General features: G+C 45.1%; 3 protein-coding genes across 3 annotated transcripts in view; all 3 read left to right on the forward strand.

Moving 5' to 3' along the window:
• The first annotated feature begins 4504 nt into the window (after nt 1-4504).
• LOC143842759 (cytochrome P450 2J2-like) lies at nt 4505-27966 on the forward strand. Its single transcript, XM_077347914.1, has 9 exons — nt 4505-4672; nt 12051-12213; nt 14490-14639; nt 16839-16999; nt 21745-21921; nt 23869-24010; nt 24197-24384; nt 26626-26767; nt 27776-27966. Exons 1-9 carry the CDS (start codon nt 4505-4507, stop codon nt 27964-27966), a joined length of 1482 nt encoding a protein of 493 aa, XP_077204029.1.
• A 2667-nt stretch (nt 27967-30633) lies between these two features.
• On the forward strand, nt 30634-51146 carry LOC143842562 (cytochrome P450 2J4-like). Its single transcript, XM_077347811.1, has 9 exons — nt 30634-30801; nt 35334-35496; nt 36731-36880; nt 40120-40280; nt 42380-42556; nt 45884-46025; nt 46882-47069; nt 49512-49653; nt 50956-51146. Exons 1-9 carry the CDS (start codon nt 30634-30636, stop codon nt 51144-51146), a joined length of 1482 nt encoding a protein of 493 aa, XP_077203926.1.
• A 14886-nt stretch (nt 51147-66032) lies between these two features.
• LOC143842863 (cytochrome P450 2J4-like) overlaps nt 66033-71732 on the forward strand; it is a 23626-nt gene continuing 17926 nt past the window's right edge. Inside the window, exons 1-2 of the mRNA XM_077348142.1 lie at nt 66033-66200; nt 71702-71732. The exon at nt 71702-71732 is cut by the window's right edge and continues 132 nt beyond it. Coding sequence (XP_077204257.1) covers nt 66033-66200; nt 71702-71732 — 199 coding nt within the window. The remainder of the gene's footprint in view (nt 66201-71701) is intronic.

Raw genomic sequence — 71732 nt, forward strand, 5'->3', positions numbered from 1 at the left:
GAAAACGCTGGAGGGCGTCACCCCAAGGGTCAGACATGACTTGGTGCTTGCACAGGGGACACCTTTACCTTTACCTTACACCTCCCCAAGAAACCTGGGCAGAGAGAGGTGGTCCTGTGAATTATAATAATTATAGGGGACCATGTTAGCCACATGCATGCCTTTCACTAGCTTCGGCTGATGATCCATCTGCAACATATCCTGGGGAAAGAAGGTTTCACCACTGTGGTGCCTGTCCTGGAAACCTCTCGATCGGATTACTGAAGTGCATTGCATCTGAGACTGCCCTTGAAGACTGTTCAGAAGCTGCAATTGGGACAGTACGCTGTGGCTAGAGTGTGTTTGTTCGTCAGAGGAAATTTACTGAGATAAAACAAAATATACAATACATATTTAATACATATATTTAATACACCATTTCAAAAAGTTTATAAAACACAGGGCAATTTGACAGAGCTTGTATGGAGTGCAATTCATAACCAGTTGTTAATAACAACAACAACAACAACAACAACAACAACAACAACAACAACAACAATAATAATAATAATAATAATTTGATTTTTATACCGCCACTCTTCCAGTGCTCTCGCGGCGGTTCACACAAAATAAAACAATACAAAACAATAAAATTCAGAGAACTGAAACTGCATTAACATGTACTACAATTTCACAGAACATATTCAGAGTGCAGCCCCTAATTGCTAATATTGATGTCAGCCTTTCTCAAATTTTTACCATTGAGAAACCCCTGAAACCTTCTTCAGGCTTTGAGAGCCCCCAGAATGGCGCAATGGTGCAGAAGATGGTTGAGAAGCAGAGCTGTGGACACAGCAGATCTGTGGTCCCCTCCTCTTCACACCCCCTCCAGGCTCATCATTGGCCATTGGGGACGGGGGGCAGGTCGAAATGATCATGCATGGTCATATCATTGTGAAAATTTTAAATAATTGGCTCCCACACATTTAGGAAACACTTCCAGGGCCATCAAGAACCCCAGCTTGAACCTGCATTAACATACACTGCAATACGTAATTAGAAAGGAATTGCCATTTGGATTGCTAATTAGTTGTTAAAGAACCATGTTGATCTTTCAGATTGTTTTTGGTTTTGTTCCCATATATACACATAAGTGGAGTGAGTGTCCAAGCTCATCCTGGATCTTATCTACACGAGTATTTGGCAGAAGACATTCTTATTTGCCCCTGTTGGCCATTCAGAGGAACTGGTTGTCCACTGTGAGAGACAGGATGTTGGGCTAGATGGACCTTCACTGGTCTGATCCAGCAGGGCTCTTTTTACGGTCTTAATCCTACACTGTGTTTTCCCATCAAATTCTGATTCTGCCCCTTTTCAGACTTTCATTCTTATTCAGCTTCAGTTGAGAAGATGCAGGTTACTGAGCAATTCTGTAAACCATCAGCTGGTCCATTTGCACATGGTTCTCTCCTAGGGAGGGGCTGAGAAGGAAAAATTTTGAAACTGATTGACATATGAAGAGGTCTTCTGGATCATACTAGTGGTCTATGAAGACTAGCATTCCATTTCACTTTGATTGACATATGAATAGGTTTATTATTATTATTATTATTATTATTATTATTATTATTATTATTATTATTATTATTATTACCCACCACTCCCAAATGGCTTGTGAATAAAATCTCCAATAAAACTCCCAATTAAACCCCAGACAAAAACACAGCTCCATAAATGGCAGTCTTCAAGCAAAGGTTGGATGCACACTTTTCTTGGATGCTTTAGGATGCTTTGGGCTGATCCTGCGTTGAGCAGGGGATTGGACTAGATGGCCTGTATAGCCCCTTCCAACTCTATGATTCTATGATTCTATGAAATACAATTAAGAAAAGATACAGCAGAAAAAACATGCAACTACAATCCATTCCCCCCACTAAGATTCTCATAAAGGGAGGGGGGAAGAGGGGCAGATGGAACCCATACCCCCCATACCCATTGCATTATCCTGGAAGGGGAGCCATATAGATCTTCCTTGCCACACTGGCCTCAACCATAGACCTGGTGGAAGAGCTCTGTTTTGCAGGACCTGCCGAATCCTGGAAGCTCCCATAGGGCCCATGAATCAGACCCCTTGATCAGACTCCATAGTCTATGAAGTCTAAAATTCCATTTCATTTTGATTGATATATGAAGAGGGCTACTGGATCAGATCAGTGGTCCATGAAGTCTAAAATTCCATTTCATTTTGATTGATATATGAAGAGGGCTACTGGATCAGATCAGTGGTCCATGAACTCTAAAATTCCAAAGCTGACCAACGGCGTGAAGATCCATGATTGTATATAAATTGTTTTTCCCCCCGGGGGTTTCTCAGTTCAGTCCTGCCTCTTGTCCCACCATGCCGATCTCGATCTTTCCTGCTGCTCCAGACAGACAAATACTCTATCTCAATCTACCCCGCAAGGCTGTTGTGTGGATGGCACCCCTCCCCCGGCCAAGCTGTTTGCCCTGCCGCGACCCCTGTGAAAGGGTCGTTCAACCACCAAAGGGGTCCTGACCCCCAGGTTGAGAACTACTGCTCTAGATCAACCAACAGCAAGTATTCTTTAGTAATGCGACCCAAGAGAACGTGGAAGACACCCACCAACACAAGGGAGTCTAACATCCCTAACTGGGGGCCATGCCAAATGAAACCAAGACACCTTTACCTGCTAGAAGAAAACAATGATAGAAGGGCACAAGATGAATATCTGTGGGGGAAGGAGTTCCAAAATGTTGGCACCATGCCTGAGAAGGACCTTTCTCAGGTTGCTGTCTATCTAGCTCTAGATGGCAGGGGCACCTGAAGAAAGCTCTCTAGAGATGACTGGAGGACTTCAACTTTGGAGAGAATATTACTCCTTTACATACAATTTGCAAGGTCAAATAGATTACACATTGACACCTTCAGCAATGGTTTCATCACAGCCTCTTTCAAAGGAAAGATAAGGTTCTTCCTGCAGTAACAATTGATTATCAACTGGCCTTAATCAGCAAGCATGTGACTCCAAGCACTCAGATTGCGGAATGCAGCTTTGGTTGACTCCCAGGGACTACGGATTTGATAGGGCAGTTAAACATGCCTACCAAGATTACTGTGTATGTTCTCAGAACTAATCACCCATGTTCTCCACCCATGCAAGGGAGGCCAATCCCTTAAAGTTCAACTTCTTCCCAATATCTGTAACCGCTCCACTGGAGCGGTATAAATAAAACGCTAAGGGCTCTTGAGGTGGGCCCTGTTTGTGATGGGGAAGGGCAACCATTGGCCCCTTCCCCCCGGAATGACAAGCGGAGGGCCCAACCGGCAGGCGCGACTAGATATCTTCAAGGTTGTTTTTATGCAAATCCTATAATAGTAGTATTGTATTTGAACATTAAAAAAGCACCTCACCTCACCTCAGCAAACCCCTTCCTAAACTCTTGTCCCTTTCAGAACACCTGGGAACTGAGGTTTATAGTTTAACATACCTGGTCCCCCGAAATCATAGGAGGCTGTGATTCAGATTCAGTTTCAAACTTTAGATTCAAATGGGTAGCAGTGTTGGTCTGAAGTAGCACAATAGAATCAGAGTCCAGCAGCACTGTAAAGACCAACAAAGATTTATTCAAGGCGTGAGCTTTCGAGTGCAAGCACTCTTCATTAGACTAAGAACTCCTTACATGACTGTGGGAATATATAGCAAAAATGAATTCTGAATAAATCTTTGTTGGTCTTAAAGGTGCCCCTGGACTCTGATTCTATTGACATTCAAACTTTATTACAGTCGTTCAGACCAAGTTACATGAAGTTAATACATAAAAGACCAAAAAGAATATGGTCATTTAATATAACACAATTTAAAACAGATCATAAAATAGAACTTAAAATTATGCTACTTTAGAGCATCGGATTTTTATGGCAGCGGCACAAAACTTAGCCAGCTGAGTTGTCACCTGGGGGGACTCATCACTTAGCAGCCTCTTTGGTCGGTCTACATCATGATGTTCTGGCAACTTTTTAAGGAGTGGTTCAATCAAGTTGCTATGAATGTCTACATAAGCAGGGCAGTGGAAGAATATATGCTCTCTTGTATCAATTTCACCACTCCCACAAAAACATTGTCTCAGTGTAAGGGAAATGTTCTTATAGCCACCCTCTACAAGAGCTGAAGGCAAGACAGAGCATCTTGCAGGGGTAAATGCCCTTCTTTGCTTCCTTATTACCAGTTGAGACAGATAAGTAGCAGGGATTGGGCACTGTGTGGGTCCCTCAGTTGGTAGCCAGAAAAGTCCTGTCACAACAATGTATCCCAAGATGTCATTAGAGACATCTGACACAATAGTCTGGCCCACAGTATTACATTCCAAGAAAATGTAGTGATCGCGTAAGGAGGCTGTGCTTTGCTGTTTATATCCGGGGTGCATAAAAGGGTGTTGGCAGAGAGAAAAAACAAGACAAGCTGCAACATCTGGAGGAAACCAAGAACCATTGAAAGACAGGGCCATGTGGACAGCGGGGACTTTGATAGCAGGACTACTGAGTGTTGTGATTCTGCACTTTCTGATACAGCTCTGGTCAAGCAAGAAGTATCCTCCAGGGCCTCTTCGGCTTCCTCTCTTGGGAAGCATATGGCGACTTTTCATAGACTTCTCTCAGGACTCTTTCATGAAGGTACGTCTACTGGATTCATTCATTTGCCAAATGTCAGGTGGAGAATATTTTGGATTCTGTTCCCTCGACGGCAGAAACGTATTTGATGGAGAGCAGAAAGGGAACAAATTGCCGGCTTAAGAAAGCAAGTCAGGAAACTGAAGGCTGAGCAAGAAAACTTGTCTGGGCAGTAGCATGTGTGAAAAGGATCTAGGAGTCTTAGTAGACCATACATTGAACCTGAGTCAGCAGTGGGACTCGGTGGCTAAAAAGGCAAATGGGATTTTGGGCTGTATCAAACGGAGTCAAACGGATCATGTCCAGATCACAGGAGGTGATGGTACCGCTTTGCTCTGCTCTGGTTCTGCCTCACTTGGAGTCTTGTGTTCAGTTTTGGGCACCTCAGTTGAAGAGGGATGTAGACAAACTGGATCGTGTCCAGAGGAGGGCAACAAAGATGGTGAGGGGTTTGGAAACCAAGACATATGAGGAAAGGTTGGGGGAGTTTGGTCTGTTTAGCCTGGAGGGGAGACGACTGAGAAGGGATTTGATAACCATCTTCAAGTATTTAAAAGGGTGCCATATGGAGGATGGAGCAGAGTTGTTCTCTCTTGCCCCGGAGGGAACGACAAGAACCAATGGGATGAAATAAATTTTTAAAAATTCTGTCTAAACATCCGGAAGAAGTTTTTCAGTGGAACAGGCTTCCTTGGAAGGTGGTGGGTTCTTCATCTTTGGACATTTTTAAACAGAGGCTGGATAGCTATCTGACGGAGAGGCTGATTCTGTGAAGGTTCAAGGGGGTGGCAGGTGACAGTGGATAAGCGAGAGGGTTGTGAGTGTCCTGCATAGTTCAGGGGGTTGAACTAGATGACCCATGAGGTTCCTTCCAACTCTATTATTCTATGATTTTACAATTCTATATTATTATTATTATTATTATTATTCATTCATTCATTCATTCATTCATTCATTCATTCATTCATTCATTCATTCATTCATTCAATTTATTAACCTCCACTCCCAAGTGACTCATGTCGGTTTACAAAAGCCCGATTAAAAACCCATTAAAACCCCTGTTAAAATGGACTATCACAACGTCCACAACAACAATCACAGCAGCAAGATGGCTGAACCCTCAAACCCCCCCCCCCTTACCCTTCTACGAGAGGGAGGAAAAAGGAGAGACATGTCAGAAATAGCATTTGTTGTTGACATCAGGGGGACCCTAATTGCTCTTCCTGCACTAACCCGGCCTCAACCATAGATCTGGAGGAAGAGCTCCTTTTTGCAGGCCCCGTGGAAGACTGATAGTTCCCGCAGGGCCCACAGCTGACCCGGGAGCTCATTCCACCAGGTTGGGGCCAGGACTGAAAAGGCCCTGGCCCTGGTCGAGGCCTCTCTGGGGCCAGGAATAGAACTATTGATTAAAAGCACACAGTTTGCGAAATACTGCATGTGCAGTCTTCAATGGTTGCACATGGCATGACCTCAGACCTGCCTTTCGGAACTTTTTTTGTTCATTGAGAAACGCCTGAAGCATTCTTCAGGCTTCAAGAAACCCGAGCAACATTGCAATCCTGCAGAATATAGTTAGGAAGCACAGCTGAGTCCATGCCCACCTAGGGCCCCTGCCCTTCCCAACCCCTCCATGCCCAGCATTGGCCATTTAGGGAGAGGGGCAGGTCATGTCCCCCAGGAAATGTTTAGCAAATTTTTAAAAATATATTTAAAATGAATTAACTCCCCCTGATTGACGAAAACCCTTCCAGGGCTGTCAAGAAACTCCAGTGTTTCATGAAACCATGGATGAGAAAGCACACCCTAGACCAGCGGCCCCCAATCTTTTAAGGCTGGGGACCAGCCTGCGGGAGTGGGGGGAGAGTGAGGCCCGGGCACCGCACATGCCCGTGTTTGTGCCCGCTGGCATGCTGGTGACTGCTCCTCGTTCTTCCCTCCCTGCAGCGCTCGCCAAGCTGTGAGCGAATCGGCTGCCGAAGCGGTCGATTTGCTCAAGGTCTGGTGAACTTCTCGCTGCGAGGGGGGGAGAGGGAGGCGCAGCCATTGGCGGCCCGGTGACGAGGCTTTTGGGGCCCGGACTGCGGCCCTTGGGTTGATGACCCCTGCCCTAGACTATACTGCTTCCAGCTGTCATCTTTTCCAGGCACCCGTTTGAGTTCTGCACTTGGCACCAAACTGACCTTTGGGAACTTCAAGGGATTTCAGAAAGAAGGAGGCATTTTATTTATTTATTTATTTATTTGGATTTTTATACCACCCATTCTTTATGGCTCTGGGCTGTTTACACGGAACACTCTAACAATTATACAATTTTCAATAGAACATCACGACAATCTATCGGTACCAATCACAACACACTAAGGAGATCAATAACAACCACACTGAGGAGATCAAATTGTTCAGTCATGGAAGGGGGGGGGGAGGCAGCAGATGTTCCGAGTCGGTCGGCCTCAAGCGAATGCCTGGTGGAGGAGCTCCCTTTTGCAGGCCCTCCGGAACTGTGAAAGTTCAGGCAGTTTTGGCTCTCCTTTCAAGAGGCAGACTGGGCATATGCCAAAAAGGGTGGAGAATGACTTCCGTCCGTTCCTTCATGGTGTGTTATATGTCAACAACTAGCATCTGACTTATGATGACTCTATGAATGAATGACCCCATCAAATGAATGACCCCATCATGCCCGGCCCCATGGAGGTTCATTTAGCCTCAACCAGGGCTAGGGCCTTTTTGGTCCTGGCCCCCACCTGGTGGGATGAGCTCCCAGAAGAGCTGCGGGCCCTGAGGGAGCTTTCAGCATTCCACACGGTCTGCAGGATGGAGTTCTTCCACCAGCTCTTTGGTTGAGGCCAGTGGACCCAGGAAGATCTGACCCCCCTTGAGACCATCTCTGGCGGCTTATGTCACCCCCCTATATCTACCCCGGAAGTAGGGGGGGGCTCTTTTAATTGGTTCATCGTGACCATTTTGGGTTTTAATCTATGTGATGTATATATATATATATACATTTTTAGGGGTAGTTTTATTGGGGTTTCACTGTATTTTTTCTGTAACCCGTCACGAGCCTTTGGGGAGTGACAGGATAAAAATCTAACAAATAAAATAAATAAAAATAAAGTATTTTCGTTAACAGCCTTGCTCTGGTTTTGCAAACTGAAGATCACGGTTTCCTTTTCTGAGTCAAGCTCACTCTTGTTTGGCTTGCCCCTTTTCTTACTGCTTGCAACTTTTCCTAGTATTATTCTCTTATCTTGTCTTCCACGTATATAACCTTTGTATCCGTGCCAAAATCAAATAAATAACTCCTTCAGAAGGCAGGGAATGGTAAGTTGTGCCCAGATAACATCTAAAAGAGCTACTGCAGGCAAACAAACTGGTTTCTTCCCATGTTATCTCTGGCATTAATCATGGTATGTGATGCTGGGAAACAAATTCTGCGAAGCGTCCTCAGTCATGCAACTTTCTGACCTGGTAGATGATGGTAGATGAACCCACAAGAGGTTCAGCCATACTGGACTTAATACTGACCAACAGACAATAGTTGGTGGATGAGGTGAAGGAGGTGAGGACCCTAGGGGGAAGTGACCATGTCCTCATAGAATTCCTTTTGAGATGGGGAGCCAAGGAAGCTTGTAGCCAGACGCGGATGTTGGGTTTTCGTAGGGCAAACTTTAATAAACTCAGAGACATGATGAGTGTCATACCATGGACGAGAATGCTGGAAGGGAAGGGAGCATGTGAAGGGTGGGCGCTACTCAAACAACAGCTATTGCATGCTCAATCAATGACTATCCCAGAAAGACAAAAACACTGCAGGAGCTCTAAGAAGCCTATTTGGATGAACAGAGAACTTCAAGAGGAACTAAGAAAGAAAAGGGAGATGTTCGGGAAATGGAGGGAAATGGAGGGAAGGACAGGGCTCTAAAGAAGAGGACCTACAGGTTACTAGGCACTGTAGATCAATCATCAGAAAGGCCAAAGCTGAGAGTGAGCTAAGATTGGCCAGGGAAGCCCATTGTAACAAGAAAAGATTTTTCAGTTATGTGAGGAGCAAACGTAAAGTAAAGGAGGCAATAGGCCCACTGTTGGGTGCAGATGGACAAACTCTAACGGAAGATGCAGAGAAAGCAGAAAGGCTCAGCGCCTATTTTACATCTGTTTTTCCCCACAGGTCAAAGGGTTTAGGCACATCTAGAGATGGCAGTAGCCAAGAGATAGTGTCTGGGTGGCAGGTTGACATGGACAGAGAGATTGTCGAGAGGCATTTAGCTGCACTGGATTAGTTCAAATCCCCTGGGCCAGATGAAATGCACCTGAGAGTGCTCAAAGAACTTTCCGGAGAACTTGCAGAACCCTTGTCCGTCATCTTCGGGACCTCTTTAAGGACTGGAGATGTCCCGGAGGACTGGAAGAGAGCAAACGTTATTCCGATCTTCAAAAAAGGGAGGAAGGATGACCCGGGAAACTACAGACCAGTGAGTCTGACCTCTATTGTGGGGAAGATAATGGAGCAGATATTAAAGGGAGCAATCTGTAGGTCAATTTGGTGATCCAAGGAAGTCAGCATGGATTTGTCTCCAACAGGTCCTGTCAGACCAACCTGGTTTCCTTTTTTGACCAAGTAACAGATTTGCTGAATCGTGGAAATTCGGTTAATGTCATTTACTTGGATTTTAGTAAAGCTTTTGATAAGGTTCCCCATGATGTTCTGATGGACAGGGGATTTTCAGATAGTTAGGTGGATAGGGAATTTGTTAGAGAACCGCACTCAAAGAGTTGTTGTCAATGGTGTTTCATCAGACTGGAGAGAGGTGAGTAGCGGGGTACCTCAGGGCTCGGTGCTCGGCCCGGTACTTTTTAACATATTTATTAATAATCTAGATGAGAGGGTGGAGGGACTACTCATCACGTTTGCAGATGACACCAAATTGGGAGGAGTGGCAAATACTCCGGAAGATAGAGACAGAGTTCAACGAGATCTGAACACAATGGAAAAATGGGCAAATGAGAACAAGATACAATTTAATAAAGATAAGTGTAAAGTTCTGCATCTGGGTCAGAAAAATGGGTCAGAAAAATGAAAAGCATGCCTACTGGATGGGGGATACGCTTCTAGGTAACTGTGTATGAACGAGACCTTGGGGTACTTGTGGACTGTAAACTAAACATGAGCAGGCAGTGTGATGCAGCGGTAAAAAAGGCGAATGCCATTTTGGGCTGTATCAACAGGGGCATCGCATCAAAATCACAAGATGTCATAGTCCCATTGTATACTGGTCAGACCACACCTGGAGTACTGTGTGCAGTTCTGGAGGCCTCACTTCAAGAAGGACGTAGATAAACTTGAAAGGATACAGAGGAGAGCGACGAGGGTGATCTGGGGCCATGGGGAGCTGAAGAACTGATGTCTCAAATGTAGCATTGTAAGCAAAACTGGAAACAAACTGACAAACAATACCTGTGATCCATGGCTTTTAGATTTCATAATAATGGCAAATAAATCTGATTCTTACGTACCAATGCAACGAGTTATGAGGATAGATTGGAGCAGGGGGTTGGACTAGATGGCCTGTATGGCCCCTTCTATGATTCAAACAAGTAGCCGTGTTGGTCTGTAGCACAATAACATCAGACTCTGAGGGGCTTTACGCACCGGGATCTTTGTAGCAAATTGGTCACTGAATGAAAAATCGCCATTTAAAATAGTGGAATTCGTCGTTATGCATACCTGCCTTTGTAGTGGAATCCAGTTGCGTTTTGTAGCGTTTCCCACAGGCTTCCGGTCTCGGCAGAAATCGCTAGAAAGGAAGCGCTATTGCCGAGCTCGTCCCGCCACTGGCCGTCAAGCAGCCAATGGGCAGCCGTTAGCATGCTCCCAAACAGCCCCTTTCCCTTTAAGAAAGGTTTAAAAAAAAAAAAAAACAGACCCATTGCAACGAATCTGTGTTAATTCGTTGCAACGGAGAGACCCATCCAGCTGCCTGGTGTGTTTGAGCTGTCGTTTGATCGTTGCCACGCTCCCTCCGAGTGAAAAAAAAAATCCCCCCCCTCTCACGGGCCCGATTTTCGGCTGAATGAATGTGTAAAAAATAAAGGGAAAATACATCAGCAAACGGGCTTCTCTGTTCTTTGTGCTTAGTGACTGAAGGGGAGGGACTGAAGCCGGGGAAGCCTCTAAACTGAAAGAGGCTCGCTGGTGCGTTTATCCCCGCTCGCTTGGAGAAAAAAAAAATGGCGATCGCTTCGCCGGAAGATCAGAGGAGAGAGCCAGGGGGAGGTACTTTGTAGAAACCGCAACAATGTTAACGCACAGGTCTTTTTCGCTAGTGTTGCAGATTGGTTGCAGGAGTGTATCGCTTTCCGGAGGGTGAATCCACTTTTGGGGATTTCCCTGAAAGCGCTACAAGGAAGCGCTTTTTGCAGATTGGTTTCAGGTGTGTGGCAGATTGTCGACGACGTTGTGCAAAACAGCAAATCAGTAGTGTTTTCAATTGGCAACCATTGTGCTATTTTGCAGGCGTGCAAAAAGCCCCTGAGTTATGAGGATGTCACAGATCTGCCCCCCCCTCACAAAGTGGCGGTTGCGTGTGTCATCAGCTCCCCTCCACCTCCCCTTTTTCAGTGGGGTTGCAGGATAGGGTTAGTTTATGATGGACCTTGCCGCCATTCTTGTCCTGTTATAATTAATTTCTGTTAAGGATTAGTTCTGTGGGTTTCATGTTTTTGGATTCTGTGGGTTCTGGGGGTTTCATGTTTTACTGTATTGGTTTTAGGGGATTGATTTTACGTGACCCGCCTCGAGCCTCCAGGGCGAGGCGGGATATAAATAAAATGATGATGATAATAATAACTTATGGTATTGCTGAACAGCTTCTACGCTGAAAGGAAAACAAGCAGGCAAGAGTCCTAGCTTGGGCAGCTTAGGCAGGCCTGCTTATGTGCTTATGCCCCCCGCAGGGCTCTTTGCTCTGCGGGGATGAATTTACTGACCCAGGGTTTTTTCAGTCCTGACCCCAACCTGATGGAACACTCTCCTGATGAGATCAGGGCCCTTTGATGGACAGTAAATGGTTAATAGAGCCTCTTGTGGCGCAGAGTGGTAAGGCAGCTGTCTGACAGCTTTGCCCATGAGGCTGGGAGTTCAATCCCAGCAGCCGGCTCAAGGTTGACTCAGCCTTCCATCCTTCCGAGGTCGGTAAAATGAGTACCCAGCTTGCTGGGGGGTGAACGGTAATGACTGGGGAAGGCACTGGCAAACCACCCCGTATTGAGTCTGCCATGAAAACGCTGGAGGACGTCACCCCAAGGGTCAGACGTGACTCGGTGCTTGCACAGGGGATACCTTTACCTTTTTAACTCTTCTCTCTTTTGTTCCCAATGACAGCTGGCAAAGCAATACGGAAAGGTTTACATTTTATGGGCTGGGAATCTGCCTGTGGTGGTGTTCTCTGGATTCGAAACAGTGAAAGAAGCCACAGTCAATTATTCAGAATATTTTGATGAGCGACCACAGACACCTTTCTTTGAAGCCCTTTCAGAGAAAAAAGGCAAGTACTTGAGAAGAAGTAAAGGTTTACATTGTTTTCTCCCCAAAGAAATCCCGGAGGAGTGTAACATGAAACAAAAATAAACCCTAATCTATGAACACAAAAGTAAAAGCTGGCAAACTTCAGATATTCATTCAGCGACCGCTGGAAATAACACTCGCTCTGCACAGATGCCATGCCATTAGACTCTAGGGGTGAGCATTTGCATTTGTCAAAAAATGAAAACAGATCAGATATCTTATCAGCATTTTCCTGGTATATTTCTGCCTCCCAAAATCTGGGATTTTCTTTTTGTTGTTGAGAAAATTGGACAACATAAAAAAAAAAAAAATCTTGGATATATTTGGGAATTACTGGAGAGATTGGCAAAGTCCCCCAAACAGCTGAATGGTGAAAGCAATGCTTTTACTACTCAGCAGTACCTTTAAATAGAGTGCATTTAAAAGAGCTGCACAAGTGAGTCCTAAAGTAGCTGAGCCAGTGGGGAGACCGCTTCCCTTTGGATCTGCTTTGAGATTTCTTGTGCAGCCCAATTTCAAGAGGCTGCATGAGAACCCAAAACAGCTGAGCTGGTGGGGAGTAGTCTCCTCTCTGCCACAGCTGATTTCTGGACTCTCTTTTGCAGTCCCTTTAAATCAACCTGTATTTAAAGGGAATGCAGAAAAAATCTCAAAAAAAACAGCTGAGAACATACCTCTGTTGGGTTTTGTTGTTGCTTTGCTGCTCACTTTTTCTCTTGATTTCTTTCCTCTTGGGGTAATGATCCAGAAAAACATTTGGAATTTCCGAAAAATCCCAATTCCAAATAACTTATTGGTATTAGAATCTGGGATTTTGGGAAATTCCCAAAACCTGCTGAGGTATGATGAAGCAGAAGTGACTTGGTATGCATACTGGGGTCACATATTAAGCTCCTGTCACTGATTGACTGTGTACCTGTGGCATCAAAAAATCATACTTTCCAGCTTCAAAACAAACTTCATTTCAAAAATAAAGAATAATCAAACACTGTTGTTGTTGTTGTTAGGTGCGCAGTCGTGTCCGACCCATCGCGACCCCATGGACAATGATCCTCCAGGCCTTCCTGTCCTCCACCATTCCCCGGAGTCCATTTAAGTTTGCACCGACTGCTTCAGTGACTCCATCCAGCCACCTCATTCTCTGTCGTCCCCTTCTTCTTTGGCCCTCGATCGCTCCCAGCATTAGGCTCTTCTCCAGGGAGTCCTTCCTTCTCATGAGGTGGCCAAAGTATTTGAGTTTCATCTTCAGGATCTGGCCTTCTAAGGAGCAGTCAGGGCTGATCTCCTCTAGGACTGACCGGTTTGTTCGCCTTGAAGTCCAAGGGACTCGCAAGAGTCTTCTCCAGCACCCAATGGACAAGTTCAAAAGGCAAACACTGTATAACTATTTAAATGTACAATAGTACTAGTATACCAGCAACAACCAATAAAACAAAAACAGGCACTGAAAGCATCACAGAAGAGGCTAAACGGATGTTAAAATGCAGTTTTGTTGTGGGGGCAATACTTCATGTTTTATTTAAATAGCAAAGTTGAGGGAACTTGAGTTGATTATTTCCCATTTTTGTCATTGTCACAGATGAGTTATGTTGACACCATAGCAGTTTCAAGGCATGAGACAGCCATAGGTGGTTTTCTATTACCTACGTCCTCATCACAATCCTGGTATTCCTTGAAGGTCTCCCATCCAATTACTAGCCAGGGATGACCCTGCTTAGCTTCAGAAATCTGATGAGTTTTGAACTAGACTGTCCTTGAGTAGCCCCTTTCAATGGCACTGCACAAGAGAGACCAAAGCTGGTTGGGTGAGAAGAAGCCTCCTCGCCACTCATCCGGGAGCCATTGAAACCCCTGCTTTCTACTCCCTGCAAAAAGCTGTGGGGAGCAGAAAGCAGTGGTGGGTTAAATGACTCTGAGCCAGTTAAACCAAACAGCGTAACCAAAAGAAGCTCCCCGCAGCTCAGCTGTTTTCTGCAAAGAGCAGAAAGCAGGAGTAAACCACTCTTCATGAACCATCATGAGCCATCATGAATTGCACCAAAAATTCATCATGATGAACTTCCATAACATGGGCTCATTGTGGTTTACAATTTCAGTTTGCAGAACCATAAACTGGACAGAATTAATGACAAACTTTGGTTCGTCAGCCAGTTCATGCTCATGCCTAATTTTGCCCCCACCCAAGTTCCCCCTGTCACCAGCCATGCCTGTAACTTCTTACATGAATTGTTTAGAATTTTTCATTTCTATCTTCAGGTATTATATTTTCAAATGGCCACATCTGGAAGCAACAGAGGAAGTTCGGGATAGCCACCATGCGGAAGCTGGGACTGGGGAAGAAAGGCATAGAGCACAAAATAGAAGAAGAGGCCCTTCAGCTTGTTCAGAGCTTTGCAGATGTAAAAGGTATGTATTAGAGCCAGTGTGGTATAGTGGTTAAGAATGGCAGACTCTAATCTGGAGAACTGGGTTTAATTCCCTACTCCTCCACATGAAGCTGGATGGGCGACCTTGGGTAACCCTGTTTTCCTAGAGCTGTTCCTAGAGCTGTTCTCACCGAGCAGTTCTCTTAGGGCTCTCTCATCCACACCAGGGTGCTGGTAAGAAGTGGACTACTGGCTGAAAAATTAAACTTATGATACCAAAATCAAAAAAATTGTATTGCCACCTGGAATACACAAATTGGACATCATGTTGGACAAAAGGAAATCATAGCTATGGCATTGTCAAAATGCAAAATTTCAATTTCCACTATCTGAACTGTGCCTCACTGGAATGATGATCATCAAAGCACTAATGATTGATGAAACAAGGATGCTATTTTACTCCAGGGGAGAAAAGCAAGAACCTGGAGTTGGCTTCATGGTGGACACGCAGGCTGCTAGGAGCATAATTGCCTTCCAACCAAATATCAGATCGCCTGGCAGTCCTTACCACCAATGGTACAATCAAGACCCACATCCTGTCCACCTGTGCCTCTACTGAAACCAGCACAGATGCAACTAAGGACAACTTTTACGTCCAGCTCCAAGATGCACGAGATTCAATCCCACAGATTTGACTATCCTGGCTGGAAATTTCAACACCCATATTGGTTCTGACAGGTCCTGTTGGGAGCTAAACCAAAAAAGGAACAAACCCCAACCTTAACAGGTAGGAACTCAAAAGTTGAGCTGAACAATAAAAAAAAAATAATGTAAAACTTGTTAATTATTTATTATAGTGCACAGTTTTACTGTGCACTATAATACATAATTAACAAGTTTTACATTATTTTTTTTTATTGTTCAGCTCAACTTTTGAGGTCCTGTTGGGAGGAAATGATGAGCAAATTCATTCATTCATTCATTCATTCATTCATTCATTCATTCATTCATTCATTCATTCATTCATTCATTCATTCATTCATTCATTCATTCTTATATTTAAATACCACCACTCTCAAATGTCTCACGGCGGTTTACAAAGATTCATAATAAAATCCCATAAAAAACATTAAAACTTAATTAAAATACAATATCATGATGGCGGATAATAAATATATAACCCACTCCCCTCCCCCCGTTCAGCAAAGCGCTATCACTCTCTATCTGGGAGCGGGGGACTTAGTTGGTTTCATCTGGACATCCACAGCTGACAGCCATGGGAAGATGAATGACAATGGAGTGTGCCTCATGTCTTTTGCAGCAGCAAATGATTTTATCATTAGGATCAGCCCCTTTCAACATCCCACGAAACACCTAACATGGAGAAATCCATCAGGAAAGGACTCAGCAATACTGGACTATATCCTGGTCAATTCCAGGTTCCGTCCGTCACTCAAAGATGTCCAGGCCATGAGAGGACCTTACTGCGGATCTGATCACTAACTTGTACGAGCCAAGCTACTACAATGAGCAAAGTGCAGCCAAAATGAATTGGGCATGCCCAAGAGAGCCTGTGCTCAGACAAACATTTCAAATTGCTTTATCAAATAAACCTGCACTTCTTGAACCATCAGATGAGGTGGACATAGATGAAGAGGAGCTCTCAGAAAATATCCTAGAAGGTGTTCACCCATCAAACGCCGAACACAACCGTGGATTTCAGATGGATGTGTCCACCTCGTAGAAAAAGGGAAATGAGCCAAACATGTTGGCTTTGAGCAGTTCTGAAGAGGCCTGAACAAGGAGGTTAGAGAGAGGATGAAAGAGGAGCGTAATGGTGGGTAACCGATGCAATTAATAGTAAGAAGAATAATGATAACTTTGTTGTGCAAATTCAAACGAACATGGATAGAATCAGTTCTGAGCCTCGTGTTGGAGAATCACTGAAGGTTTTATCCTCTCTCAGTAAATCAAAATAAAGCTACTTCTTTGGGAATAAGCTGGATTAGAGCATTTGTGGTGAATTGTGGAAGCGTTTTTTTTTTTTTGGCAGGGTTTAAATGCTGACATTTTAAAATACAAGTTTTAAAATTATTCCGCAATACAAATTGGTATTTTAAAGCTTGTTTTCTAATTAAAAATACAGTCCAGGAGCCTCACTTCCCTAGGGATAGCTCTGGCTCTTAGTGCTAACCAGAAAAGACAACATTAATATTAATATGAACACTTTTTTTTTCAGGACAGCCAGTTGATCCTTTATTACTCCTCACTAATTCTGTCACCAACGTGATCTGTGCTCTGACCTTTGGGCAGCGGTTTTCTATTGGAGATGAACATTTCCTCAAGCTGAGAAATGCCATAGTTGTCCTTTTACAGGGTACAGGAACCATATTCCAAATAGTAAGTTACCTTTTCCTTCCTTCCTTCCACCCTGAGTCCCTTCCTTCCTTCCTTCCTTCCTTCCTCTCCTTCCTTCCTTCCTTCCTTCCTTCCTTCCTTCCTTCCTTCCTTCCTTCCCTTCAGTCCCTCACTGTGATGTCTCAGGGCAGCGTAAATAGACTCAGTAAGACAAAACACACGTTAAGCTACTTTAATAACTGAGAATAGAACATAATAATCATTTCAATTAATAGATCAGCAATTTAGAAATATGAACAACTGCAATAACTGAAAGCCGAGACTGTGAACTTGGGGGCTGTGGGGCTGCCTGACAGGGATGGATCCAGGCTGAAGGAGGCCCTGCATGGCTGTGCTTCAGCTGAAAGTCTGGTGGAAGAGCTTTGTTCTGCAGGTCCTACAGAACCATTTAAGTCCTGCTAGGGCCCTGATCTCATTGGGGAGCTTGTTTTACCTGGTTGGGGCCATGGTCAAAAAGGCCCTGACACTTCTCGAGGCCAGGTGAGCTATTGGGGGCCCAGGGATTACCAATCTGTTAGACTGGATAGATCATACCAATCTTTGGGGTGTGGGGTGGACAAGCAAATGATGCTTAAGGTACATAGGACCCAGACCATGTATGGCCTTGAAGATGAGTAAAAAAGGTAAAGGTATCCCCTGTGCAAGCACCGGGTCATGTCTGACCCTTGGGGTGACGCCCTCCAGCGTTTTCAGGGCAGACTCAATACGGGGTGGTTTGCCAGTGCCTTCCCCAGTCATTACCGTTGACCCCCCAGCAAGCAAGCTGGGTCCCCATTTTACCGACCTCGGAAGGATGGAAGGCTGAGTCAACCTTGAGCCGGCTGCTGGGATCGAACTCCCAGCCTCATGGGCAGAGCTTTCAGACTGCATGTCTGCTACCTTACCACTCTGCGCCACAAGAGGCTCTTGAAGATGAGTACCAGTACCTTAAGCCTGATTTGGTACTCAACTGGTAGCTAGTACACCTGCTGAAGGATTGATGTCATGTGGGTTTTCCACGGTGTTTGGGTAAGGATGTGAGCAGCTGCATTTGGACCAGTTGTAATTTCTGGAGCAGGGATAAGGGAAGGTCCATGTAGAGCTAGTTACAGTGACCCAGCCTAGAGGTGACCATTGCATGGATCACTGTGGTGAAGTGTTCTGGGGCCAAATACGGTGCTAGTAGCTTTGCTTGGTGGTGATGGAAGAATGCCAGTTGAGCTACTTTTTTTTTTATCTGAGCTTCCATGGTCTGTCTGTCTGTCTGTCTGTCTGTCTGTCTGTCTGTCTGTCTGTCTGTCTGTCTGTCTGTCTGTCTGTCTGTCTATCTATCTATCTATCTATCTATCTATCTATCTATCTATCTATCTATCTATCTATCTGTTGTTGTTGTTGTTGTTGACTTCATTTATAACCCCCCACTCTCTCATAGTGGCTCGTGTTGGGTAATAAAACTGTCCCAATAATAACATTTCCTATAAAACCAATAATAAAATCCCTAATACAAACCCCCATAGGTGGGGAGTCTTCCACCTCCCCCTGGCTCAATGCACCTTTTTAGAACAGTGCCTGAGGGGGACAACTACATGGGGCCTTAGAATCATAGAATATAATTCTAAGAATAGAGTCGAAGGGGCCATACAGGACATCTAGTCCAACCCCCTGCTCAACGCAGGATCAGCCCAGAGCATCCTAAAGCATCCAAGCATCCTAAAGCCTTGATTACATGGCTAGCTGGTGGGGGCCCCAGATTAAGGAAGCATCAAGGATCATGCCCAAGGTCCTGATCAATTGTGCGGTTGGACCCGTTCCCATCTATCCAAAGGAATTCCATCTTCAAGGGGTTGAGTTTCATAGGACTACACTGAAACCATTCCGCTACTGCCTCCAGGCATCTAGCCAAGGAATCGGGGGTGGGGGGTTGTCAGGCTGACCTTCCATTGGAAGATAGAGCTGGGTGTCATCAGCATATGGTGACAGCTCAGCCCATAGCTTCGAACCAGCTGGGGGAGAGAGCACATGAGGATGTTAAATAACATTGGGGAGAGAATCATTGCCTGCAGGGCTCCACATTTGAGTTCACAGTGGTGTGATTGGTCTTCCCCAATTATCACTATCTGTCTTCGGCCTTGGAGAAAGGGAATCAGCCATTTTAGGGCTGTCCCCTGATTCCCCATGTTGATGAGGCAGTGAGCAAGGAGATCGCAGTTGACAATACCAAATGCTGCTGTTAGGAATATTAGCAATGCCGATCCACCTTGGCCCATCATGGCAATCGGTGCTGTCTCTACCCCATGGCCAGGTCAGAAGCCAAATTGGAATGGATCAAGGACTGAAGCGTCATCTAGATATTCTAGTAATTGATCCACAACCACTTGCACCCTTAAAGGTAAAGGTGAAGGTGTCCCCTGTGCAAGCACCGGGTCATGTCTGACCCTTGGGGTGATGCCCTCTAGCGTTTTCATGGCAGACTCAATACAGGGTGGTTTGCCAGTGCCTTCCCCAGTCATTACCGTTTACCCCCCAGCAAGCAAGCTGGGTCCTCATTTTACCGACCTCGGAAGGATGGAAGGCTGAGTCGACCTTGAGCCGGCTGCTGGGATTGAACTCCCAGCCTCATGGGCAGAGCTTTCAGACGGCTGCCTTACCACTCTGTGCCACAAGAGGCTCATACTTGCACCCTTACTTTCCCCAAAAAATGCCAGGTGTGAGACAGGGTGGTAGCTGGCACAGTCCTGTGGATCTAGTGATGGTTTCTTCAATAAAAGATGCACCACTGTCTCCTTCAGCCCACTCTCCCCCATTCTGGAAACCCTTCCAGGACTGTCAAGAAACCCCAAGGTTTCATGAAACCCGGGCTGAGAAAGCCTGTTTGTATTTTAACATTTCATGGGATTTAAATATGTTGTAATACATTCTGAGTTGGCAGAGACAGAAGTCTAATTTATCCTCCCCCTCCAATTTTTAAATCCTGGTATTTAACTCCTCTGCCAGGAGCTTTGTGTAGGTACTGAAAACACAGGCGACAAAACAGGGCCTTGTAGAAAAACCAATAAATGTGTTGAGGAGGAGAGATATACCAACTTCTAGCTGCCATGGATAACCTACTGAGTATATTCCCCATGTCCTGCCATTGGCCTGAGCAGCCATCAGGACCAGCAAGCCCTGGCTGGAATAGCAAGTGGCTCCTATCCCTCCTGCCACTGCTAATAATGATCATGCAAAATAATGATCATGCATAATAATGATCATGCAAAATGTGAGCTTCCATTAGCCAGGTAAGGAGAATAGGGATGTGCCTAGGAAAAAATATTGTTACTTTTTGGAATCAGAGTTTCCTGATTTGCTGCAACTTGAACAAACCAATTCACTGATTCAGTATGTTGATTTGAGCTCTGCCTATTCAGGAATCTTGAACCAATTTGGGCAAAATGCCAGCTGATCGCCGACGGTGAGCTGTTTAGCAGCTTCCCCTAGCATAGAATCATAGAATCGTAGAGTTGGAAGGGGCTATACAGGCAATCTAGTCCAATCCTCTGCTCGATGCAGGATTAGCCTAAAGCAACTTTTCTGAATATTTTTACCATTCAGAAACCTCTGAAACCTTCTTCAGGCTTTGAGAAACCCCAGCAGTGGTGCGATTGTGCAGAACAGGGGTAGTCAAACTGCGGCCCTCCAGATGTCCATGGACTACAATTCCCAGGAGCCCCCTGCCAGCAAATGCTGGCAGGGAGCTCCTGGGAATTGTAGTCCATGGACATCTGGAGGGCCGCAGTTTGACTACCCCTGGTGCAGAATATGGTCGGGAAGAACAGCTGTGTACATGCCCGTCTGAGGCCCCTCCCCTTTCAACCACCCCAGGCCTATTATTGGCCATTTTGGGAGGCAAGGAAGGTTATTTTAATGTTATTATTATTATTAAATTTCTATACTGCCGACTCCTGGACCAGCCAGCTTGTGCCAGTTCACAAAAGCAGGATAAAAAACATCAGACAGCAAGAGTACCAACTTAAAAATAACAGAAATAATATTTATCACCAGATAAGTATTTAACACATTTAAAAAATGGATTAAAAAATTAATTAACTCCCACCCATTCAGGAAACTCTTCCGAAGCCATCAATAAACCCCAGGGTTTCATGACACCCTGGTTGGGAAGCCTGGCCTAAAATATTCAGGATAAATATCTGTCTGCTGTGGCTGATGCTGTGCATAATGGGTGAAAGGGGCTTTCATTCGCCTCCCTTTTCCTCTCCCCACAACAGACACCCTGTGAGGGAGGGGAGGCTGAGAGAGCCCTGAGATTACTGAAGAAGAAGAAGAAGAGTTGGTTCTTATATGCCGCTTTTCTCCACCCGAAGGAGTCTCAAAGCGGCTTCCATTCGCCTTCCCTTTCCTCTCCCCACCACAGACACCCTGTGAGGGAGATGAGGCTGAGAGAGAAGAAGAAAAGTTGGTTCTTATATGCTGCTTTTCTCTACCCAAAAGAGTAGAGGCAGGTGAGCCAGGTGAGGCTGAGAGAGCCCTGAGATTCCTGCTCGGTCAGAACAGCTTTATCAGCGCTGTGATGAGCCCAAGGTCACCCAGCTGGCTGCATGTGGGACAGCGGAGAATCAAACCTGGCTCGCCACACTAGAAGTCCGCGCTCCTAACCACTCCACCAAGCTGACTCTCTTGGGTACATGAATAATGTTGCAATGCTTCCAGGTAGGAGTGACAGGACTGTTTCCTTCTTTCCTTGCCTCTAGCTATACGACCTCTTCCCATGGATCATGAAACATCTCCCTGGACCTCACAAGGAGGCGATTGCCGCTCGGGACTTTATAGTTTCCTTTGTCATGGAGGAGATACAAAAGCGTAAGGCTCATCAGATCTTGCACGATCCTCAGGATTATATTGATTACTATCTACTTCAGATAGAAAGGGTAAGTCTTGTCTTGGTGTCCTCACGAATTATCTTGGGCATTGACTCTCTGAGCCTTGCCAGCCTCACATGACTACTCTGAGGGAAAATGAGTGGGAGCCAAGGACCCTCCCCTGAGTTGCTAAAAATGTAAGGCTATCTCTGGGGTTGAAGATATTGTCAGGAATCACACCCATGAAGTCTACTGAATTTGCAGGGCTGAGGGTGAAAGATAGGCTACTCCGTGGGCACTGTTAATCCTCATGTCCTTGTATTTTTCGTGCATTTTTCTGTTTTTTTCATATTGCTCCCCGTTTAAGTTCCTGTTTATTATTCTCCCTGCCCTGATCTCCTGATTCAAAAACTTTGCAAACCAAACCAGTTACTTTGGAGCAGACGTTTGTGACAGTCCATGGCTCATGAACTGGGCATACTACAAACCATAAATAAACAGAGGTGTGAGCCAGTGTGTGCCAGTGTGTGTGCGTGCGTGTGTGTGAGTTTACTGCCCATGTTTCATTTTTTTGGAATTTATTTTTCTTGGAATTTATATGCAGCCTTAGTTTTGGAAATTCAGGGAGGAATAATATTTAAGAGAGATCTGAGAGAACTGGGGCCAAGGGACCAAGCCCTATGAAGATAGGTTGAGGGACTTGGGAATGTTCAGCCTGGAGAAAAGGAGGTTGAGAGGGGACATGATAGCCCTCTTTAAGTATTTGAAAGGTTGTCACTTGGAGGAGGGCAGGATGCTGTTTCTGTTGGCTGCAGAGGAGAGGACATGCAGTAATGGGTTTAAACTTCAAGTACAACGATATAGGCTAGATATCAGGAAAAAAAATTTCACAGTCAGAGTAGTTCAGCAGTGGAATAGGCTGCCTAAGGAGGTGGTGAGCTCCCCCTCACTGGCAGTCTTCAAGCAAAGGTTGGATACACACTTTTCTTGGATGCTTTAGGATGCTTTGGGCTGATCCTGCGTTGAGCAGGGGGTTGGACTAGATGGCCTGTATGGCCCCTTCCAACTCTACGATTCTATGATTCTATGATTCTATGATAACTGGAACTTGCCCAAGATCACCCAGCAGGCTTCACATGCAGGCGGAGTGGAGAATGTAACCTTGGTTTTCCAGATCTTCAAACACTTGACCACTCTCCACCATGCTGGCTCTCTCCATAAGAGTCATCTTCGGATGTAGATGGGGTATTGAGAATTCTGAGAGAACCCAGCAAGCTTCCATTGCCGAGCAGGAAATCCAACCCAGTTCTCCAGATTAGAATCTATAGCTGTTAACCACTCAAGCTCTCTATGGGTTCATTCATTCATTCATTCATTCATTCATTCATTCATTCATTCATTCATTCATTCATTCATTCATTCATTCATTCTGATTTCTATCCCGCCCCTCTCCAAAACTGATCTTGTGGCCGGGAACATTGATAAGAATACAAATTACAATAACATTACATAGAAACTATGATAAAATTCTAAATCTTTCCCTAAAATTATTGTCACTAGCTCCTGCCAACCTGCTTCATTTTGAACAAGACATACCAACAGGCCAGGTATTGGATTGAAGTCAATATCAGAAATGTCTGGCCAGTTGAGGGGGTGACCATCTAACAATAACCCCCCCCCCAAGTGGGGGTAGGCTGGGGGCCTAGATGGTCAAGGTGCAGCCTGACCTTAACCAAATGCTGGGAGGAAGAGTACTAATTTGGAGGTCTTCCGGAACTTCAAGAGCTCTGTACAGGCCTGCGTTTTGACTGGCTGCTTGTTCCATCAGGCCCAGGGGCTGGTTTCGGGAACTGTCAGGATATTTTACTGTTCTGATTATTCAGTCTATGAGAATTTTCAGTCTCAAACCCTTGAATAGTACTTTGACAAGAACAGAAGAAGAAGAAGAACAACAACAAAAACGTAACCATTCTTGTAAACTGTGTTTTGTCGTTTTTCCTTTATGGATGGTAACAGAGCAAGAGGGACCCCAGTTCTACCTACAGTGACAGGAACCTGATGCAGTGCGTTGGAGACCTGTTTGTTGCAGGCACAGAAACGACAACAAGCACACTAACCTGGGCATTGCTTCTCATGGCAAATTATCCAGATATTCAAAGTAAGACACTCTGGCCTAGTGGTGCCGACCTTCAGGCGGCAGCTGGCTACCTCCTGGTATTACAATGGATGGGCCAAAATCAGTTTCCCTGGAGAAAACGGGTGCTTTGGAGAGTGGGCTTTATGGCATTAGACCTTGACGAGGCCACTCCCCTTGCCAAATAAATCCTGGTTTTATTTCCCTTAGAAAAAGTCCAGAAGGAGATAGAAGATGTTTTTGGTTCCTCTCAATCGTTTTCCTACCAAGATCGGAAGGACGTGCCCTACACCAATGCTGTGATTTGTGAGATCCAACGTTATCGATATATCTTATTGATTGGACTCCCCAGACAATGTTCAAAGGATGTGAACGTTTCAGGTTTTTTCATTCCAAAGGTAACCAAAGAGTGTTATTGATTTAGTGACATAATTTGTTGTTGACTGAGACAGAACAACCAGTGAACACTGCATTCAAACTAGGAGCTACAGAGTTAGAGAACACTACACAGCTACACCTTGGAGGGCCCAGATCCAGCCAGTGCTGAGGCAGCTGCACTGGTTACCGGATATATTCCGGATCAGGTTCAAGATTTTGGTTCTGACCTTCAATGCCATCCATGGTCTGGGCCCAGCGTATATGAGGGACCGCCTATTGCCCTATACCCCCCACAGGGCCTTACGCTCTGCGGGAGCTAACCTATTGGTCATTCCCGGCCCCAAGGAAGCTCGCCTGGCCTCGACCAGCCCCCCTTCCCCCCTTCCTTATTATTATTATTATTATTATTATTATTATTATTATTGTTGTTGTTGTTGTTGTTGTTGTTGTTGTTATTGTTATATTAATATTCTGCCACTTCCTTGCGGCTCGTGGCGGGTAACAATATCACAAATCCCCATTAAAACCCTATTAAAACAATAATAACATTGCCAATATTACCGGCATGGCAAGAACGGCAGCTCAACTTCCCCTCCCTCCCTCCCACTACTAGCGGGTGGAGAGGAGGTTTAGTGGGGTTATGGAAATTGGGTTAGTTGCATGAACCTGGCCGCCATTCTTGTCTTGCCTTGTTGTGATTGGTGTACTGTGTTTTATTGTTCTTGTTACTGTTTTTAGGGGATTGGTTTTATGTGACCCGCCTCGAGCCCCCGGGGGGAGGAGGGATATAAATTAAAGGATAACAATAACAATAACAATACCATCTAAATAATATCTATCTAAAGCCAGGTATAATATATAGAGTACATGTAGTAGTAGTAGTAGTAGTAGTAGTAGTAGTAGTAGTAGTGCAGGGATTAGTGGTGGGATTTGTGGCTGCAGGTTCCACACTCTAACTAGCCCTTGTAAGTTGACGTCCCCCCTCCCGGACCTTGCTGCTGGCCCCTCTATGGGACAGAAAGTAAAAAAGGAAGGCCGGCACAATATAATCAAAGTTCCTGACAATTTCTGCAATAGAAACTTTAGGGGGTGGGCATGTTTGCAAGCCCAGCAGAACAAATACAGTGTATTAGTCTCCAACGGAATCCAGTACCACTGTCGCAATGCCAGACCAACCGTAATGTCTAATCACACTCCAATCAAGGGGGAGATAGTTGCAACCTCATTATTGCAATGTACTAGTAAAATCATTGCAATGTACTAATGCCCAGCAATACCCAGTGCCACTGTGGGAATGCCAGCTTAATCACAATTTAAGCAAGAGGGGCATTTTTGCAAACCTAGCAAAACCAGTACATTGTACAGTGCCCAGCAGTACTAGTGCAATCACAGAGTGTCTAGAGGGATCCAATGCCAATGTGGCAAGGCCAGCTCAACAGAACTGATGTGAAGCACAAGTGGGGGGTGGAGGGGGTTGTAAGCCCAGCAGAATCAATGTAATGTGCAAGTGCTCAGCAGAATCCACTGTGGCAATGCAAGCAAAAGTACAAATCAGAGAATCCCTGCACAACAGAGTCACAACAAATCCAAGCATGTTGGGGGATTTTGCAAACTCTGTGCAAGAAAACGGGAAGGGAAAACAGGAATGCATCAAAGGGGGAAAACCCTTTTAAAACTGACATGATTAGTTTGAAACTGACTAGAGTGTTTCCAAGGCAGGAGATTCCCCCACCTACCCACTGAAGTTAGATAAACATTTTGATTGAATGGAGACCGTGTGTCTGAAAAGGTATCCATTCATGAACATGTCCAAATTTCCACAAACAGCTTGAAAGTATCTCCTACAATGCATGGGAGTTTTCAGAATCATCCATGTTATCTCCAGACAGATTTAACAGCATCAAAATTATGGTTGCCAACAAGCTGAATAAAAACATTAAGTCAACTTAACAGAGGTTTAAGGTTAATTGCCACGATGCCCTGAAAACCTTTACTTGCCAATTTCTACAATAGTAATCCCCTATTAAAGGGGCAGGATACAGGATACTTTTCTTCCAGGTTGTTGGTAAACCTAATCAAAGTGAGCTGTGGGGTTCATTGGAACAACTGAACAATTATTCCTTCATGAGCAAAGTTTATATAAATAATATTTAAAAATGTGGTGGTCTGAATGCATCTAAAACTGTACTTCCCATATTTTTTTGGTTTTATACCGGCCCATTTGGGAACCCCTAATCCAAAACAGTTTTTTTTCTTTTCAGGGGACCACTGTTATTGCAGATTTCCGATCTGCTCTTCTTGATCCTCAAAAATGGGAGACCCCCCAGGAGTTTAACCCAAATCATTTTTTGGACAAGGATGGACATTTTGTGGAGAATGAAGCATTCCTTCCCTTTGGAGCAGGTAAATGTAGACTAATTTATGACTGATAGTCTTATACATATTTTCCCTATTTAGCTGAGTTTTAGCTGAGTTTTGCAGAAAAGTTCATTAGATAGGAGTTGATTAGTTAAAGAGTTTTTCATAAAACATGAGAACTCCCTATCAATATTGTATTTTGTGTGTGGGTGGAGGAACAATAAAATCTTATGTCTACAAATCAGAGTTAATAAGAAACCTTTCTTTGCCCACTCTTCCCTGGAAGCTTTCTGGGTGACCTTGGGCCAGCTACATACTCTCAGCTTAACCTGGTCTTGACGGGCTGCTGCAAGGATGAACTAGAGGAGAGGAGAGAAGTATAAGCCACTAAAAGTTCCTCATTGGGGAGAAGTGAGAGGGATAAATGAAGTATATGAAAAAATAACTTTTCTGTAACACTATAGAGGTATTATACAGAGTCAGGCCAAATGTATTAGTAATGCTTGTTTAGATGGAACCCTGAACCTAGGTGGGCCTGGGTAGTCCAATCTCATCAGATCTGGTGAGTTGTTGTTGTTGTTGTTCTTGTTGTTGTTCTTGTTCTTGTTGTTCTTGTTCTTGTTCTTCTTCTTCTTCTTCTTCTTCGTCAGTGACTCTAAATCTTAATCTGCTGTATGTACCATGTGTTCTCTACATGTCAATTTCATTGTGGTGAAACCTACAAGGAACACATTCTACAAAGAACACATTCTAAACCTCATGTTGCTCTCAGGACTCTATCCAATATGGGGCGGAGCTAAATCAGTTCCTAGCAAGGTGTCTCCCCTCCCCTAACCATACCCTCCTCAAGTCCTCTGGATCCCTTTGGGTATTCCCTCACTCAGAGTGCTGGCAACCCTATGAAAAGAGAACTTAGTTGTGTGAGTGGAAATTGCTATTGGGCCACATGGAAAAGAGTGAACCGACTTTAGCTTCTCCAAGTTGAAACTAGCTGTTGGTCAGTACACATAGTAGATACAAGTCATTTGCTGATTTTCTGTATTTCTTTTGAAGGGGCCCGTGTGTGTATCGGGGAGCAGTTGGCGAGGATCGAACTCTTCATCTTCTTCACCCGGTTACTGAGGTCATTCACTTTTCAGCCACCAGAAGGAGTGAAAAAGATCAGTGAAGAACCCCAAGTACGACTGGTGACCCCTCCCCATCCTTACAAGATCTGTGCTATTCCCCGCAACAGTGGACCATGAACCAACTATTTATTCTGCCTTCGGTGTTCCCCATTTGATTGCAGCTGTTTAGAGAAGATCTAAGATCGTGTTCATTGCATGTTTATTATCACTTAATATATGTGGGTGTCCCTTGTTTTCTGATTCTGCAGAAAAGCTGTGTACAGAGTTCTTGCTGTGTTCAAAACTAGAAGATGCCCCACTCTTCCTTGCTATTTCAGAAAGACATAGTCCCACCCCACCTGTCCTATGGAGAGAAGGGAGGGCTACTAATCACTTCCTAACCTCATTTGAAATGCTAATGAGCCTATCTAGGAAGCAGGTACCTGGAGTGGGGGAGGCTACTTCGTCCCAAAATCCCTTAGGAGACCATGGCGCTTCCTGTGGAGGGGCGTGAGATTTCTTGTTCCCAGCAGCACTTGGGGAATCTAGATGGGAGGAGACAGAAAGGTATATGTGCCGCCGACCACAGGTAGGTCATGGAAGTAGGAGGGTGACTCTGATTTAGGAGAAGAGGTAAGCAGCCATCTTGGACCATGAGGTTGCCAGGTGAACTGACCACACCATAAGAACCAGGAACTCCTTAAGCAAAGGCACATACTCTTTTTCTTTTGACTGTTTTGCTTAACTCTGTGCTGTGTTAAAAATATGCTTATAAACTTGGTTCCTTTAATAAATCCTTTGTAAATATGAAGATGGCAGTGGTTCTCTGACCCCATTCATTTTTTATTTATTTATTACTTCTATTTATACCCTGCCAATCTCTGTGGACGCGTGGCAGGTTACACAAAAACAGGTTAAAAACCCCCCAATAAAACCAATCACAGATCCCTTAATACCATCAAAACACACAGGAGGTGGCATAATCCCCATTCCTCCCCCACCTACACTGAATCACAGGGTGTAGGTTCACAGAATAATATAGCGTTGGCCAGAGGAGGGGCCCCAGTTGTCCCTGAAGCCCGGCCTCAATCAAAGACCTGGCAGAAGAGTTCCATTTTTCAGGCACTGCGGAACTGAGACAACTCTGTCTGGGAGCTCATTCCACCATGTCAGGACTCTCCCATTGAGCTCTCTAATCTCAGAAATGCTAACCCAGAACAAGGGAGCTCAGAACTCAGGAAGAGGAGAGGGAGAGTGGCAAGCAGCTTTTTCTCTGTGGAGTATGCCCTGAAGTAAATTGTCCCCATGGTGCTTACATGCTGGATTGTGGGAGACACGGAGGCAAGGCCTCAGAAGTGGAAGAGATGGGTAGGAATCCTAGTCCCCCCAGCAAGCAGCTCCGTAGTATGACTACGTGGTGGCAGTGCATTACCCATTGTGACTATTTGCAGCCCTCCTGGAGTTAATAGAAGCTGAAAGGTCCGTGTAAACCTGACTATCTAACTAAATAATGTAGAACATAGTGACGAAGCTCTATGTTGGGTGAAATGTGTATTGGGTATCAATGAATTCTCCTTGAATACTGTTTTGTTATGAGAAGATAAGACAGCTAATATTCTGGCCCCACCATATGACGTTGCCAACATCCAGCGTCTGGGCAGTAACTGGCTGGCTAGATCCTCAATTTTAAAGAGCTAGTTGGGGAGTCACATAAAGTGGAGTCCCTAACCTATTTAGCGCGAGCTACAGGAGAGCAACCAGCAGGCCACCAGCAGAAGGAAGGTATGAGGCTCAAACGAACTAAAGGTGCCTGCCTTGTCCTGCCCTCACCCCACCTCCCTCTCCCTTGTTCCTGGGGATGGGAATGTCTTCTTAAAAATGGCCAACTTCCTGGAGCAACGACTAGGCGGACAAGCATGCAGGCAATGCCAGAAATAATTCCCCCCAAAAAGGTTGTTACACGACGCATGCCTATCTAAAGCCCCCCCCCCCAAATCAGGAACGAGATTAATTTTTTAAAGTATCAAGGTTTGTGATTCCATAAAGGGTGGCATTCAAAAAGCATTATGCATCTATGATTAAATGCATAGGCATTTAAATAAAGAACCATGAATTGTTAAAAGAAAAAAATAGTGGGCATTGTGAGACCTTTAAAACAAGGAGAAAGGGGATTGGATGCCTGGCTTGATTGACAGGCGGAAGAGAGTCGTGTGTAAAGCACGTTGCTGTCTTCCGCCATTTCCAGCAGGTGATGTGGAGGGTGAGAAGCACGAAAAGGCATCAGAGAAGAGCGAGGCAGCAAAAAGGTGAGGAGGGGCCAGAATGTTTAGCACTACGCCATTCAACTGGCTTAATGCTAATTTTGCCGATGAGTAGAAATGCCCTCTGTGCTGCTTTATCTAAGAAAACGCTCACTTCACAGCACTGAACCCCTTTCTATAAACTTGCTGCTTTCAGAAAACCTGGTAACGATGGGGAAGGTTTATATTTTCAAACAAACCAGGTGGGGGGCTTTGTGGGTCCTCTCAGTTGGCAGGGAGAAACATGATTGGGAATTAATGTGTCAATAGCTGCATGTGATACCATAATCCATCCCTAGAGGGCTATATTACGAGATGACATAGGAATGGCATAAGTAGTTTCCACATCGCCGTTTATAATCGAAACATTTCGCAGGGTGTTGGCAGAGAGAAAAGAACAAGAGAAGCTGCAACATCTCTGAAGAAAACAAGAACCACTAGAGAGCCACCATTTTGATTATCCCGGAAAGCTTCAAAAACAGAGGGGGGGGGGAGAGACTGGGCCATGTGGACATCAGGAACTTTGATAGCAGCAGCACTGGGTTTTATGCTTCTGCACTTTCTGAAACGACTCTGGTCACGCAAGAAGTATCCTCCGGGGCCTCTTTGGCTTCCTGTCATTGGAAGCGCATGGCGGATATTGATAGACTTCTCTCTGGATTCTTTCATGAAGGTACGTCTTTTTAAATTCTATCCATTTCTTGAGCGATCGAGGAAGGACACTTTGAGTTCTGTTCCTCCTGCGGTAAAAGCATATCTGACACAGAAGTCCTCACGGTGGTCATCTTTGGCAGACACATCTTGGAGTTCCGCACTCGCACCAAGCTGACTGTGGGAGTGTTCAAGCGATTTCAGAAAGAACGAGGCAATATGGCCCCCCCTTTCAAGAGGAGGCCTGGGCAGAGTCTGCACTTACTTTGTTTGTTACATTGTCAATCCTGTTGAATTCAGATCGCTTTGAACTCGGGTCTTCCTCTCTCCCCATTGAAACAGGAAAGTGTTCTGCACGTGGTTAGGGAGGCTCAGAAGGGGTGGGGGGGGAGCCAAGCCTCTTTCTTTTCTTCAAGGGGGGGGGGAGAGGAGCCAAGCAGGGAGCCTCTTTCTTTTCTTGGAGGGGGGGGGAGAGGATCGAAAAAGGGAGAGAAGGGAGAAAAAATCCAGGACCGACAGAAGTTGAGAGAAATTAGGGGCTTCTCCTTTAAGGCAAGTTTGTCACATGGCCACCTGTGGCCAATCACGGGTCCTCTACCACAGAGGAGAGCCCAGATTCAAAACAGCCTGGTTTCTCTAATCCGAATCTTGAAATATTGAGCGTTAAAAGCACTCCAAGATATCACACAATAAAGGTAGGGTCACTCCTGATCAATCCTTCTTGCTGCAGAAGGAAAATTTAAATCGCCCCAAATCCAAATGGAAATCGCATTCTGTGTAGAGGGCAGGGACTGAATCGATCTGGGGTTGGAATAAATGTTCTGTGCAGTTTACACCCAGGGCACATGCCCCAAAGGTGGTGAGAGTCTTCCTTCAGCGCCTTCACTGTATGGTATGTCCTTGCCAAGTAGCTCTTGTGTTATGGTGACTTAATGCATTATGCTATGACTTAAGGACCAAAGGTCCTTAACAGCCTTGCTCTGTTTTTGCAAATGGAAGGTCATGGTTTCCATCATTGAGTCAAGTCATCTCTTGTTTCCTCTTCCTCTTCTCCTACTGCCTTCGACTTTTCCTAGCATTATTGTCCTTTTTCAGTGGGTCTTGTCTCCTCAGTGTCTTCATGACTTTTGGATCAATGCCGAAATTATGAAATGGCACCTTCGGAAAACAGGGATGGGTAGGTTGTGTACAGATAACATCTAAAGTACTTGCCATAGTCAAGCAATGCGGTTTCCTCCCATGTAATCTCTGCCTTCCAACGTATGGTTGTTTTGCATAATTCATCTAGGGGTGCATGCCAATTGCCTTAGGAACATGGGGGAGTGGAAGAACTGATGTTCCAAATGAAACCCTTTAAACAAAATTGGAAAGAAATAATTACTGTGATCTATTATTATTAATTATTATTTAGATTTCTTACCCGCTGCTCTCAGAATTGACTCGCAGTGGGTTACAGCAAGAATAAAACCCTAATACATAAAAAGATAAAAAACCATAAAACCAAAACCCAATCTACTCCGACTATGAGAAAAACAACCTCCCTCCTCTACTGCCCATCTCCCCCCCTCCATCAGCGCCTCAGGGCCCCAATCCCCAGAGCTGCTGATAATTCTTGGTTGTGGTTGTGGAGGGGCCCTTGCGATCTCCCGCACCCCGGTCTCAACCAAGGACCCAGCAGAAGAGCTCCGTTTTATGGCTTCCATATTTTATAATAATTGCAAATAAATCATATACGACTCTTATGTATTAATCTGATGAATTAGAAGGATATGACAATAGTCAGAGTGATCCTGTAACATGAAGTTTAAATTCTAATGGATTAGAATCTGGTTTTCTTTGCTAAACAAAATTAATGAAAGTGGTTATTATTATAGAAGGATATGGTCCAACACCCCTGTGAAGCACAGCAACACTAATTCCTCCCAAGGGTTAATGTGTGCATTACCAAATTATTCTGGGTATTTTTCGGACTATCAGAACCAAATTGCACATCCTAATCATAGACAGATACATTTCATTTTGCAGTTGTTGTTAATTGGGTCTCTGACTCTGTGGCCCTGATCATCTCCAAGGTCAGAGTAAGGAATGAGGGAACTGGCTCACCATGACAACCTGTGGGCCACATGATGGGAGGAAGAGAATCAGGAGAGGTGAAGGTGATCTTCTGGCAGGTTCTAGCGAGAACACATCCTGATTGGTTGGCCATGATTGCCTGAACTCATAATTAGACTAAGAGCTGTGAAAGGGAGACTAACTTGGATTCTGATGCAAATGGATGGCAACATAAAGGTTACTTGAATGGTGGCCTTTGATTTCATGACTGTATGATTGTGCCATCTAATACAGACCTTGATTTATGTTAGCTAGTCAAGCTAGTTTTTTCCTGTTTTCTGGTTGCATGATTTTAGAGATGTATTGTTGCTAATAGATAAAACTATATGTTGAGAATTATTTCAAGAAACTCTCTGTATCGATATCTACACCTGCCCTGGGAACACACAGGCTCAGCCTAGGACTCTTGTCTGAGTCCCACCACCTGAGGATCAAATAGTGAAGAGGAAGAGGAGGACTTGGATAGAGGAGAAGTTCTGTAGAGGTAGAGGAGGCCATGGATGCAGAGATCTCTCTGGTTTTGATGGTGAAAAAGAAGAAAATGGTCCCAGGCAAAGCAAAACTGGCTCTGGAAATCTGACTGGGGGGCACCAGAAATATTAAATGCTGATGCTTCTTTGGATGATAAAATATCTGGAAAACAACCCCTAGATTCAACCCTTAGGCTTGCGCACCTTCTGCCAGCAGAAAGAAACACCCAAGTACCACATTTCAGGAGCTTTTGAACTTCAGCAGGAGGTGGGGAGATAAGAAAACTGTGGGGAAGAAATTCTGGGGGCCATTCCGCACCGGGATCCATGTTGCAAATTGTTTGCGGAACGAAAAATTGCCATTTTAAATAGTGGAATTCGTCATTATGCATACCTGCCTTTGTAGTGGAATCCAGTTGCGTTTCTATCGTTTCCCACAGGGTTCCGGTCTCAGCAAAAATCGCTAGCCAGGAAGCGATATTGCTGAGCTGTGTCCCGCCCCTGGCCATCAAGCAGCCAATGGGCGGCCGTTATCATGCTCCCAAACAGCCCCTTTCCCTTTAAGGAAGGTTTAAAAAAAAACACACACGTTGCAACGAATCTGTGTTGATTCGTTGCAACGGAGAGACCTATCCAGCTAGCAGGTGGTGTTCGAGCTGCCATTTCATCGTTGCCTTGCTCCCCCCGAGTGAAAAAAAAATCCCCCCCCCTCACGGGAGCGATTTTCGGCCGAAAACAGTGTGAAAAATAAAGGGAAAATAAACCAGCAAACGGGCCTCTGTGTTGCTTGTGCTTGGTGACTTCAAACAGAGGGACTGCAGCCGGGGAAGCCTCGCTGGGTAAATGAGGAAGAGTGCTTGCCCTCAAAAGATCACACCTTGAATAAATCTTGGTTGGTCTTAAAGGTGCCATTGGACTCTGATTTTATCAATGATCCCAATGAGGTGGTGGAGGGACCTCTCATTAAATCTGCAGATGACACCAAATTGGGAGGAGTATCCCAGAAAATAGAATAGAAATCTGCGAGATCAGAACATGCCGGAAAAAGGGGGCAAATGAAAACAAGATGCAATTCAATAAGAAGAAGTGAAGAGTCCTACATCTGTGTCACAAAAATGAGAAGCGGGCAGACTGGATGGGAGATACACTTCTGAGGAGCAGTGTGTGTGAATGAGATCTTGGGGTACTTGTGGGCTGTAAGCAAAATATGAGCAGACAATTTGGTGGGGTAGTAAAAAAGGTGAATGTTGTCTTGGGCTGTATCAAGAGAGGCGTCATATTGAAACTGCAAGATGTCATAGTCCCCCTGTCTATTACATTGGTCACCCCTCACTTGGAATACTGTGTTCAGTTCTGGAGGCCTCACCTCAAAAAGAACATGGACAAAACGGAAAGGATGCTCTGGGGCCTGGGGACCAAATCCTATGAGGAAAGGCTGAATTATATCAGCCTGGAGACAAGGGGGTTGAAAGGGGACATTATTGCTGTCTTTAAGAATTGGAAAAAATTGCCAGTTGGAGGAGATCAGGAAATGGTTTCTGTTGGCAGCAAAGGAGAGGACCTGCAGTATTGGGTTTAAACTACATATAGAATGGTACAAGCTGGACACGGGAATTTTTTTTCCCCCAGAGTAGTTCATCAGTGGAATGGGCTTCCTAAGGAGGTGGTGAGCTCCCCCCACTGGCAGTCTTCAAGCAACAGCTCTGGACAGATTCTTATCCTGGATGCTTTAAGCTGATCTTGCATTGAGCAGGGGGTGGGACTAGATGGCCTGTATGGCCCCTTCCAATGCTTATAATTTGATGATTCTATTTAAATGACTGGGTGGGACCGCCAGGGAAAAACAAAAAAGACAAAGGAAAAAGGGGCTGCTCAGACAAAATGAAAATAAAGGGAAATCCTGTGAGGGAGGGCTAAGACATCATTTGGAATCATCTCATTTGCTTGAGGGTTACACTGCTCTCTTTTACAGCTGGCCAAGGAATATGGAAACGTCTACACTATATGGATAGGGAATATGCCTGTGGTGGTGCTGTCTGGGTTCGAAGTCGTGAAAGAAGCTACTATCAACCATTCAGCATGTTTTGATGAGCGACCGCAGACACCTTTCTTTGAAATAATTTCAAAGAAAACCGGTAGGTTCTTAAGAAGTAAAAATGCTAGTTGTTTTTTCCCCTTAAAGAAATTCTAGAGGCTTGTAACACAAAACAAAAATAAACCCAAATCTGTGAACCCAAAAGGAAAGGTTGGCAAGCTTTAGATATTATTTCATTGACTGCTGGAACTAACACTAGTTCTGCACAGGTGCTGTATCATTAGACCAGCCTGAACTTTTTAACTGTTGAGAACCCCCTGAAACATTATTTAGGCTCTGAGAAACTCCAGAAGTGGCACAATCATGCAGAAGATAGTTGGGAAGCAGAGCTGGGCACATGCCCACCTGAGGCCCCTCCCCTTCCCACCCCCTCCAGGCCCATCATTGGCCATTTTGGGAAGGGAGGGGTGAATCAATATGACCATGTATGGTCATCAACCAATACATGTTTAACAAATTTAAAAAATATACTAAAAATTAATTATCTCCCACCCATTCAGGAAACCTTTCCAGGGCTATCAAGAAACCTCAGGGTTGAAACCCCAGATCTATGGTTGAAAAAGCCAGCATTAGACAATGGGGTGAGCATTTGGATTTGCCCAAGGCAAAATATATCCCAGCAATTTTCTGGTATACTGTCACAGCCCAATGGTAACTGGGATTTTTTTTTTTTAGAGAACTGGGGGGAAGTTCCAGAAATAATCCTGGATATATTCAGGAGTTTCTGGGGAAATTGGCAAAGCCCCTAAAACAATGGAGTGGTGGAAGCAATGCTCCCACTGCTCAGCTGTTTTTTTTGTGTGTGCTTTCTTTTGCAGTCTCTTTAAAGGTGTGTTTAAAGGGGTTGCACAAGACAGCCTCAAACAGCTGAGTGAAGGGGGAGACTTCTCATTGGATCAGCTTCAAGATCTCTTCGGCAGTCCTGTTTAATGGGGATGCACATGAGAGCCCAAATCAGCTATCCCATTGGAGAGTAGTCTCCCCACCAGCTCAGCTGCTTTCTAGACTTTCTTTTGCAGTTCCTATAAATGACCTCTGTTTAAAGGGACTACAGAAGAAAGCTCAAAAAACAGTTGAGAACATATCTCAGGTTTTTATTTTTGGTGGCTTTGCCACTTTTCTTCTTCCCTCAATTTCTTCTTAGGTGTATTGGTCCTGGGGGGGGGGGGATTTGCCCATCCCTAGTTTTGTCTCCTCGGTTCCCCCTTTGTCAGCAGCCCTGCCCCAAATATTTTACATGGATTGTTGTTGTGATTTTTCATTTTGGTCTTCAGGGATTGCCTTTTCAAATGGCCACACCTGGAAGCAACAGAGGAAATTTGGGCTAGTTACCATGCGGAAACTGGGACTGGGGAAGAAAGGCATAGAGCACCAAATAGAAGAGGAGGCCTACCAGCTTGTTCAGACCTTTGCAGATGTAAAAGGTATGTATTAGAGCCAGTGTGGTATAGTGGTTAAGAACGGCAGACTCTAATCTGGAGAACTGGGTTTAATTCCCTACTCCTCCACATGCAGCCAGATGGGAGGAGGTTTGGGCTAGTTACCATGCGGAAGCTGGGACTGGGGAAGAAAGGCATGGAGCACCAAACAGAAGAGGAGGCCCATCAGCTTGTTCAGACCTTTGTGGATTTAAAAGGTAGGTGTTGTGTGGTGTAGTGATTAAGAGTGGTGAACTATAAACTGGAGAATTGTGTTTGATTCCCCACTCATCCGCATGCAGACCGTGGGCTAGTCATGGTTCTCCTAGATTTATTCTCACAGAGCAGTTCTCTTAGGGCTCTCTCAGCCCCAGTTACCTCACAGGGTGTCTTTTGTGATGAGAGGAAAGAAAGGGTGACTATAAGCCACTCTGGGACTGCTTTGAGTCCTGAAAGGGGGGCAGGCGGTATAAAAAGCCAGCCCTCCACTATTCCTTTTCCTATTTCCTATAGCATCTGTAGCATAACCAGGAGATCTGGACTGGCATCTTAGCAAGGGACTTTGGCCCTTGCCTGCCTCCATGTCATGAGAACTAGAATTCCTTGAAGGGACTCCATCGAAATCCTTGGAGGTCTCCCCTCCAAATACAAGCCAGCATCAGCTTTGCTTAGCTACCAATATCTGGCAATGCCAATCCAGTTAGATCTCAAAAGAGAAGCACGGCCAATCAGGGCTAGCACTTTGAAGGCAGACCTTCAAGGATTGGGATGGAGTTCCTCCAAAGAACATTTGGTGTCGTGATGTGGAGGCAGCCAATGGCAAACCATCTCCACATCTCCCTTGGCTGGCTGCCACACAGTTTTCAGATCTACTCCATAATTTGCTCCTGTCTGCAGAACTCTGTCTGTGGATTCTCTTTTCTCCTTTAACTCATGCATTTCTCATTCCAAAGGACTTGCTTTCTCATTCTTTAAAAACCCTCTCTGGCTAGATTATTTCATGGCCCAGAGAGAACCTTCACTTTCAAAGAAGGTAAGGTTGGACAGTTTCTTCGTGACCGTGAAATTTCCTGCTGAGGACCACAGGACTGTCATTTCTGCTGTCTTCCTAATGGCATCAGAAAGTGGAAGAAACAACGGACCGTAAGGAGGGATGAGTGACTGGACTTGGAGAAGATGAAAAATACCCGAATCAAGAAGAAGAGTTGGTTCTTCTATGCCGCTTTTCTCTACCCGAAGGAGGCTCAAAGCGGCTTACAGTCGCCTTCTCATTCCTCTCCCCACCACAGACACCCTGTGAGGTGGGTGAAGCTGAGAGGGCCCTGATATTCCTGCTCGGTCAGAACAGCTTTATCAGTGCTGTGGGGAACCCAAGGTCACCCAGCTGGCTGCATGTGGGGGAGCGCAGAATCGAACCCGACATGCCAGATTAGAAGTCTGCACTCCTAATCACTACACCAAGCCGGTTCTCTGATGTGAGTATCTTTCAGACTTGTCTGTGCCAAATCAAGCATCCCATGACATTAATCCCTCTGAATCAGAGACGCCCAAGTCATTTCAGGCTTGATTCAGATGTCTGAAAAACTGTCCACCCATTGAATTCATGGGATGAAGTGCAGAGCTGGCTCAACTTAGCCTGGGAAGGGTGGGGGTGAGAGTGGAAGCTGGGATCAGGCAACATGTCTACCCCACCCTCCCTGACCTTTTTGGAGCTGGCTGCTAGCCAGGATTGGAGAGGACTGGCTCGGGATGGACCTGTCCTCCCAGTGTCCCCCCTCCACAAGCCTTCTGGAGCTGGCTTTCACAAGGGATCAAGGTGGGCAACCTTGAGATGGACATATCCCCCCCCCACACACACACACACCAGCACTCCCCAAACCTTCTGGAGTTCACTGTCAGCTTGTATTGGGGCGGGAAGCCGTGCGGAACCCCACACCTGTTCTCCCTAACCCTCCTGAAGCCAGCTGCCACCTGGGATCGGGAGAGGAGTTGTGCCCTCCAAGACCCTGCTGGACCCATCAGCTCCTTACACTCAACAGACAGACCATGTGTATGCCCAGGAAAGCTGACACCTTGAATAAAACTTTCCTGGTCTTAAAGATGCCACATGACTCCGACTGAGTCTGAAGAGAAATTTGGGTAACAAATATAATAAATAAAAATAATAGTAATAAAAGAATAATAACTTTGATGTGCCATTTCAGACCAGTATGGTTAGGATCAGTTCTGAGCCCATGACTGGAGCACCACTGAAGGTTTTCATCCTCGCTCAGAAATAAAAATAAATTCGAAAATTCTTCTGGGATAAGCTGTATGTGTCCACTAGGCACAATAAGCACAACGCACTGGGCACAAAATATGGGTTGAACGAACCCTCAGATGTACTGTTTTTTTGTTTTTGTTTAAGAAGAAGAAGAAGAAGAAGAAGAAGAAGAAGAAGAAGAAGAAGAGTTGGTTCTTAGATGCCGCTTTTCCATACCTGAAGGAGTCTCAAAGCAGCTTCCAATCGCCTTCCCTTTCCTCTTCCCACAACAGACCCCCTGTGAGGGAGGTGAGGCTGAGAGAGCCCTGAGATTACTGAAGAAGAAGAAGAGTTGGTTCTTAGATGCCGCTTTTCCATACCTGAAGGAGTCTCAAAGCAGCTTCCAATCGCCTTTCCTTTACTCTCCCCACAACAGAGGGGAGGGTGAGGCTGAGAGAGCCCTGATATTCCTGCTCGGTCAGAAGAGCTTTCTCAGTGCCGTGGTGAGCCCAAGGTCACCCAGCTGGCTGCATGTGGGGGAGGAGTGCAGAATCGAACCCAGCTTGCCAGATTAGAAGTCTGCACTCCTAACCACTACATCAAAAAGAACAATCTGCTCTCTGAATAGACCGCTTTTTAACTGAGACAGCATCTCAACAAAGCTAAAAGGAGCATGGAAATTACCCAGGAATTTCAACGTGTGCCTCACCCTTTTCCTCAGGCAATGGTTTTTGTGGTTAACTGTGGCAGCATTTCTTGGCAGGACTTAAATGTTTACTTTTTAAAATCCAAATTGAAACATGTTTTAAAATAACAATTTTTATTCCAAAACAGGTTTTGAAACACACATTGTTATTTTAAAATTTGTTTTCAAATTAAAAAAAAAAAGAGTCTAGTAACCTCGTATCTCAGCGGATAGCTCCATTATGTTATCCTGCTCATAGTATTAACCAGAAAGGCAGAATTAATATTAATAGGAGCACTATTTAATTTATTTTTTTAGGACAGCCACTTGATCCGGCATTGCCCCTCACTAATTCTGTCACCAATGTGATCTGTGTTCTGACCTTTGGCCATCGGTTTTCTATTGAAGATGAAGACTTCCTCAAGTTGAGAGATGCCATATCTGTTTTTATGCAGACTACAGCAACCATCTTCCATTTTGTAAGTAGGCTTTTTTCCCTCCTCCTGCAACAGACATGTCTCATCTTCCAAAGCACTTATAAACATAAAGGACACCCAGTAATGGGTTTAAACTTCAAGTACAACAATATAGGCTAGATATCAGGAAAAAATCTTTCACAGAGTAGTTCAGCAGTGGAATAGGTTGCCTAAGGATGTGGTGAGCTCCCCCTCACTGGCAGTCTTCAAGCAAAGGTTGGATGCACACTTTTCTTGGATGCTTTAGGATGCTTAGGGCTGATCCTGCGTTGAGCAGGGGGTTGAACTAGATGGCCTGTATGGCCCTTTCCAACTCTATGATTCTATGATTCTATGATTCGCCCGTACAATATACTGCTTAACACTTAACACTAACATTTAAGAAGACTATGGGGTGGGTGGATCATTTCCCCATGTGCTATCTGGCAGGCTCAAGGAGGACTGGGGGAGGGGAAAGACAGGAGGTGGGTGGAAGATGCTTAGGAGATACCAGAATATTCTGATATTTAAATATATATAATAGTAATATATTATATCATGGTGGAGGACTTGCTAACGAGGGCCTCTTGGCCTGCTAGGCTGGGCCTGCTGACGAGGGCCTCCCGGCCTGCTGACTGCCTGCTAAGGAGCTCTGTCCTGGCCCTGCTAACGAGCTGCCCAGCCCCAGCTGTGAGCTGCGGCCCAAATCCACCTTAAGCTGCCTGGCCGGGGGCCAGGGGAGTAGACCCATTCAAGGCCCGTTCTTAGGAATGGGCTTTGAAGCTAGTTTAAATTATGATGACGTCTCACTCCAGTTTTACTGGATGATAATTCACTGAACAAGTTCTGCCAAGAGTTTCATGTAGATCAGCCTTTCTGAATGTGTAGGAATTAATTAATTGTTTACATATTTTTAAAATGTGTTAAACATTTATCAGGTGATATGATCATATATGGTCATGTCAAACTGCTCCCCCCAATGGCCAACAATGGGCCTGGAGGAAGGAAGGGGAGGGGCATGGAAGGGCTGTGCTTCCCACCTATTTTGCATGATCTGATCACTTCCGGGGTTTCTCGAAACCTGAAAAACTGTTTCAGGCATTTCTCAATGGTAAAAAAAGTTGAGAAAGGCTGCTGTAATTACTCAAAACATAGGAAACAATAGACTTTGTAGAAGACCAGAACACATGTATACAAAATGTAGGCTTTGTAGAAGACCCAAACACATGTGTTGAGGAGGAGAGATATGCCAGCTTCCAGCTGTCATGCATGATGTACTGACCAAGTCCAAGGCAGGGGTATTTTCCCCATGGTCTACCATTGGCCAGGAGAGCCATCAGCAGTAGGAATAGCAAGTGGATGAAGAGAAGACTGGTAGTGACATCACCAACCTGAAGAACTTCTCTTGCAACTGCTCATAATGACCCTCTAAAAGTAGATCAGCTTCCATTAGCCAGATAAGGAGAATCAACCTTTGGTTGAGGAGAGTGATTGGGGGTATGTGTGTAATTTTTTATGTGCGTAATTTTTTCACTATGGGAAGAGAGAAACTGCTAGGAGGGGGTGATACGCTGAACAGAAAAATGATAGGGTTCAACAAACTAGTATGTATGTTTACACAGTTCATTCTCCACAGTTCATCCTCCAATGCATCCCAAACAAAAAACTGAGATGTTGTGAAGTGGGAACCAAAGGACTTAGAATCATAGAGTTGGAAGGGGCCATACAGGCCATCTAGTCCAGTGATTCCCAAAGTGGGCACTACTGCCCTCTGGTGGGTGCTGCAGCGATCCAGGGGGCGGTGATGGGCCACAGGTGCATTTGGGGGTGATGAATAACTGTAAGGGGGCGGTGAAAGCATAAAAGAAAGATGAGAAGATTAAAAAAAAATAATTTCCAGGGGGCGCTGAGTAATATTTTTTCTGGAAAGGGGGCGGTAGGCCAGATAAGTTTGGGAACCAACCCCTGCTCAATGCAGGATCAGCCCAAAGCATCCTAAAGCACCCAAGAAAAGTGTGCATCCAACCTTTGCTTGAGGACTGCCAGTGAGTTTGATGTACGGATTCTGTTGCAGAGCTTCCTTGTGGCACTTATAGGACAGTTCCTTCTTTTCCTGCCTCTAGCTGTACGACCTCTTCCCCCGGATCATGAAACATCTCCCAGGACTTCACCAGGAGGCGATTGCCACCCGTGAGTTTACAGCTTCCTTCGCAAGGAAGGAGATACAAAAGCGAAAGATGCACCAGATGCTACACGAGCCACGGGATTACATCGATTACTATCTGCTTCAGATAGACAAGGTATGTCTTTGAGTGACTTTGTGCCCTCACAGATGATCTTGGGGCATTAACTCTCTCTGAGCCTAGCCAACCTCGCATGACAGCTCCAAGGAAAAATGAGGTGAAGCCACGTAGACTGTCCTGAGTTTCTAAAAATGTAATACTATCTATTTCTAAAAGGTAGCTTAAGATGTGGTTGAGAATCACACTCCTGAAGTATACTGAATGTGCAGGGTAGAGTGTTAAGGACGGGCTAATAGCCAGTTTGGTGTAGTGGTTAGGAGTGCGGACTTCTAATCTGGCACGCCGGGTTCGATTCTGTGCTCCCCCACATGTAGCCAGATGGGTGACCTTGGGTTCACCACGGCACTGATAAAACTGCTGACCGAGCAGTTCTCTCAGGGCTCTCTCGGCCTCACCCACTTCATAAGGTGTCTACTGTGGGGAGAGGAAAGGGCAGGTGAATGGAAGTCGCTTTGAGCCTCCTTCAAGTACAGAAAAGCGGCATATAAGAATCAACTCTTCTTCTTTTTCTTCTAATTAGTGGGCTCAGTACATTCCTTGTATCACATTGTGTATTGTTCTGGGTTTTCATTTTCCTCACTTTTAAGTTCCCATTTCCTCTGGAGGGGAAGAATCTGCTGCACACATCTTTTATTTTCTTGAGATTTATATTTCTTGGATTTATATTCTGCTTTATTACTCTGGGCAGATTACTGTCATATTCATTCCTCCCTCCAAAGTAGGGATTCCCAACCAGGGGTCCATGAGAGATTTGGAGGGGTACTACGGTCTTTCACTTCCTGCCTTAAGGGACTTAGCTATGTGCTAGAGCAGTGGTCCCCAACCTTTTTATCACCAGGGACCGGTCAATGCTTGACAATTTTACTGAGGCCCGAGGGGGGGGGGAGGGTAGTTTTTGCCAAGGGACATTGCCGCTACCTGAGCTCCTGCTCCACTTGATTGCCCAGGGCACCCTGACTTCCCACCGCCCACTGGGGGGCATTGCCAGCAGTAGCTGCGTAGTGCCATGCCGAGGGGGAGCCATGGCAGCCGCCAGAAGCACCAAAAGTGAGCCAGCAGCAGAGTGGCAGGGCAGCCCCCGAGGCAGCAGCCAGGGAGGAGGACAACTGAGCTAGGGAACCAGCCACTTCCATAGTTCCCCCTCCCACTTCCTGAGCATGAGTGAGTTCTCTCACAGTTTCTGCTCCTGGGAGGAGCCAGAGATTGCATGCCTACTCCTATCTTAAACCACCTCCTGTCTTTCCCCTCCCCCAGTCCTCCTTTAGCCTGCCAGATAGCCCATGGGGAAATGATACTTACTTACTTACTTATTTATTTATCATACTTATATACCACCCTCCCCGGAGGCTCAGGACTGTTTACATAGAACAAGGAACAATACATAAAACGGTCTATAAAAACATGTGAATAACCTTATAATAATAACTAATAGTTGTAACCAGATAACAATGTAACAGTACATATAACAATACAACAATGTAACAGTACAAACAGGTCCAGGGCTTATTGGTGGAATTCTGAGGGGGGGGCGGGGCCCTTCGGTCGCTGTTGATTGCATCTGGTCTCAGCCAAATGCCTGGCGGAAGAGCTCCTTTTTGCAGGCCCTGCGGAACTGTTTAAGCTCCGTCAGGGCCCTGATCTCCTCCGGGAGCTCGTTCCACCAGGTGGGGGCCAGGACAGAGAATGCTCTGGCCCTGGTCGAGACCAGGCGGACTTCTTTAGGGCCAGGGATCCTTAGCTGGTTGGTGGCAGTGGAGCGCAGAGCTCTTTTGGGGGCATAGGCGGGGAGGCGACCCTTCAGGTACACTGGGCCCTGACCGTGTCTGGCCTTCTGGTGACATGTCAGTTTTGGGGTGTGTGGCAGAGGGGCATGGCCAGCTGACATCACTTCTGGGGCTCCTCAAAGCCTGGAAAATTATATCAGGGGCTTCTCTATGGTCACAAGGTTGAAAGAGGCTGCTTTAGTGATTGATTCAGGGTGTGCCTCCCTCTAGTGGTGATTCAATATTACACCTGGTTATGTCTGGAATAAAAACCTGCCCGAAGGACAAGCCTGCATGCTATCAAATAGATAGATGTACATGGAATGGAAATCCCCTCCCCAAATCTACTGACAGTCTGACTCAGAGTTTATGTGGAACATACCTGCTCTGGAGCCAATTCCTCATGGCCCCTCCCTTCCCAGCAAACACACATAAACATGCACATACAGAGACTCCCTTCCCCCTCTCATTTCCCTCTTACCTGTTGTTTCCCAAACTCCCCCCTCCCTCCCTCCCTCCCAAGCAAACACACACACAATTCCTCTCCCTCCCCTCCCCATTTACCTTCTTTGCCTCTGTCACTGCCTCTGACCCCGTTGGCGGCTCAGGCGCTGGCTGTGCCCCTGGGGGTGGGGCAGCTGCTGCTTTGGCCTCGGAGGCAGTTCAGCTACTGTTTCAGCCTTGTGCTGTCTTGTGGCCATCGCCTTGGCCTCTGGGGTGGCTCAGCAGGCATTGGCTGGGGGTAGCACAGCCACTATGCTGGTCCTCTGGCAGGAGTGTGATGGGGTGCTGCCTCAGCCTCCTCAACTGCCTTGGACTCTTCCGGCAGGCCCCCTTGGATGGCACTACAGATGTCACATCCATATTCTTATCCCTTCGAGGAGGTGTGCCAGAAGATGTTCCACATCAAAAAGAATCAGGAATCTGCAAGCAAGGCATATAAGAATGCAGGAAAGGCCATGTTTCTATTGCTATATGTTCAACTGTTGAGCCTGGTGGCTGATCATACCATCAAGCTACAGTGTATGGATTGTTAGAGAAGAAATGCAACGAGCACATCACTTTATCCTTTCACTTGCATTTATTCAGTTCCAGGGTAAGTAAATTTTAAAGCAAATGTATGCATTTTCTCAAGAGTATTTATGCAAGCACACTCCATCAAGTAGCTATGCTAATTTATATACCTGGCCATAGATACAAGTGGGTTGCCATGATGATCTGAAGCAGCAGAACAAATTTTGAGTTCCATGGCACCTTTAAGACCCACAAAGTTTTATCCAAGGTAGGAGCTCACATGTGCACGCACACTTCCTCAGATCCAGTGTCATGGATCTCCAGATCTGAGTCTGCCACTCTTAATGACTACACCACTCTGGCTCTCCCCATAACAGTCACCTTGGGGTGTAGGTGGGGCTGAGAGAATTCTGAGAGTTCACAGCGCTTATCTACCTTGGCCCTCTATTGTTTGGAGAATTTTCAGTCTCAGTTGACCAAACTGTACTTTGACAGGCTCAACATTCATTGTAAACTGTCTTGCTTTTTTTTAAACTGACATTAACAGAGCAAGAATGACCCCAGTTCTACCTACAATGAAGAGAACCTGATGCAGTCCATTATAGAACTATTTGTCGCAGGCACAGAAACAACGACGGACACGCTAACCTGGGCATTGCTCCTCATGGCAAATCATCCAGATATTCAAGGTAAGAAATTCTTGTGTAATGGTGCCAACATCCAGGTGGCAGCTGGCTATCCCCTGGCATTACAGTTATCTGAAGATAGATCAAGACCAAGATCAAGCCAGATGGGAGTTAGTCTTTCTGTAGCAGTAGTTAACAGTACGACTCCTTAAAGAGCTAGCTCCTTAAAGATTAACAAGGTTTGTGGCCAGGGAGGAGCTTTTGTGGACCACTGCTGAAGAAGTAAACAATGACTAATCCCACTCAAAGTTTCCATGTGAGAGGTTTGAAATAAAATGTACTCACATACCAAGAGAAAAATAATTGCATGTTTAATTTGAACATGGGTTGACTCACCTGCATCTAATGAATGGTTATATAGCCTTTACTTTGATGTTGCTTGCCAATGACCAGCCTGTTTTTAAAATTGGTTTTCGAATTTCATTGCCGCCATTGTTGGATTGCATTCATTTTGTTCTTCTCAGTAACTGATGAATGAGCTGAGGAAGATTTGTGAAACTGGATTATATCCGGGATGCTAGTTCTTTTACTCACTCTGTTTTTATGATGTTAAACTGAAGACATTTTAAAATGATATTCTGCTTTATGTTGTGGTCAATTCGCTTATTACACTGGCTTATATTTGGCCTCAAAACCTGCATTCTAAATCTGCAGGGAGAGATGTGAGAAATAAACTGATATAACATTGAATCAAGAGGGAACAAGACTCATGTGGAACAGAGCCCCCCCCCCACAAAAACAAACAAACAAACAAACAGAACATGCAAGCAAGGAATATGAGAATGTGGAGATGTCCAAAGTCTCTCACAATCTCCTTAACAGAGTGACCCAAATAAAGCTTTGGTTTGATTTCCCTTAGAAAAAGTCCAGAAGGAGATAGAAGACGTTTTTGGTTCCTCTCAATCATTTTCCTACCAAGATCGGAAGGAATTGCCCTACACCAATGCTGTGATTTGTGAGATCCAACGTTATCGATATATCTTATTGTTTGGACTCCCCAGACAATGTTCAAAGGATGTGACCATTTTTGATTTTTTCATTCCAAAGGTAACATAAAAGTCTTATTGATTTACACTGGCCTATCGGCACCCTTCCTCATCACGGACAGGGCCCGCCCTCGGGGCCCTTACCGAATTATTTAATCCGCTCCACTAGGAGCGGGTTAAAGATTATAGCCATCTTAATGGCATCTTCGGGGTATTATTTATAATGGGTTGTTTTAGATTGTTGGTTTTATATGACGCTTTATTGTGAACTTCCGTGAGCCAGCTTGCTGGGAGCAGTGGTATATAAATCTAAATGAAATAAATAAAGCTGCCACCGTAGCACAAGGATCTTCACTGGGGTTTCTTGACAGCCCTGGAAGGGTTTCCTGAATGGGTGGAAGTTAATTAATTTTTTATAGGTTTTTAAAAAATTGTTAAACATTTATTGGATGATATGATGCTATATGGTCATGTGGACCTGTTTAATTAATTAATTAGTTAGACTTATTACTCGCCACTTCCAAAACCGGCTCATGATGAGGTACAATTTGTCCATATAAAACCCTATAAAACCTCATTAAAATTCCAGACATAAAAATACAGTAAAATCAGACTCCTAAAAAGACATGGCGGTATGGAACTCCCCTATTCCCCCCCCCCAAATGTCTACACAGAGGAGTGGGAAGAGGGAGAATAGATGACAAATGCTAGATCACTTACCCTCTTAGGGGGGGGGGGATCAGATCTTTCTTGCTTCGCCGGCCTCAACCACTAACCTTGTTTCTCCCCAATGGCCAATGGTGGCATGGAGGGGTGGGAAGGGGAAGGGGAAGGGGGCCTTGGGTGGACATGTGCATGACTATGCTTCCCAACCATATTCCGCACAAAATTAGCTTAGGTTTAAAAGGACAGTATTACATGTATTTCAATATTCCCCCAAATTGATGTTTTACTCCTTGTGACTTCAGAATTTCTGGAAATTTTAGATCTCTAGTCCCCATCCGAATTGGGCTGTTGTATACCTGAGAACCAAGTTCTCAGCACAGAAAATACAACACATGTCTGATCACCAGGGTTCACCAAAGTAGATATCGGGGGGAAGTGAAGAAAATGTAATATACAGTATTACAGTCAGAGCAGCAGAGTTAGGTTTTATGCGCTCATTTGGTACTTCTTTACTTTTCCCTCATCCGTATTCCTAAAAGCACACCTCTGTATGAAAACATCTGTCAATTTCATCCTATGTTCCTAGGCATTCCTCTAAAGCGGGCATCCCCGGTTCATTAAAAGTTGTTAACTTTTAAGGGCTAAAAGTAAATAGCAGCATGCCCGCTCTTGGTGCTCTAGAGCAGGGGTAGTCAACTGGTGGTCCTCCAGATGTTCATGAACTACAATTCCCATGAGCCCCTGCCAGCAAACGCTAGACATCTGGAGGACCACAGGTTGACTACCCCTGGTCTAGAAACTCTAGAGAGTATGTCCTCCTGATGCTCCTTTACCTGCCCCGCCAAGTTTTGTGAGGTTGGGGTTTATGCGGTCTGAGTTATGCCCTTCCTCAAAGAAGGTACCCCACTTCTGCACTATTTCCAAAGGAGGGAAAAAACAGGAAAAAATAAAACAAACAACCAAAAAAAAAATCCCCCACACAACATAAGCAAAATCTCTGTCAATTTCTGCAGTAGAAACTTTAGGGGTGGGGGCATTTTTGCAAGCCCAGCAGAACCAATGCAGTGTACTAGTCCCCAGCAGAATTCAGTGCCACTGTGGCAATGCCAGCTGAACTGTACTTATGTCTAGCACAGAATCACACTCCAAGCAAGGGGGAGATGTTTGGAATCTCAGTAAAATCATTGCAATGTACTAATGGCCAGCAATACCCACTGCCACTGTGGGAATGCCAGCTTAATCACAATCTAAGCAAAACTGGTTTTGCTAGGTTTGCAAAAATGCCCCTTTCGCTTAGATTGTCAAATCCACTTTTGGTCCTCATGGGGGAACAAGACAGAAGGGAAAACAGAGAGAGCGAGAGAGTCAAGCAATCCCATGGCCAGGAGCAAGCAGGAGAAGGCTTTTCCAGTCTCCCAAAGATGGAAACTTTTAGGGGAGGGTTGCCAATCCTGGGTTAAGAAATTCCCGGAACACTGGGTTGGAGCCTGGGAAAGGACACGGTCTGAGGAGGGAAAGGAGGTGAGCAGGTATATGATCCTATCCAGCCCACCTTCTGAAGCTGCCATTTTCTCAGGAAGCTAAGCAGGGTTGGCCCTGGTCAGCACTGGGATGGAAGACCACTCAGGACATTGAGGGTCACTTCTACTCAGAGGCAGGCCATGACAAACCACCTTGGAACATCTCTCACTAGAAGAATGCAGCCATAGCAGGAAGAGTTGGATTGCTGTCCCCCTACTGCCCCAACGTTCACCACCCCCGGATCCTTCCTCCACCCCCAGGGAGTGTACCTCCCCCTTTGGGAACCCCTAATCTAAAACAGTTTTTTTCTTTTCAGGGGACCACTGTTATTGCAGATTTACGATCTGCTCTTCTTGATCCTAAGAAATGGAAAAGCCCTCAGGAGTTTAACCCAAATCATTTTTTGGACAAGGATGGACATTTTGTGGAGAGTGAAGCATTCCTTCCCTTTGGATCAGGTAAATGTAGACTAGTTTATGACTGATAGTCTTATACATATTTTCCCTATTTAGCGTGCTGAGTTTTGCAGAAAAGTTAATTAGATAAGAGTTGATTAAAGAGTTTTTCATAAAATATGAGACCACCCTATCAATATTGTATTTTTTTGTGTGGAGGAACCATAAGATCTTATATCTACAAGTCTAAGAAACCTTTCTTTGCCCACTCTTCCCTGGAAGCTTTCTGGGTGACTTTGGGTCAGCTACATACTCTCAGCTTAACCAGGTCTCAAAAGGCTGCTGCAAGGATGAACTAGAGAGGAGAAAAGTATAAGCCACTAAAAGGTCCTCATTGGGGAGAAGGGAGGGGGATAAATGAAGTATATGAAAGAATAACTTTTCTGTAACAACATAGAGGTATTATACAGAGTCAGGCCAAATGTATTAGTAATGCTTGTTTAGATGGAACCCTGAACCTACGTCGGCCTGGGTAGTCCAATCTCATCAGATCTCAGAAGCTAAGCAGGATCAGCCCTGGTGGGTACCTGGATGTGAGACCACCAAGGAAGTGCACGGTTGCTACATGGAGGCAGGCAATGGGACACCACCTCTGCTTGTCTCTTGCCTTAAATACCGTATGAGGTCACTGTAAGTGGCTTTCACTTGACGCCACTTTCCACCACAGTTCAGCTGGAAAGCAGCCATGTTGTCAGCAGAAATCTTCCTTGGTTACTTGACCTCAGATTGCAAAACCAGACATGACCAGTGCAGAATGTGTGACCTCTGCTTTATCATGATGACTTCTGTGCAGCTCCCTGCTTAGGCAGTATGCCATTACCAGTGTTTCACTGCAATGAGTCTTCTTCTGTGCTAGAGCCCCATGACCCCATATTCTTCCTCCTTTCTTTGTATGGCCTGAAAATGGCCCACTCCCTGCCTGTTTACAGAGTACAAATTCTAAACCTCATGCAGCTGTAAGGATTCCAAATACTTAATTTGGGGCTGTAGTCATCCATTAATGGAAGACTCTGATCTAAATCAATTCCTAGCAAGGCATCTCCCCTCCACTAATGCTCCTCCTCAGGTTCTCCAAATTTCTTTGAGGTGTTTCCTCATTCAGGCATCTGACAACCCCCATGGAAAGAACAGCCCTATGGAAAGAGTTGTACTACTGGGAATTGCTGTTGGGCCTCTTGGAGAGAGGTTTTATAATCCACGACCTTCTCCAAGTCTAAGCTAGCTGTTGGTCAGGGAAACATATGGTGTAGAGTACATATAGAGTAGGTACAAGTCATTTGCTGCTTTTCTGTATTCCCTTTGAAGGGGCCCGTGTGTGTCTGGGGGAGCAGCTGGCAAGGATCGAACTCTTCATCTTCTTCACCAGGCTGCTGAGGTCATTCACCTTCCAGCCACCAGAAGGAGCGAAGAAAATCAATGAAGAACCCGTAGTACGAATGGTGACCCCTCCCCATCCTTACAAGATCTGTGCTATTCCCCGCAACAATGGATCATAAGCCTCAGATGTATTTAGAGTAGTGGCTTTGTTCCTCTCCGTTTGATGCTCATTCAATGAAACGTGATTAGTCATGTTCATGATTAGTCATAGTTGGCTATTGGATCTTTGTGTCTTTCAAAGATTAAACGGGAAACTCTTCAAGGGATAACATCAGTTGATCCGGTACTGTTTATTCTGTTAGATGGTATGGAGAAAAGGTGATCTGTTTATGATGTTGGAAGTCCTGAAGTTTTTAAAGTCTAGGAATGTCAAAATGGGCAAAGTGTCCCTCTTTTGGCATACCCTTGAAGCAACTCTAGGTTTCCTTATCTGAGCTGCGGGCCCTGCAGGAGCTTTCGACATTCGACATGTGAGCATGGGTACTTTCATCGTAGGGTGTGAGATGCTTTTGTAACACTTTTTAAATTTTTAGAATGTTAAGCAGCCTATTGCATCTTTCATAATAAACGCATTGATACATAAACCATAAAATATGCAAACAATCTGGTTGAGGCCAGGGCGAGGACCAGTAAAGACATCAATGGATCCCTCCTCATAGGTACAACCTGCCCTGGATGGACAGAATTAGGGAACATCTGCTGATCTGGTTGGAACTATCTTTGGGGTCATGATTCCCGTCATCTTCTTGGGATTATTTTTTAGTTTGTATAATCGGGGCTTTGTGGGGTTTTAATGTTGTATTTTACTGGTTTTATGTGTAAACCGCCCCAAGATGACTTCTCGTGAAGAGCGGTACAGAAGTTCGAAAAATAAATAAGATAAATAAAAATGTATTTTGTAAAGGAGAGTGCATGGCCCCATTCTGCAGGCAGGCAAACGGCCAATGGAGTGAGGAGTCTACCTGAATCATAGAATCATAGAATCATAGAGTTGGAACGGGCCATACAGGCCCTCTAGTCCAACCCCCTGCTCAATGCAGGATCAGCCCAGAGCATCCTGAAGCATCCAAGAAAAGTGTGTATCCAACCTTTGCTTGAAGACTGCCAGTGAGGGGGAGCTCACCACCTCCTTAGGCAGCCCATTCAACTTCTTTCATCCCCAAGAATGAAATAACATGTGTCGCAGAAGTAGCCAACATGGAGATTAGATCGCTGAGCTAGTTATCCTTTTGTCCTTTCATGTAACCCTTTTCCTGATATTTTTAGGAAACTATTTTTAGAAGCTAAACACGCATTGAGCATTAATCATCTATTTGCATGATCAATCATTTCCCCACCAATACCTCTCCTCCATACGTCTCATCTAATCCCTTTTCTTCTATCAAAGCTGTCTGTTCCTGCGACCATCACTACATCCTCTAGCAGCAAATCTGTGCAACCACTCTTTGTGTACAGAAGAAGAAATGTAAGGGCTGGGAGTGTGCTGACAACTGCTATGTGGGAACCGAGTTGGCTAAAAAAGTATTCCCTTTTGTCCACCCTGAACCTACGTCCTATAATGTAGCGATCCCCAACCTGTGGGCAGCGGCCCACATGTGGACTAATTGGAGGTTGGCCCCGAAGGACGCCTTCTCCCCCCCCCCCCCCCGGCCTTTTACTTCATCTCTCCCGGCCCTTTACAACACACTTAGGGTGTCATTGTCTCCACTCCCAGATGGGACCATCTCATTGCAGAGAAACAAGCTCAGGGTTCCCACTGATTTGTCATTGTCATGAGTTAAAATGTCCATGAAAATAAAATGTTCCTTATGTTCATTGTTGTGGCGTGTCTGTATCTTATTTTGAAGGGATGTTTAAACATTACTATAGCGATCAGAGAGCGTTAGGGCAGTGGTTGAGAGTAGAGGAGTACACTACCCCCCCCACCGGGCCTCAGTAAAAGGCGTTGAGTGGTCCCCGGTGAGTGGTCCCCGGCGTTGAATGGTCCCTGGTGATAAAAAAGTTGGAGACCACTGCTATAATGAACTAAAGGTAAAGGTAAAGGTATCCCCTGTGCAAGCACTGGGTCATGTCTGACCCTTGGGGTGACGCCCTCTAGCGTTTTCATGGCAGACTCAATACGGGGTGGTTTGCCAGTGCCTTCCCCAGTCATTACCATTTACCCCCCAGCAAGCTGGGTACTCATTTTACCGACCTCGGAAGGATGGAAGGCTGAGTCAACCTTGAGCCGGCTGCTGGGATCGAACTCCCAGCCTCATGGGCAGACAGCTTCAGACAGCATGTCGCTGCCTTACCACTCTGCGCCACAAGAGGCTCTTATAATGAACTACAAGCGTGAAAAGCAAACTAGTATTGGTTCCTGTTTTGTCCTCGGTTAAGTTCCAGCTACCCGTCTACCTTCCAAAGGGCTACAGGGTCAACCAAATGGCCCTGCTGTTCATTAACACAGGAAGGTAGCTTGAGTTCTCTATATCAGTGGTCCCCAACCTTTATTAGGCTGGGGACCGGCAGGGCATTGGGTCGCGCCTGCAGGGACCGCGCCCCCGCGGGCCACGCCCATGCTTTGGGCCGCGCCCGCGAGCCGCACCCGCGGATCGGGCCGCACCCGCGGGCCGCACCCGCGAGCCACGCCCGGCCGCGCCCGCGGATCGGGCCGAGTGGGCGCGGCCTGCACGGGCGCGGCCCGGCCCTGATTCCCTCTCCCCGCCCTCCCGCAGTAAGTAGCTTCCCGGGCCGCAAGCTTGCGGCCCGGGAAGTTTTTTACTGCGCGGGGGGGGGGGGCGGGGAGAGGGAGCTGCGGCCCGGCGCCATGGCCTTTGCGGCCCGGCGCCGGGCCGCGGCCCGCAGGTTGGGGACCACTGCTCTATATGGTCTCCTCATCTAAAGGTTCTGGAATCTCCCTGGATGTTTAAAAAGTAGCTCAAAGACAGTTACTACTCCCACATGGACATTCCCAACCACTCGCCTCATCTTCAAAGGCTCTACTTCAGGTACTGCCACCAAATGAGGCTAGACACGTAGCAAACCTCAAAGCTTCTCTCAAAGTGAAATAAAAGCAATAAATGACTCTTAGCTGGCCTTAACAAAAAAGGGCAAGCGCTCAAGTAGTTCAGGGTGACTCTGAGATCAGGGTTTTGATAGGATATTTGTACCTGGAAGAACGCTATGTGTACTCTCAGAACAAATCAGCTCCCAGGGAGGAACCATCTAAATTGGTTTTTCACCCACATACAGGATGCTTCAACATCTAGAAAACTAGGATCATGGCATCCGGCCCTCTCAATTCCTGGCAAATAGATGGGGAAGAAATTGAGGTGGTGGCAGATTTTATTTTCCTGGGCTCCAAGATCACTGCAGATGGGGACTGCAGCAAAGAAATTAAAAGACGCTTGCTCCTGGGGAGGAAAGCTATGGCAAATCTAGACAGCATCCTAAAAAGCAGAGACCTCACCCTGCCAACAAAAGTGCGTCTAGTCAAGGCTATGGTCTTCCCAGTTGCAATGTATGGCTGCGAAAGTTGGACCATAAGGAAGGCCGAGCGTCAAAGAATTGAGGCTTTTGAACTCTGGTGCTGGAGAAGACTCTTGCGAGTCCCTTGTACTGCAAGGCGAACAAACCAGTCAGTCCTAGAGGAGATCAGCCCTGACTGCTCCTTAGGAGGCCAGATCCTGAAGATGAAACTCAAATCATAGAATCATAGAATCATAGAGTTGGAAGGGGCCATACAGGCCATCTAGTCCAACCCCCTGCTCAACGCAGGATCAGCCCAAAGCATCCTAAAGCATCCAAGAAAAGTGTGTATCCAACCTTTGCTTGAAGACTGCCAGTGAGGGGGAGCTCACCACCTCCTTAGGCAGCCTATTCCACTGCTGAACTATTCTGACTGTGAAAAATTTTTTCGTGATATCTAGCCTATATCGTTGTACTTGTAGTTTAAACCCATTACTGTGTATCCTCTCCTCCGCAGCCAATGGGAACAGCATCCTGCCCACCTCCAAATGACAACCTTTCAAATACTTAAAGAGGGCTATCATATCCCCTCTCAACCTCCTTTTCTCCAGGCTGAACATTCCCAAGTCCCTCAACCTATCTTCATAGGGCTTGGTCCCTTGGCCCCGGATCATCCTCGTTGCTCTCCTCTGTACCCTTTCAATTTTATCTACGTCCTTCTTGAAGTGAGGCCTCCAGAACTGCATACAGTACTTCAGGTGTGGTCTGACCAGTGCCATATACAATGGGACTATGACATCTTGTGATTTTGATGTGATGCCCCTGTTGATACAGCCCAAAATGGCATTTGCCTTTTTTACCGCTGCATCACACTGCCTGCTCATGTTTATTTTACAATCCACAAGTACCCCAAGGTCTCGTTCACACACAGTGTTACCTAGAAGCGTATCCCGCATCCAGTAGGCATGCTTTTCATTTTTCTGACCCAGATGCAGAACTTTACACTTATCTTTATTAAATAAAGATAAGTCTGTCTCTGGCCACCTCATGAGAAGGAAGGACTCCCTGGAGAAGAGCCTAATGCTGGGAGCGACTGAGGGCAAAAGAAGAAGGGGACGACAGAGAATGCGGTGGCTGGATGGAGTCACTGAAGCAGTCGGTGTGAAATTAAATGGACTCCGGGGAATGGTAGAGGAAAGGAAGGCCTGGAGGAACATTGTCCATGGGGTTGTGATGGGTCGGACACGACTTCGCAACTAACAAAAACAACTGGATGCTAGTGCTTAAAATCCAACATCCCGCTGATTCAGCAGGATCCGAATTCTGCTTACGGCTGCTTGGTTTTGTTATTAGTTTTTAGAGGTGTGGGTTAAGGGGGTGGGTATGGGCTGGGTGGGTTGAGTGGGTGGGGGGTTAGATTTAATTAGTATAGCTAAGTTAGGTCAGTGGTTGGGACTCAGTCTCCATTTTTGTGCTCTGCTGTGAACAACCCCAACCCTGGTATAGTTGCCGATGGAAGTTCTACAAATGAGCAGAAATGGGGGTAACGGGAAAGCGACCCTGCCCGGGACACAGATTCCAGCTATTCTGGGCCAAGGGAGACATAACAGTGTGAGGATATTCAATAATAGGAAGGCAGTGAAGTACGAAGGTCCAATAAGGCCCTGCTCATGGGTTTCCCATGACTGGTGGCCTGGTTGATTCATGCACTGTCCTTCAAATCTCCGTACCATCCCCAGATTTGGGGGAGAGAGGGCTAGGGTGGAACTGTTGTTGATGCTTTGCAATCCCAGGTCAATTAACCATGAGGCGTCAACCTTGTGGGACTATTTTGTGAGGCATGAGGTTGACCTGGCTTGTGTAACTAAGAGCTGGTTGGGAAGATGAGCTGGTCACCTTGGAAGATCTGGCCCCACCCAGTTTCATGGTCCTGCATCAGCCTTGGCTCCATAGCAATGTGTGTGTGGAGTGATCCTGGTCCAGGAGACCTTTCCTTTCAGGGCTCACCTGAAGTACCTCAAATTATTGACTTGGGGGGACATCAATGTCCATGTGGACATGCCATCTCCAGGACCTGGCCTGGATCTGGTGTTGGCCATGATGACACTGGGGTTCTTGCAATTTGTTGCTGGTCTTACCCATTAGGCTGGCCATATCCTCAATTTAATCTTTGGTGCAGGAGTAGAGGTAGATCTGGTGGCAAATAAAATCCTTCCATGGTCAGACCACAGTGCCCTAAAGGCCTGACTAAGGATTCCACCTCTTTCCCTTTGGGTGACAGACGTATTTTAATCGTCCTGTGGAGACTTAGGGATTTCTGGATGCTCTGTAGGACTCGATGTCCTCCAGCATCTCATTAGTGGCCTTGATGGAGAACTGGCAGTCCCACCTGACGGCTGCCATTGATGAGATTGCTCCTTGGCACCCTCTCCGCCTTCACCTCAAATGGGTTACTTGGCATTCCGAGGAGCTTTGGGAAAGGAAGGAGGTGAGATGGCTAGACCCAAGTGTGGAGGAAGACTTGTGATGAGGCAGCAAGGACATCTCATCGCATGCTTATGAAGGCCTATGAGATGCCGGTGAAAATGGCGAAGTGTGACTTCTATGTCACAGAAATTGTGTCTGCTGGGTCCTGCCTGGTGCAACTATTTAGGGTAATTATGTCTCTAACTACCCTCGAAGAAGAGTGCCAAAATACTAGTCAATTGGATTTGCAATGTGAGGGTTTAGGGAGCTATTTTGCAGACAAAGTCTGGTCACTCAGCTCGGATCTACCTGCCACATTTGATATGGATTGTAAACTGGAAGCCCTGTGGCCATCATGGGGGTTAGTGATGGCTTCAGGTGACTCTTGTTAAACAAAGTGGACAAATTGCTGGGGTCAGTGAGGGTGACCACTTGCCCCTTGGATCCCTGCCCATCTTGGTTCCTCAAATTGGGTGAACAGCAGATAGGAGGCCCCTTGAGGGAGATTGTGAACCTCTCCCTATTATCAGGTGAGTTCCCTGATGGGCTTAAGGGGGTAGTGGTGCACCCTCTCTTGAAAATACCATCGCTGGACCCTGCCAGCTACCACCTGGTCTCACATCTTGCATTTCTGGGAAAAGTAGTAGAGTGGGCCCCAGCCCCAACCTGGTGGAATGAACTCCCAGATTAGCTGAGGGCCCTGACAGAACTATTTAGGTTCTTTCAGGAAGGCCTACCTTGCAGGGTTCTCATGAGGGTAAAATGGAGGACAGGGGATCTCTGCAGCTTAATGTGTCCCCATTGAGGAGAAGGACTAGGTAGAGCATTTTTTTTACCAATCTAATTTTTAATGACATTTAAAAGATTATGTAATTTGTTATCGCACAAAGTACTCTTTAAAAGGGCTATTACATCTCATGCTAACATAATAATAATAATAATAATAATAATAATAATAATAATAATAATAATAATAATAATAATAATAATAATAATAGATTTTGATACTGCCACTCCCATAACTGGCTTGCGGCGGTTAACACAGTGAAAGAATCCTTACCATTAAAATCCCCTTAAAGCCATTAAACAGTTTACACATATGGCCCTTTTAAAGAGTACTTTGTGCGATAACAAATTACATATATACTACTGTGGACAAGAATCTTGCAGAAGAAATGGAGTAGCCTTCATAATCAATAAGAGAGTAGGAAAAGCAGTCTTGGGATACAATCCCCAAAATGACAGAATGATCTCAGTTCGAATCCAAGGCAAACCATTCAACATCACAGTGATTCAGGTCTATGCCCCAACCACTGCTGCTGAAGAGGATGAAATTGATCAGTTCTATGAAGCCCTACAACACCTTCTAGAAGCAACGCCCAAAAATGATGTGCTTATCATCATGGGGGATTGGAATGCTAAAGTAGGAAGCCAAAAGATAACCGGGATAACAGGCAAGTTTGGCCTTGGAGTACAAAATGAAGCAGGGCACAGGCTGGTAGAATTTTGTCAAGAGAATACAATGGTCATAGCAAACACTCTTTTCCAACAACCCAAGAGACGACTTTACACATGGACATCACCAGACGGTCAACACAGAAATCAGATTGACTATGTGCTCTGCAGCCAAAGATGGAAAAGTTCTATCCAGTCAATAAAAACAAGACCAGGAGCTGATTGTGGTTCAGATCATGAGCTTCTTGTTGCAAAATTTAGGCTTAAATTGAAGAAAGCAGAGAAAAGCACTAGGCCACTCAGGTATGAACTAAATCATATCCCCGACGAATACACAGTAGAGGTGACAAATAGATTTAAGGAATTAGATCTGATAGACAGAGTGCCTGAAGAACTATGGACGGAGGTTCGCAACATTGTCCAAGAGGTAGCAACTAAAACCATCCCAAAGAAAAAGAAATGCAAGAAATCAAAATGGCTGTCTGAGGAAGCTTTACAAATAGCTAAGGAGAGAAGGGAAGTGAAAGGCAAGGGAGAAAGAGAAAGATACACCCAATTGAATGCAGAATTCCAGAGAAAAGCTAGAAGAGATAAGAATGCCTTCTTAAATGAACAGTGCAAACAAATAGAAGAAAACAATAGAATGGGGAGGACCAGAGATCTTTTCAAGAAAATTGGAGATATGAAGAGAACGTTTCATGCAAAGTTGGGTATGATAAGGGACCAAAATGGTAGGGACCTCACAGAAGCAGAAGAGATTAAACAAAGGTGGCAAAATTATACAGAACAACTATACAAGAGCGAGCTTAACATCCCTGATGACCACAGTGGGGTAGTTACTGACCTGGAGCCAGACATCCTGGAATGTGAAGTCAAATGGGCCTTAGGAAGTCTGAGCAACAATAAAGCTAGTGGTGGGGACAGCATTCCAGTTGAACTATTCAAAATCTTAAAGGACGATGCAGTAAAAGTGCTACACTCAATATGCCAGCAAATTTGGAAAACTCAACAATGGCCACAGGATTGGAAAAGGTCAGTTTACATTCCAATCCCAAAGAAGGGCAATGCCAAAGAATGTTCAAACTACCGCACCATTGCACTAATTTCTCATGCTAGCAAAGTTATGCTCAAAATCCTACAAGCTAGGCTCCAGCAATATGTGGACCGAGAACTTCCAGAAGTACAGGCAGGATTTCGAAGAGGCAGAGGAACTAGAGATCAAATTGCCAACATACGCTGGATCATGGAGAAAGCTAGGGAGTACCAGAAGAACGTCTACTTCTGCTTCATTGACTATGCTAAAGCCTTTGATTGTGTGGAGCACAACAAATTGTGGCAAGTTCTTAAAGAGATGGGAATACCAGAGCATCTTATTTGTCTCTTGAGAAATTTATATGCAGGTCAAGAAGCAACAGTGAGAACTGACCATGGAATCACTGACTGGTTCAAAATTGAGAAAGGAGTGCGGCAAGGCTGTATACTGTCGCCTTGCCTATTTAACTTGTATGCAGAGCACATCATGAGAAATGCGGGATTAGAGGAGTCACAAATTGGGATCAAGATTGCAGGGAGAAATATCAACAACCTCAGATATGCAGATGATACCACTCTAATGGCAGAAAGTGAAGAGGAACTAAAGAGCCTGTTGATGCGGGTGAAGGAGGAGAGTGCAAAAGTTGGCTTGAAACTCAACATCAAGAAAACAAAGATCATGGCATCCGGCCCTCTCAATTCCTGGCAAATAGATGGGGAAGAAATGGAGATAGTGACAGATTTTATTTTCCTGGGCTCCAAGATCACTGCAGATGGGGACTGCAGCAAAGAAATTAAAAGACGCTTGCTCCTGGGGAGGAAAGCTATGGCAAATCTAGACAGCATCCTAAAAAGCAGAGACATCACCCTGCCAACAAAAGTGCGCTTAGTCAAGGCTATGGTATTCCCAGTTGCAATGTATGGCTGCGAAAGTTGGACCATAAGGAAGGCCGAGCGTCAAAGAATTGAGGCTTTTGAACTCTGGTGCTGGAGAAGACTCTTGCGAGTCCCTTGGACTGCAAGGCGAACAAACCGGTCAGTCCTAGAGGAGATCAACCCTGACTGCTCTTTAGAAGGCCAGATCCTGAAGATGAAACTCAAATACTTTGGCCACCTCATGAGAAGGAAGGACTCCCTGGAGAAGAGCCTAATGATGGGAGCGATCGAGGGCAAAAGAAGAAGGGGACGACAGAGAATGAGGTGGCTGGATGGAGTCACTGAAGCAGTAGGTGCAAACTTAAATGGACTCCGGGGAATGGTAGAGGACAGGAAGGCCTGGAGGATCATTGTCCATGGGGTCGCGATGGGTCGGACACGACTTCGCACATAACAACAACAACACATACGGCCATGACAATGGCGATGACCTAATATAACCATCCCCCCCTATCCCGGGCATCGGTCAGTATAGCTGAAATAACTGAAGTAAAAACATAAGAGGGAAGGACCGGCTGGGGGAGAAAATTAGGCTCCTCAACAGTCTAGCACTGCCGTTCAATAGGGCCTTGGGGGGGGGGGATTGAAAACCCTGTGCCTGAACTGAGAGTTCTGTCTTCTGCTCCACGTGTATAGCCACTAAAACGGATTGTGTATGTAAAGGTTTGAGGCAGGGGGAACATCCTTTGACTTCTTTGACTTCTTTGCTAGATTCATGGGGAAATATTAACTGCCCCCTTCTGTTCATAATATGAATAAAAGGGTGCTACTATAATACTATTAAGAACATACTAAGACCTTGACCTGGAAATAAATTGGGGGCCCCCAGGGAGAACGGGCAGGGGGAGAGAGAAATGAATGAGAAAAGAGCAGAAAAGGAGAGGAGAAATTAAGGAAAAGAGATTTGCATGGCAAATGGCTTGGTAGATTTGCATAGCACAATCTGCTTGTTTCTGTCCTGCTCAGACTTCCCTGAATCTCTAGTGGTTCATCCAGACCTGCATTAAAAAGTTTGGGATGGATGGATGCCGCCTGTTGCTGGCTTCAGGGACCCTCCAGCTGCCTCTGGACGCCTGAATTTTGTCCCCCGTCCCCCCAGCAATGGACCTTTCTGAAACATTTAACATGAATGGTTATCTTTTTTTTCATTGAAATCTACAGGTATTATCCTTTCAAATGGTCACAACTGGAAGCAACAGAGGAAGTTCGGACTAACCACCATGCGGAAGCTGGGACTGGGGAAGAAAGGCATGGAGCCCCAAATAGAAGAGGAGGCCCATCAGCTTGTACAGACATTTGCAGATATGAAAGGTATATCTATTAATACTAAATTACTCCATGATGTGTCCCTATCTGCAGAATTCTGTGCATTCTCTTTTCTCCTTTAACTCATTAATTTCTTTTACAAAAGTATTTACTGTTTCTCATTCTCTGAGAAAAACTATCCTGCTAGGCCAGGGGTGGACAAACTGTGGCCCTCCAGATGTCCATGGACTACAATTACCATGAGCCCCTGCCAGCAAATCTCGACATCTGGAGGGAAACACTTTGCCCACCCCTGTGCTAGACCATTTCATCCTGCTGTGATAAAAATAGTACAATCGTTTTTGTCTTCTTCCTATTAAGAAGAAGAAGAAGAGAAGAAGAGTTGGTTCTTATATGCCGCTTTTCCCTACCCGAAGGAGGCTCAAAGCGGTTTACAGTCGCCTTCCCTTTCCTCTCCCCACAACAGACTCCCTGTGGGGTGGGTGAGGCTGAGAGAGCCCTGATATCACTGCCCGGTCAGAACAGTTTTATCAGTGCTGTGACGAGCCCAAGGCCACCCAACTGGTTGCATGTGGGGGAGTGCAGAATTGAACCTAGCATGCCAGATTAGAAGTCCGCACTCCTAACCACTACACCAAACTGGCTCTCTCTATTAATTTTATATCCTGAAAGGCAGCCAAATTCTTCAATACAGTAATGGGTGCAAAGCTGCTCAAACCCTATCATCTGCATAGATTTCACTTTAAATTCTTATGGCATCCACTTTTATTCCTTTAATGCTTATGTTTTGTCTTATCTTTGCTGCTAAATTCTCTATCACCAAGATGAATAGTAAAGTTGAGAGAGGACAGTCCTGCCATGTTACTGTTTCAGTTGATATTATTTCTGCTAATTTCTTCAAGAATAAGCAGCATGACCACCAACTTAACTCACCAAGCACAATATATAGGTTCAAGGGCTTCTCAGAGATGCTGTCTGCTTTAAAAAAAGAATAATCTGTTCTCTTAAAATGCTACCATTTTTCAACCAAAAGCAAAAGGGGTCAGAGAAACTATACAGAAATTTCAAGACGTGCCCCATTCCTTTCCTCAGGCATGAAATGCAACACTCGAATATTCGTGGTAAATCACGGAGGTATTTTGGGCAGGATTTAAATTGTGACATTTTTAAATACAATTTTTATTAAACTTTTTCTATTTTTTAAAAAAACAACCCAGAATCCTGTAGCATCCCTCTCCTGGGGACAGCGCCACTAAATAATCCTGCTCTTGGTATAAACGAGAAAGGCAAAACTAATATGAGCGCTATTTGTTTTATCTTTCAGGACAGTCACTTGACCCTTCATTACCCATGACCAATTCTGTCACCAATGTGATCTGTGCTCTAACTTTGGGCCAGCGGTTTTCTAGTGGAGACGAAGAATTCCTCAAGTTCAGAGATGCTTTGCTTCTTCTTGCACAGTTCCCGGCAACCATATCCCATATTGTATGTTGCCTTTCACCCTTCCTACTGTAAAAGACGTGCCTCATCCCCCAAAGCTCATCCCAAACATACATAACTAAATCTCTATTTCTTTATCTAACCTGAACACGAATTCAGACCCCTTTCTGAAAATAGTCTGTCCTTACGGGCCTGCAGAGGAGAATCGTGGGATGAAGGAAGAAGATATTTGCTTAAACCAGGGGTAGTCAAACTGCGGCCCTCCAGATGTCCATGGACTACAATTCCCAGGAGCCCCTGCCAGCTGTCGAAGCCATGTGTGCTTTTCCTGAGTTTGGAAAAATGTAATACTGTCTTTAAAAAACAAAACAAGCAAACAAACATGAATTAAAATGTCGTTGCGAATCATACTCCTGAAGCATACCGAATGTGCAGGGTGGGGTGTGAGAGGTAAGCTAATTTGTGGGCACACACACTCTCGCCTTGGTGTAGTGGTTAGGAGTGTGGACTTCTAATCAGGTTTGAGTCCCTGCTTCCCCACATGCAACCAGCTATCTTGGGCTCGCCACGGCACTGATAAAGTTGTTCTGACCAGGCAGTGATATCAGGGCTCTCTCAGCCTCACCCACCTCACAGGGTGTCTGTGGTGGGGAGAGGAAAGGGAAGGCGACTGGAAGCTACTTTGAGTCTCCTTCAGGTAGAGCAAAGCGGCATATAAGAACCAGTTCATTTCTTTGTCATGCATCATGAACTTTTCCAGAATCTCATTTTCCTCACTTGTATTTTCCAGTTTCATCGGGGATAGGGGAGCTGTTTTTATTTCACTCCCTCTAATGCAGCCTTTTCCAACTTTTTTACCATTGAGAAACCCATGAACGCATCTTCAGGCTTTGAGAAATCCCAGAGGTGGTGTGATGTTGCACAATATGGTTGGTGAGCATAGTTGTGTACATGTCCACCCTGGGTGCCTCCCTTTTCCACCCCCTCCAGGCCCATCATTTGCCTTTTTGGGAGGGTGGGGGTGGGTCAACATGACCATATATGGCCAATCATACATTAAATGTTTCAGAAATTTTAAAAATATATAAACAATTGATTAACTCCTACCCATTTGGGAAACCCTTCCACGGCCATCAAGAAACCCCAGGGTTTCACAAAATCCTGGCTGAGAAAGCCTGCTCAAATGGTTGATTCAATATTACACAGGTTTATGTCTGGTATAAAAACCTGCACTTTAGATGCTGGGCATAAAGGTAAAGGTATCCCCTGTGCAAGAACTGGGTCATGTCTGACCCTTGGGGTGATGCCCTCCAGCGTTTTCATGGCAGACTCAATACGGGGTGTTTTTTTCCCACCAACCATTTTGGGAAATTGATTACAGTATATGTTTTGTGTTTATATGTTGTGTAAATTGAAACTGAAATTTATTTTAAGAAATGCATCTTTTATATTTACCTTAAGTAGTTGTTATATTCCGGCCCCTCCATATGATGTTGCCAACATCCAGCGTCTGGGCAGTAACTGGCTGGCTATAACCTCCATTTTAAAGAGCTAGTTGGGGAATCACATAAAGTGGAGTCCCTAAATCTACTACTACTACTACTACTACTACTACTACTACTACTACTACTACTAACCTATTTAGCGTGAGCTACAGGAGAGCAACCAGCAGGCCACCAGCAGAAGGAAGGTATGAGGCTCAAACGAACTAAAGGTGCCTGCCTTGTCCTGCCCTCACCCCACCTCCCTCTCCCTTGTTCCTGGGGATGGGAATGTCTTCTTAAAAATGGCCAACTTCCTGGAGCAACGACTAGGCGGACAAGCATGCAGGCAATGCCAGAAATAATTCCCCCCAAAAAGGTTGTTACACAAAGCATGCCTATCTAAAGCCCCCCCCCGCAAAACCAGGAACGAGATTAATTTTTTAAAGTATCAAGGCTTGTGATTCCATAAAGGGTGGCATTCAAAAAGCATTATGCATCTATGATTAAATGCATAGGCATTTAAATAAAGAACCATGAATTGTTAAAAGAAAAAAAAATAGTGGGCATTGTGAGACCTTTAAAACAAGGAGAAAGGGGATTGGATGCCTGGCTTGATTGACAGGCGGAAGAGAGTCGTGTGTAAAGCACGTTGCTGTCTTCCGCCATTTCCAGCAGGTGATGTGGAGGGTGAGAAGCATGAAAAGGCATCAGAGAAGAGCGAGGCAGCAAAAAGGTGAGGAGGGGCCAGAATGTTTAGCACTACGCCATTCAACTGGCTTAATGCTAATTTTGCCGATGAGTAGAAATGCCCTCTGTGCTGCTTTATCTAAGAAAACACTCACTTCACAGCACTGAACCCCTTTCTATAAACTTGCTGCTTTCAGAAAACCTGGTAACGATGGGGAAGGTTTATATTTTCAAACAAACCAGGTGGGGGGCTTTGTGGGTCCTCTCAGTTGGCAGGGAGAAACATGATTGGGAATTAATGTGTCAATAGCTGCATAGCTTTGCCCATGAGGCTGGGAGTTCGATCCCAGCAGCTGGCTCAAAGTTGACTCAGCCTTCCATCCTTCCGAGGTCGGTGAAATGAGTACCCAGCTTGTTTGCTGGGGGGTAAACGGTAATGACTGGGGAAGGCACTGGCAAACCACCCAGTATTGAGTCTGCCATGAAAACGCTAGAGGGCGTCACCCCAAGGGTCAGGCATGACCTGGTGCTTGCACAGGGGATACCTTTACCTTTACCTTTTTAGCTGCATGTGATACCATAATCCATCCCTAGAGGGCTATATTACGAGATGACATAGGAATGGCATAAGTAGTTTCCACATCACCGTTTATAACCAAAACATTTCGCAGGGTGTTGGCAGAAAGAAAAGAACAAGAGAAGCTGCAATATCTCTGAAGAAAACAAGAACCACTAGAGAGCCACCATTTTGATTATCCCGGAAAGCTTCAAAGGGGGAGAGACAGGGCCATGTGGACATCAGAAACTTTGATAGCAGGAGCACTGGGTTTTATGCTTCTGCACTTTCTGAAACAACTCTGGTCACGCAAGAAGTATCCTCCGGGGCCTCTTTGGCTTCCTGTCATTGGAAGCGCATGGCGGATATTGATAGACTTCTCTCTGGATTCTTTCATGAAGGTACGTCTTTTTAAATTCTATCCATTTCTTGAGCGATCGAGGAAGGACACTTTGAGTTCTGTTCCTCCTGCGGTAAAAGCATATCTGACACAGAAGTCCTTACGGCGGTCATCTTTGGCAGACACATCTTGGAGTTCCGCACTCGCACCAAGCTGACTGTGGGAGTGTTCAAGCGATTTCAGAAAGAACGAGGCAATTTGGCCCCCCCTTTCAAGAGGAGGCCTGGGCAGAGTCTGCACTTACTTTGTTTATTCCATTGTCAATCCTGTTGAATTCAGATCGCTTTGAACTCGGATCTTCCTCTTCCCCCCCTCCTCCCCATTGAAACAGGAAAGTATTCTGCACGTGGTTAGGGTAGTTCAGAAGGTGGGGGGGAGCCAAGCCTCTTTCTTTCTTTTCTTGAAGGGGGGGGCAGGGGAGCCAAGCAGGGAGCCTCTTTCTTTTCTTGGAGGGGGGTGGGTGGGAGAGGATCGAAAAAGGCAGAGGAGGGAGGAAAAATCCAGGACCGACAGAAGTTGAGAGAAATTAGGGGCTTCTCCTTTAAGGCAAGCTTGTCACATGACCAGGTGTGGCCTATCAGAGGTTCTCTATCACGGAGCTTGGTTTCCCAATCCGGATTTTAAAATATATTGAGCATTAAAAGCACTCCAAGATATCGCACAATAAAGGTAGGGTCACTCCTGATCAATCCTTCTTGCTGCAGAAGGAAAATTTAAATCGCCCCAAATCCAAACGGAAATCGCATTCTGTGTAGAGGGCAGGGACTGAATCAACCTGGGGTTGGAATAAAAGCTGCGTGCAGTTTACACCCAGGGCACATGCCCCAAAGTTGGTGAGAGTCTTCCTTCAGCGCCTTCACTGTATGGTATGTCCTTGCCAAGTAGCTCTTGTGTTATGGTGACTTAATGCATTATGCTATGACTTAAGGACCTCTCCCAAAGGTCCTTAACAGCCTTGCTCTGTTTTTGCAAATGGAAGGTCATGGTTTCCATCATTGAGTCAAGTCATCTCTTGTTTCCTCTTCCTCTTCTCCTACTGCCTTCGACTTTTCCTAGCATTATTGTCCTTTTCCAGTGGGTCTTGTCTCCTCAGTGTCTTCATGATCAATGCCGAAATTATGAAATGGCACCTTCGGAAAACAGGGATGGGTAGGTTGTGTACAGATAACATCTAAAGTACTTGCCGTTTCCTCCCATGTAATCTCTGCCTTCCAACGTATGGTTGTTTTGCATAATTCATCTAGGGGTGCATGCCAATTGCCTTAGGAACATGGGGAGTGGAAGAACTGATGTTCCAAATGAAACCCTTTAAACAAAACTGGAAAGAAATAATTACTGTGATCTATTATTATTAATTATTATTTAGATTTCTTACCCGCTGCTCTCAGAATTGACTCGCAGTGGGTTACAGCAAGAATAAAACCCTAATACATAAAAAGATAAAAAACCATAAAACCAAAACCCAATCTACTCCAATGATGAGAAAAACAACCTCCCTCCTCTACTGCCCATCTCCCCCCCTCCATCAGCGCCTCAGGACCCCAATCCCCAGGGCTGCCGATAATTCTTGGTTGTGGTTGTGGAGGGGCCCTTGCGATCTCCCGCACCCCGGTCTCAACCAAGGACCCAGCAGAAGAGCTCCGTTTTATGGCTTCCATATTTTATAATAATTGCAAATGAATCATATACGACTCTTATGTATTAATCTGATGAATTAGGAGGATATGACAATAATCAAAGTGATCCTGCAACATGAAGTTTAAATTCTAATGGATTAGAATCTGGTTTTCTTTGCTAAACAAAATTATTGAAAGTGGTTATTATTATAGAAGGATATGGTCCAACACCCCTGTGAAGCACAGCAACACTAATGCCTCCCAAGGGTTAATGTGTGCATTACCAAATTATTCTGGGTATTTTTCGGACTATCAGAACCAAATTGCACATCCTAATCATAGACAGATACATTTCATTTTGCAGTTGTTCTTAATTGGGTCTCTGACTCTGTGGCCCTGATCATCTCCAAGGTCAGAGTAAGGAATGAGGGAACTGGCTCACCATGACAACCTGTGGGCCACATGATGGGAGGAAGAGAATCAGGAGAGGTGAAGGTGATCTTCTGGCAGGTTCTAGCGAGAACACATCCTGATTGGTTGGCCATGATTGCCTGAACTCATCATTAGACTAAGAGCTGTAAAAGGGAGACTAACTTGGATTCTGATGCAAATGGATGGCAACATAAAGATTACTTGAATGGTGGCCTTTGATTTCATGACTGTATGATTGTGCCATCTAATACAGACCTTGATTTATGTTAGCTAGTCAAGCTAGTTTTTTCCTGTTTTCTGGTTGCATGATTTTAGAGATGTATTGTTGCTAATAGATAAAACTATATGTTGAGAATTATTTCAAGAAACTATCAGAACCAAATTGCACATCCTAATCATAGACAGGTACATTTCATTTTATTTATTTTATTTATTTATAATTGGATTTATATACCGCCCTTCGCCAAAAGGTCTCATGGCGGTTCACAATAAAATATAAAATCAAAGTAAAATCCCATAAAATCCCATAAATACCCCATTATTACAATAAAAGATGGCATTCTATTATTTAACTTTCCCCACTTTCCCCGCTTGTTCAGAGAGAGGTCAGATGTTAATTCTGTAAGAGAGGGAGGGAGGGAGAGTCTTCACTCCAGAAGAGTGCTTGCACGCAAAAGCTCACGTCTTTTGCAGTTGTTGTTAATTGGGACTCTGACTCTGTGGCCCTGATCATCTCTGTAATGTCTCTTCTGGCCCAAGAACCAACGTCCAGATTGTCTTGTTGAACACAGGTACGTTTATTTGCACGATGATTAAAAGAAAGCTGGAGCAGCAACAAAAAGGCGATAGCGAAAGGAGAGAACCCCGCACCAGAAAAACAAGGTTGCTTAAATGCATCACAGGTGTGCTAAGAGAATGGACCTCTTAAAGAAACATACATCACATCTCCCTTCACAGATAACAAAGCTCCCATAGAACTGTACAACAAAAACACTTTTATAAAAACATCTTCCTTAAAATTGTACAATTTTCATGGTGTATATCTTTCTGGTATGAAAACAGGTCTACCATAAGATGTTACATATCTGGGAGATCTTTCTTCAGTTCGCCTAGTCTGGGTTTCACCCATTATACTACAATCATTTCCATCCGGTTTAACTTCCTCCATACTCCCATTCTCCGTGTTACAATACTGGTTAGACTGCCCTTCAATAGCTACTTCCGGTTCTTGCTCCACATCATTACTTCCAGAACCACAATACCTCAACTGACGTCTATTTCTCCGGTACTTACGTCCATCAGGGGTCATTACCCAATACGTGCGTGGCTGATTACATTTTTCTGTTACCAGGGCGGGAAACCACCCCTTTTTAGCTTCCACACATAATTGATCCCCTTCTTGTAATGGTTTAAGGGATCTTGCTGTTCGATCATAAAAAATTTTTTGTCTCTCCTGTATCCTTTGAAGATCAACTTTTACCTCACTCAGTGTTTTGGGGCACAACAGCTCAGTGGTTACTGGCAGATTACTTCTAAGCATTCTACCCATCAGCATCTGAGCTGGAGAATATGCCATTCCTGTGATAGGTTTATTTCGATATTCAAGCTATGCCAAATATACATCAATTTGCCCCTCTTCTGTCTTTATAATGAGTTGTTTTATGGAACGTATTGCTCTTTCCACCATCCCATTTGACTGTGGGCATCCTGGACTGCTAAAACACTGCTCAAAACCCCACTCCCGAGCAAATTGCCGAAACTCCAGACTAGCAAATGGCATGTTGTCACTTACAACTCTTTTGGGGATGCCATGCCGAGCGAATATTGCTTTGAGTTTGGCAATCACCGTTCCTGCCGTTTTATCTGGTAGTGAGACTACTTCTGGGTATTTTGAATAGTAGTCAGTCACTAGAAGAAATGGAGAGAGGTCATATTCGAATATATCTACTCCTACTTTCTCCCATGGCAAATTAGGAATCTCATGTGGGATAATTGATTCCTTGGTGCAAGCTGTTCACATACCGAACACTTTCCAATAAATGCCTCAATGTCATCATTCATGCAAGGCCAATACACTAAATCTCTTGCTCTAGCTTTGGTTCTCTGGATTCCTTGATGTGACTCATGAAGCTGAGAAAGTGTATTCTGCCTTTGAGACACAGGAATGACCACCCTTTCACCCACATAGAGAATACCCTCTTCATAACGGATTGAATCCTTTACTGGCCAAAAAGGTTTCACATATGGAGGAACGCTTTTACGGTATTGTGGCCATCCCTGTTTTATAACAGTCACTAATGCTTGGAGTTGGCCATCTTGATTTATTGCTTCCTGCATAGCTGTTACACCTTCTGGACTCATTTCTAGACTATTTATTTCATGTGCCACTCTTTTGCCTTCTACCTGCTCCTCATCACTTACGGGAGCACCCACAGTGGCTCTTGATAAGGTATTAGCTAGATACATCTGCTTCCCGGGAGTATACACCACATTAAGTTGGTATCTTTGAAGCTGTAAGAGCATACGTTGTAACCGAGCAGGAGCACTACCGATTGGTTTTTTAAAAATAGCTTCTAATGGCTTATGATCAGTCTGGACCAAAACAACCTTGCCAAATACATATTGATGAAACTTCCCCATAGCATATAGCACAGCAAGTAACTCCTTCTCTATTTGAGCATAATTTTGTTCTGATGCTGTAAGAGCCCTAGATGCATAGGATACTGGCTTGTCCTCTTGAAGTAAACAGGCTCCCAACCCATCTTTTGATGCATCTGCCTGAACAACCACAGGTCTTTTTAGATCAAAATATTGAAGCAGAGGTGCCTGGCACAATTGCTGCTTAACCATTTCAAAATCCTCTTGATGTTCAGGCATCCACTGGAATAAGACATCCTTTTAAAACAGATTTCTTAGAGGGGCAGTAAGCTCTGCCTCTTTTGGGATATATTTTGACAAATATTGTACAGACCCCAAAAACCTGAGAACACCTTTTCTATCCTGTGGAGGTGGCATCTCTCTAATGGCCTTTACTTTCTCTTCATCTGGCTTAACACCCTGGGCTGTTACTATATGCCCCATGTACTTAACAGAATCCACTTTAAATTGAATCTTTTCCTTATTAAATTTTATGTTCTTAGCCCTTGCTGTTTCCATTACTTGAACCAAAATCTGATCATGCTCTTCAGAAATTTTTGCTGCTATAATCATATCATCAGCTATCATGAATACTCCTTTTATACGGCCAAAAACTTCTGGATTTTTCTGTTGAAATACTTCACTAGAGGATTTGAGCCCAAATGGCAAGCGATTAAAACAATATCTTCCCCATGGCGTATTAAATAAAGGGGCTGCTCAGACAAAATGAAAATAAAGGGAAATCCTGTGAGTTAAGGCTAAGACATCATTTGGAATCATCTCATTTGCTTGAGGGTTACACTGCTCTCTTTTACAGCTGGCCAAGGACTATGGAAACGTCTACACTA

Source organism: Paroedura picta, chromosome 8 (genome assembly GCF_049243985.1).
Source record: "Paroedura picta isolate Pp20150507F chromosome 8, Ppicta_v3.0, whole genome shotgun sequence".
In the NCBI taxonomy this organism is placed as follows: Eukaryota; Metazoa; Chordata; class Lepidosauria; order Squamata; family Gekkonidae; genus Paroedura; species Paroedura picta.

Coding starts and splice junctions, on each gene's coding strand:
- LOC143842759 (XM_077347914.1), top strand. CDS start 4,505: ATGTGGACAGCGGGGACTTTGATAGCAGGACTACTGAGTGTTGTGATT. Junction 4,673..12,050: donor CTCAGGACTCTTTCATGAAG/GTACGTCTACTG, acceptor TCCCAATGACAG/CTGGCAAAGCAATACGGAAA. Junction 24,385..26,625: donor CAGGTTTTTTCATTCCAAAG/GTAACCAAAGAG, acceptor TTTTCTTTTCAG/GGGACCACTGTTATTGCAGA.
- LOC143842562 (XM_077347811.1), top strand. CDS start 30,634: ATGTGGACATCAGGAACTTTGATAGCAGCAGCACTGGGTTTTATGCTT. Junction 35,497..36,730: donor AATAATTTCAAAGAAAACCG/GTAGGTTCTTAA, acceptor TTTGGTCTTCAG/GGATTGCCTTTTCAAATGGC. Junction 40,281..42,379: donor CAGCAACCATCTTCCATTTT/GTAAGTAGGCTT, acceptor TCCTGCCTCTAG/CTGTACGACCTCTTCCCCCG.